This window comes from Somniosus microcephalus, chromosome 1 (genome assembly GCF_052327205.1).
Source record: "Somniosus microcephalus isolate GS21.2 chromosome 1, FLI_Smic_1.0, whole genome shotgun sequence".
In the NCBI taxonomy this organism is placed as follows: domain Eukaryota; kingdom Metazoa; phylum Chordata; class Chondrichthyes; order Squaliformes; family Somniosidae; genus Somniosus; species Somniosus microcephalus.
The window spans coordinates 109,895,625-109,967,713 of NC_140987.1; positions in this window are offsets into that span (position 1 = coordinate 109,895,625).

Genomic DNA, 72,089 nt, shown 5'->3' on the forward strand with positions numbered 1-72,089 from the left:
TAGAAGTAAAGGGAATTAAGGGTTACGGGGAGCGGGCAGGAAATTGGACATGAGTCTAGGTTCGGAATGGTCATGGCCCTGTGGGTAGTGGAGTGGGCCCAGGGGCTGTGTAGCCTGGTTCTGCTCCTACTGTGTTCTAATTCTGTGTTAGATTTCACGAGATGGTTTTATTCCTGTTCCTGGCTGGGGTGGTGATCGCCTTTACAGAAGGTAAGTACTGTAGAAAATATAGGGACAGAGTGATCTCCTGGAAGAATTTCGATCGCCTAGATGGGTCGGAGAGGAATTTCCCAGATTTTTTTCTCCCAAATTGGCCATTGGGTCTTTAACTGGTTTTTCGCCTCCCCGGGAGATTACATGGGTTCGGGTGGATGCAGAGTGATAGAAGTTCAGCCATGATCTTATTGAATGGTGGAGCAGGCTCGAGGGGCCGATTGGCCTACTCCTGCTCCTATTTCTTATGTTCTTATGTTCTTATGTTAGATCCGTGTATCTTAATGTTGTGTCCTTCAATAATCAGACAAAGACTGCAGGGAACGATCAACAGGTGTTTACTGAATGAGGGTTCAAACTGCAACTGACTGTACAGATCACTACTCAGGGTTTATATACAGGTGTGGTCACTGCCGGTACTACAGGATACAGGAGCTGTAAAAAGTAGTTCTCCCCCTTAAAGGTAAATACATTACAATTCCTCCCCTTTTAGATTAACAGTACCATAACACTCATTTAACAATTAAATATCAACTAATTACAATTAACACTTTTAACATGCAACATTAACTGAAAATAGTCTATTTATAAATTTAGTCTTTGGGGAGGCTTCCTGATTCTTTCTGGATAACGCCTTTCCCGAGTGTCTCGCTCTTGGTGCGGAGGCGATTCTAACACCCTGTCGTCAGTTGATTCATCAGCTTCCAATGCTATTGTTTCTGAGGTAGATGCGACCTGTACGTCGGGTTCCTCACCAGGTACGTATGGCCGAGACATGGTGTTGACTCGTTCCTGTGATTCTAGGATCTGGTCAGCATGGCGTCTCACAATGTTCTCCCCAACATCCACTGTGTACATTAATGGCCCCTGCCGTGTGCATATCGTTCCTGGTTGCCATTTCTCTGTTCGGTAGTTGTGGGCCAAGACTGGTTGCCCTACATTGAAGCTCCTTGTCGGCTTCTCATTGATGTCCTGGAATTGCTTACTCTCAACATCTCTTCGTACATTTGGTCTGAGCAAATCCAGACGAGATCTCAACCTTCAGTTAAAGAACATCATGGCCGGGGCCTGGTTGGTGACTGCCTGTGTCGCATTTCTGTAGGCGAACAGGAAATTGTTCACCTTATGCTGCAGTGGAATGTCGTCATCGCACATGACCTTTACTGCTTTTTTATAGGTTTGTACGAACCTCTCAGCCAATCCATTTGTGGCTGGATGATACGGGGCGGATGTGTAATGCCTTACCCCATTCCTTTTCATAAATCTTCGAAACTCTTCGGACACAAACTGTGGTCCGTTATCAGAGCAAATCTGCTCTGGCAAGCCGTTCCTGGCAAAAATGGTCCGTAGGACTGCAATAGTTTTCTCTGTGGTGGTGGAGGACATTTTGATCACCTCAGGCCATTTCGAGTGCGCATCCACGGCTATTAAAAACATTGAGTCCATGAATGGACCAGCAAAATCAATATGCACCCGTTGCCATGGAGATGAGGGCCACTCCCATGGGTGTAGAGGGGCATGTGGTGGTGCATTTTGGACCTTCTGGCATCCTGAGCAGCTCTTGGTCAGGTCCTCGATTTGCTGATCGATCCCCGGCCACCACACCTAAGCCCTAGCAAGGCTTTTCATTTTCACCCCTCCCAGATGACCTTCGTGAAGCTCATTGAGCACTCTCTCCCTTAACTTGGTTGGAATTAGCACTCGGCTCCACACATCAAGGTCCCTGGCATACTGACAGCTGTTCTCTTCTGGATGAGAATGCTGGCAACAGTGAGTCGCCATGTGCTGGCCATCCCTTCACCGTCAAATCATATACCCGAGACAGTGTCGGGTCATTTCGGGTCTCCTTCTCTATACCAGCGTTAGTTACTGGCAAGCATTCAATTATAGTCGAATAAAATATTTTGACAGGATCCACTGCTGGTGCTTCCTCCGCAGTAGGCAGTGGCAGGCGTGATAGCCCATCAGCATTTCCATGCTGTTTCGTGCCCTTATACTCGATTTCATATTGGTGCGCCCCTAGAAAAAGGGAACATCTTTGTAGCCGTTGCGCAGTCATCACCGGAACGCCCTTCTTTGGATTAAAGATGGAGACAAGTGGTTGGTGGTCAGTCAGCAAGGTGAACTTCTGCCCGTGCAGATAGTGATTGAACTTTTTCACTCCCCACACTAGGCTGAGGGCCTCCCTGTCAATCTGGGCGTAGTTACGCTCGGCTGAGGTTAGTGACCGAGACGCAAAGGCTACTGGCCTCTCTGAGCCGTCCGGGAATTTGTGCGACAGCACCGCTCCAATGCCATAGGGTGATGCATCACACGCCAACCGAATTTGTAGTGCTGGGTTGAAATGAGCCAACACCTCTTTTGATGTGATCAATGCTTTGCTCTTCTGGAAAGCTCATTTACATTCATCATTCCACTTCCTTGGTACCCCGGTTTGCAGTAGGGTGTTCAGTGGGTGTAGTACGGTAGAGAAATTCGGCAAGAACTTATGGTAGTAGTTCACCAGCCCGAGGAACGACCTCAGTTGTGACACATTTTCCAGTGCTGGAGCCTTGACTACTGCCTCAATCTTTTCAGGGGACTTATGTAACCCCTCTTTATGAATAACGTGGCCACAATACGAGATCTGCTTCTGGAAAAACTCGCATTTGTGGCGATTAGCTCGGAGCCCATATTCCTTCAATCTAGTGAGCACCTGCTCCAGGTTGGCGAGGTGATCACTGTCATTTTCGCCCGTGACCAGGATGTCGTCCAAATAACACTGGGTCCCTGGAATCCCTTGCAGGACTTGTTGCATTGCCCTTTGCCATATAGCCGGAGCTGATGCTACCCCGAACACCAGCCGGTTGTTTTGGTAGAGACCTTTATGAGTGTTGATCGTGAGGTACTGTTTCGAGGCTTCTTCTACCTCCATTTGCAGGTACGCCTGGGCCAGATCAATCTTAGTGAAGCGTTTCCCTTCAGATAGCGAGGCGAAAATATCTTCAATCCGCGGAAGCGGATATTGTACAGTGCGAAGGACTGGGTTCACTGTCACCTTAAAGTCCCCACAGATGCGAACCTTCTTTGGTTCCTCAGGCGTATTACTCAACGACCTCTTCGTTACAGGAACGATGGGTGTAGCCCTCTCGCTCCAGTCCACTTTGAACAGTACTCCTGAACGTTCCAAACCTTCCAGCTCTGCTTCGACGGCTGGGCGGATCGCATAAGGTACCGGTCTGGCCTTAAAAAACTTTGGGCTTGCATTTTCCTCTATTTTGATCGTCACTGTTATGCCTCTTAGTGTTCCGAGTCCCTGCTGGAACACTTCTTGTGCGTCAGTTAGCATTTTTGACAGTCGTTCAGGTGTGACGTCGTCATCCTTTTTGGCATCTACAGTCAGTGCTTGTATGGAATGCCAATCTAGCTGTATCTTCCGGATCCATTCACGTCCTAGTAGTGGTGGTCCTCCATCTGGCAAGGTCCAATTTTGGTGTTTCCTTGCCGTTATATATAACGTTCACCCTTATTTTTCCTTTGGGGTAGACTTTTTGCCCCGTGTACGTCTTCAAGACAATCTTTGTATCCCTCAAGGGTATATGTGAGAATAGCCGCTTGTAGTCCCTTCACTTTATGACTGTTAGGGCTGATCCTGTGTCCAATTCCATTTTCACTTGGACTCCTGCTATCTTGAGCGTGACCCAGATAGTTTGGTGATCCTCCGTTTTGATCACATTATGTAGTTTCAGACAACCCAGCTCCTTGCTTCCGGAGTCTGTATCACTCTTCTGTTCGTCTGAACTACTCTCCGTCACCTTATGTACCTTCTTGTACTTCTCCTGTGGAGATTTCTTGCTGCTGGTTTTCTTTCCCGACCTGCAGACTCTTGCTATGTGTCCTACTTTTCCACACTGTCTGCACACTTTGTCCTTCAACCAGCAATCATTATGGTCGTGTGTGGTTCTGCCACAGCGATAGCACTTCACTGTTCCGTATGACATTTCATTTGTGCCATATTCTTGCGGTCTCCGTTGTATCTCTGCAGCGCCCGTGCTGCTGCTTCGTGTGATACTGCAATGCTGAAAGCCTTGTCCAGCGTAAGATCCTTTTCTGATAGAAGCCGTTTCTGGGTTCCTTCACTTTGAAGCCCACACACAAACTTGTCCCTTAAAGTATCTGCTAGTCCCGTTCCAAACTGGCAGTGTTTCGATAGCTTGCGCAGTTCCGTTAAATACTCAGCATTACTTTCATCTTTATGCTGGTTCCTTATGTGAAACTTAAATCTTTCTGCAATCAGCAGCGGTGTGGGGTTTAAGTGGTCCTGTAGGATTGACACTATGTTTTCAAAATCCTTTTCTACTGGATTCTCTGGGGTTACTAGGTTTCGTAGTAAGCCATACGTTTTTGCACCCATTGAATTCAACAATACCAGTTCTTTCTTGTCATCTGGCACTTCATTCGCCTTGCAGTATACTTCTATGCGTTCGACATATGTCGTCCAATCTTCAACTTCATTGCCGAACGCTGTGATACTGCCACTCTTCGGCATTTTTGGGTGTGGTTAGACTGGCTTAAAATGGCGTCTCCTGCGCTTTCCTTTCTTCCCCGCTGCGGCTTTAAATGGTGTCTCCCGCGCTTTCCTTTCTTCCCCGCTGTGGCTTAAAATGGCATCTCCCGTGCTGCTGCCAACGCCGCTCTCGGCGGTCCTCGTGGTAAATGGCGACACCCTGTGGGTTTCGTGCGCTGCTCCTGCACTGCTGCCAATGACGCTCTCTGCGGTCCTCGTGGTAATGGCAGCGCCTCACATTTTCCTGCGCGCCTCTCTCCCCCGTTGACGCTGCTCGGCCCTTGAACACCGGCTGCGCTCTGCTCTCTCTCGTCTCTCTCCCCGTTGACGCCGCTCGGTCCTGAACACCGGCTGCGCCCTGTGCGCTCTGCCCTCTCTCCCCCGTCGACGCTGCTCGGCCTTTTTCTGTGCCGCTCGGTCGGCTCTAGCCGCCGCTGTCCGGGAAGGGTCTGCGCAGTACCTGTTGCCAGCCCGTTTCGCTGGACCACCTTGACTGGAAAGCCAAGCCTGGCTCCCGACAGCCTCCCCTGTGATGCCCAAATCTCCGCTGGATGACTGGGCAGTTGCCCGTGGTCGACGCCCGTGCTTCTGGACTCGACCTCCTTCCACTGTTCTCCAGGAGCGAATCCCTGGGAGGTGATGCAGAGTTGCAGGTAGGTTCGGATCTGCATCGTCGCCAATGTTAGATCCGTGTATCTTAATGTTGTGTCCTTCAATAATCAGACAAAGACTGCAGGGAACGATCAACAGGTGTTTACTAAATGAGGGTTCAAACTGCAACTGACTGTACAGATCACTACTCAGGGTTTATATACAGGTGTGGTCACTGCCGGTACTACAGGATACAGGAGCTGTAAAAAGTAGTTCTCCCCCTTAAAGGTACATACATTACAATCACATGTGAATATAATAGGTATTCCTTACAGATGCCTGCGGGCCAATGATAATTCAGTATGCAAATGTTACACTCTTCCCCCTGGTTAATCGCACTCAACGCAGGTGCCGTTTGAAGGTCCCTTTTTAGCTGGGTGAATGCAGCCTGGCAGTTGGAATCACACTCCCATTTGACTCCCTTGCAGAGGAGCCGAAGTAAAGGGGCTGCTGTGGCTGCATATCCCTCGATGAAATCCCGGCAGTACCCTGTGAGCCCCAGAAAAGACCTCACAACTGACACCGTCATGGGGGCTGGGAGCTCCTTAACTGTCTTTCGTCGGGTATCATCGATTGCCCTTTCACCTGCTCGGACGGTCAGCCTGAGAAATTTGACTTCCTTCTGACCAACCTGAGCCTTCTTTGGGTTGGCTTTAAAACCCGCATCCCTAAGTAACTTCAGTAGCTCGCTCAGCAGTGGCCCGTGCTCCTCCCTATCACTAAAGAGGAGAATGTCGTCCACATACTGAACGATCTGCTGGTGCTGGCTAAAATTCTTCAGAGCATTAGCTATGCTCTGGTGGAAGATGGAGGGGCTGTTATGAAACCCCTGGGGAAGACATGTCCAAGTATACTGTTGGGCCCTTAAATGTAAAGGCGAACTTATACTGGTCTTCCCGTCGAAGGGGAATCGACCAGAACCCATTCGAAACATCCAGCACCGCGAACGTGGTCACGGTGGCTGGAATATTTTGAATTAGGTCCGCTACAGCCGCGACTGTGGGTGCGCAGGCTGGGATATTATTGTTGAGGACCCAATAGTCCACCACGGCTCTCCATGACCCATCAGGTTCCTTGACCGGCCAAAGGGGAGAGTTCACATGGGTGGCAATCGGCCTCAACACACCCTGCTTTACCAGGGAACCCAGTGCCATCTCCAAGTCTGCCTCTGCTTCCCTGGGAAAACTATACTGTTTTTGGGGCCTAGACATGGGACCCCCATCTACTCTAACCACTACCCCAATCACCCGTCCGCAGTCATGCTTGTGGGTGGTGAAAGCATCTAAATTGCTTTGCACCTCTGCCTGGTACTGGAGCGGGGTGTTACTGACCAAAACCTCCAGGTCGTAACTACCACGGGGCTTCATGCTGCAGACGCTCCCTCGTCCCCCCTTATCTCTGGGTATTACCACTACCTCATCCACCTTATCGGAACCCACCGCTCCCCACAAGCAATGGTTCCTAAAATCTACAATGATCCTGTAGGCCAACATGAAGTCGGACCCAAGGACTCCCCACCCGGGCTGATCCCATTTCATGAGAATGCACTCCCATTTAGTGGTGAGGGAACCTAGCTTAATGGTAAGGGGAGTAGACCCTGCTCCCACCTGCTCATCCCTGGTGAACCCCATCAAACTGAAGGGGACTTTACTGGACCAGGGTGAATTGACCGGGTCCTTGGAATGGATCACCGTGCTCGAGGCTCCGGTGTCCACCAGGTACTTCCCCGTGACCGTTTCCATCCCCATCCGCACACAGGGCCTGCCCCACTCATCGTAGATGAGCAGGCACAGGTACTTAGGCTGAGTGCGTTCTAGTCAGGGTGACGGGGGACCCATTGGAGCACACGGTATGACCTTGCTGACTGCAGCATCAAGTCTGCTGGTGTCCTTGCCCATCACCGTATGGAGGGCAGCCACGAGGACCTCGTATCCTGACTGCTGGCTGTTCTCCCTCATGTCGGTGTTTGGGAATTTCTCCCCGGGAGGCCCTCCTCGGCTGGGTACCCCTTTCCGGGTTGGACACTCCCGCCTCCAATGCCCCATCTGTCCACACTGAAAACAAGCTTTTGACTCGCTCGTGTGGGGCCCTTCCTGACGCCATTCCTTCCTTTCCCCCTTACCGGCCTTCATCTCACTGACCCCATGCCGTTGCTTCGCCTCCTCCCCACCCAGTGACTTGAAAGCCATGGTGAGCTTTCTAAGCACCCCGGCCTCGGTGTTAGCGAGGTCCTCAGCATTGAACCAGGCATTGGCCTTGTCTCGAATACCTGGGAGGCTTTTTGCAACCAGGGTCCTTAGCCAGTAATTACGGACCTCCCCAGCTCGGTCCGGTGTGCTCACCGTGGCCTTAGCATAGACGGGCCAGAGCCCGTCGGCAAACGCAATTGGCGCTTCTCCGGACATCTGCAGGGTATTCTCAACTAGGGAAAATGGACTCCCCTGTGTATGGCCCATGGCTCGTAGGATTTCCTCCTTGAGCCCCACTATAGTGCCTCGTCCCGCCTTAGAGGCAGCAGACAGGCTTTGGTATAGTGTCCCTTCTAGGGAGAATAAAAGTAACTTATGCATTTCTGCATCGTTACACTCGTTTAAGCCCCCTATCTGTTCTACCTGAGCAAAATGGACTGTGGGGTCCCCTTTGATGCTAAGTTTTTTCAGCCCCTCCACCATCATTTGGAGCTGAGGGCTCATGAACGGGACCACGTAGTCGTTTTGGAGCAGGCCCTCATCATCGTTGGGTACCAGCGGACCATACATCCGTTGCCGCAATGAACACATAGGTCCCGGTTGCACCCTGCCCACTGGTGGAGCTACTTCCTCCTGTACTGCTACCGACACTTCTGCTGGGGGCCTATCTTCCCAGTCTAACAGGGATCCACCTGGCGCCATTAAGCACGCCATGCCTCTAGCCCCAGCCAAAGCCCTTTGTAGCTTCCTGATCTTTTCCTCGCACTGATCGTGACTAAAATCCTCAAAACCCCTATTTCTTACTACCCTGTAGGTGGTTTTGATATCATTATACTGGCTCTCTAGCCCTTCAGCTTTTGCTGCTAAACGGAAGTTTTCCTCCCGGAGAATTTGCTCGTTGAGCTTGGCCTCTGTTACTTGGCACTGCAGATACTCCCCGGCCATCCAGGAAGACTCTTCTACAGCCCTCCTTTCCTGCCTTTCTAGAGCTAATTCCCCCACCAATTTCCGACCCACTTGTAGGGGGTGGCGGGTTGGCGCGTGTGCCCAGTCAGTTATGCCCCTGACTGTTGGTGAGCAGTTCGAATCGCTCCCACGCCCCTGGGTTCTAGACACTGGACTTAGGTGCAGGCGGCGATACAGAAGAAAATCAAGTAGACAAGTGGTTTGGTGTAAGAAAACCAAGATTTTATTAAAACAGAAAATGAAAACAGTCTTATGAGAAATTACTGGTAGAAAAATTACAGGCATAAACAAATAACTATATACTTATACAGGGAATGCGGAACACATGGCACATCGAGGGAAAACAAACTAAAATGGCCCAGTAATTCCTGTCACAACGCGTGAGTACGGACGGGGTACTCACGCGTGTGCCCGGAGGAATTGCCGGTTTTCAGCATGCACAGCGCATGCGCTGAAAACCGTCATTTCCTGTCCTCTGACCCAAGGTGTTAAGAGGCAGAACGTGCGCGACTGCACAGGCAGCGCGTGCGCAGTGATATTCCTTTTTTTTTTTTCCAGAGTTGCCCGAGTGTAAAGACATTCGGTTTTTACGCATGGAAAAACCAGACATAAGTACTTAGTTTTACAGGTAAGTGGTCTTTTAGTACAATTTAGAAATTTCTTTTCCACAGGTTTATTATTTTTAAAGAATTTACAGTAAGGTAAGTTTAGTTTTAGACCCTATTTTTAAAAAATTTATTTTTTTCAAAAATTTGATTAATTGTTTAAAATATTTTTGTAAACTTATTTATAGTTAATATAATCAGTGGGATGCTTTTTAAAATTTTATTTAAAGTTTAAGTAGTGTTTTGGCAGCCCATACTTTTCATGGGTACTGTCAAACTCATGAATGAGGTTTCCCCTCCCCTGATTGGCTGCACAGTGCTCACCTGATCCCAGCCGGCACATCGCACTAACTACGCCGCTGGATCAGGTAAGCACATCGCGCCGACATCTGAACCGGGCCAGTGACAGGAAATGCAAGCAGGCCCGGGCTTCAGATGTCGGCGCGCAGGGTGAGTGCACATCGGGGGCTTGCACGCGCGGCAAGCTCCCGATCCTAATTTCAGGGCCATTAACAATCCCCTTATCCTTATCCCACCCCCGATACTTAACTGGATTAAGCTATGAGCGGCCAGGAATTCATGCTCACCAATGCAAAGCAAAGCCTGTTGTTTTAGCAATTGCAAATATTGAGGTCTGGTCTCCTGTCCTTTGGGGTGCTCCGTCGCCACGTGGTCTCAGGGTGCGGTGCTTGAGCTGTTGCTGCGGCACACCTTTCCTCTCCTCAGCTACCGTCGTCGTCTCGTCGCGATGGGTTCTCTTCTTCTTCTCCCTCAGGCGGTCGTCGGCGGTAACGTTGCGTTGGCAGTCTTTACTGCTCAGATTTTTCTACCCATTCTTAGAACGCCAGAATATTCGTTATGGCGTGGACACCTGCGTTTAATGCCTGCTTAATTCGCAGTGGTCAACGGCCAACTTATTCTCACTGTCCATATATTTTCTTCCTCCAAGCACCAGCTTATAACTAGGCGCTCGGGTTTTATTAGTGCGTCTTCTGCTGCCCTTCTCTGCTCTTTGTCGGGTCTCTACCTTATTCTTCGTCTCGGTTCATTTCGCCTCGTTTCCACTGCCCTCTCTCGTGGCCCGGGTGTCCTGGGTGATTTTGGACTTGGGTCTCGTTCCCCTCTCCTGCGATTGGTATGGATGTCCTTGACTGCTGAAAACCCAATGCGGGGAGCAAGAGAACCCGCCACGACGCCAGGGCACGAGTACGAGCGGCAGCAGCCCAAGACCAGACAAGAGGCCAGAGTCAAGAGAGTGATTGGTGCTGATGGGCCTAGAATTATACTCCTTCGGATAGCCCTTATCTGCGTGCCAAATCAGCTCAGTCCATTGTTTAACTTTTGGCAGGTTGTTTTAAATGATTATCCCAATCTAAACTAACTGGTATTAGATGGCCATTTATCACACCTAATGGCCCGATGTCCGGGCTGTATTGTCATTAATGCATTTTAATCGGCCTGTGCAGCCTTGATGGCTTTCATAAGCTGTTTCCGATTATTTATGCGGACAAACTAATGGCCTTGCGCTTAGGCCTAACTGGGTTGATCTGTTCTGTTGTGTATGTACCTTTAAGAGAATAACTGGTCTCAGACTGCAGTACCGGCAGTGACCACCCCTGTATAAAAGGCGCTAGAGAGCCTCTGTTTGTTAGTTTTCACTATTGACTTCCACCAGTAAAGACTTGTTTGTTTTCACTCCTGCTGGTCCGTGTCTCAATCATTCACGGACTTAACACTGGCGACGAATAAGAAACAAACTTACCTGCAACTCGGCAGCACCTCAGATGACGTGGTTGAAGGTCGGAGCCAGAAGAAAGAAAAAAAAGAGTCCAAAGAAACTCGGGAAACGGGCGTCGACCGTCAATCATCGGGTTGAAAACTTGCAGGAGAGACTGTTCAGAGCCAGGCTGGGTTCCTCGGTCTGTGGTTTCCCAGCTAATCGGGCTGGTGGCAGGCAGTGCTCTGATCCTTCCTGGGCTGTGGCAGGCTGAAGCTCGATCGGGTGGCTTTCCAACGGGGCTGGGCGAGTCGGGAAGCAAAGAGAGAGGGTGGAGCACACAGGGCGCGGCCGGTGCTTCGAAGCCGGGCAGCGTTCGGACCTAAGAAGAGGGAGGGAAATGTCCCAGAGGGTCCGCTCCACGACGGGAAAATAATAAAAGAAAAAGAATCAATATTTAACGCGCAAGAAACCGTGGAAAGCAGCGCTAACAACAGCGGGGAAGAAGGCAAAGCGCGGGAGGCGCCATTTTGTTAAATCGTGGAAGAAGGCAAAGCGCGGGAGGTGCCATTTTAGATTTGCAAGATGCCGAAGACTGGCTGTATCACTGCTTTTGATAATACATTAGAGGACTGGATCACGTATGTGGAAAGAGTCGAGGTATATTTCGAGGCAAACGAAATAGCGGAGGGAAAAAAGGCATCGATATTGCTAAACTTAATGGGCACTAGAACGTACGGCCTATTGCGGGACCTGATTACTCCAGCCAAACCGAAGGCAAAGAGTTTTAACGAAATTGTTGCTGTCCTACAGGAACACTTAAACCCTGCTGTTGATAGCAGAAAGATTTAAATTCCACAGGAGAACTCAGCACAAAGATGAGAGCAATGCTGAGTATCTTACGGAACTGTGCAAGCTATCAAAGCACTGCCAGTTCGGAGCAGGACTGGCAGATACCCTACGGGACAAATTTGTCTGTGGACTCCTGAGTGAAGGAACACAGAAGAAGTTACTCTCAGAAAAAGAGCTGATGCTAGATAAGGCTTTCAGCGTGGCAGTATCGCATGAAGCAGCAGCCAGGGGAGCTACAGAAATTCAACAAAAACCACAGGAATACGGCACCCACGAAATGACACGGGGATTTGCAAAATGTTATTGCTGCGGCAGAACTAACCATGACCAGAAGGACTGCTGGTCCAAAGACAAAATATGCAGACAATGCGGGAAGATTGGACACATTGCACGAGTTTGCAGGTCTGGGAAGAAGACCAGCGACAACAAAAAGGCTAAGGAACCGTGCAAGAAAGTACAAAAGATGATGGACAGTAGTTCCGAAGACCAGATGAGCGATAGTGAATCCGGAAACAGGAGACTAAGCTGTCTCAAACTTCACAATGTAATCGCAAAAGAGGATCACCGAACCATTTGGGTCACCCTCACGAAAGCAGGGTCCCAACTTAAAATGGAATTGGATACGGGATCAGCGCTAACCGTCATGAATCGACGAGACTACGAGCGGTTATTTTCACACATACTCTTGAGAGAGACATCCATCATCTTGACGACGTATACGGGGCAAAAAGCATACCCCAGAGGAAAAATAAGGGTGCCTGTCGAATACAATGGCAAGAAAATACGGAAATTGTATCTCTACATACTGCCAAATGGTGGACCACCGTAATTGGGACGGGAATGGATCAGGAAGATAAACTTAGATTGGCATTCCATTCATGCAATGACGGTAAAAAAGATGAAGACGTCACTCCTGGACGATTGTCAACAATCTGAGCTAACGCCAAAGAGGTATTTCAACAAGAGCTGGGCACGCTTAAAGGCATAACTGCCTCGATAAAAATAGAAGAGAACGCAGTTCCCAAGTTTTTCAAAGCAAGACCGGTACCATATGCAATTCGCCCAGCCGTCGAGGCAGAGCTGGAGAATCTGGAGAAGGTGGGCTTGTTGTCTAAGGTCAACTGGAGCGAGTGGGCGACACCCATCGTTCCTGTCATGAAGAAAACGTTAAGCAATAAGTCCGGAGAGCCAAGGAAGATTTGCATCTGTGGGGATTTCAAGGTGATGGTGAACCCTGTCCTTCACACAGTACAATATCCTCTTCCAAGGATAGAAGACATCTTCGCCTCACTGTCTGGAGGGAAGCGTTTTACAAAAATTGACCTAGCACAAGCATACTTGCAGATGGAAGTTGAAGAGTCCTCTAGGAAGTATCTCACGATAAACACTCACAAAGGTCTTTACCAGTATCATCGATTGGTATTCGGAGTAGCATCGGCTCCGGCGATATGGCAAAGAGCGATGGAACAAGTCCTGCAAGGGATTCCGGGGACTCAGTGTTACTTGGACGATATCCTTGTGACAGGTGAAGATGACAGTGAACACCTTAACAACCTAGAACAGGTGCTCACTAGACTATGGGAACATGGGCTGCGAGCCAACCGCCCCAAGTGCGAATTTTTTAAGAAACAGATATCGTATTGTGGCCACGTGATTGATGAAAAGGGGTTACATAAGTCCCCTGACAAAATTGAAGCGGTTGTTAAGGCCCCAGCGCCTGAAAATGTGTCGCAACTGAGGTCATTCCTCGGATTGGTGAATTACTATCATAAGTTTTTGCCGAATTTGTCGACAATTTTGCACCCACTGAACGCCCTGCTACGAACGGGGGTAGCATGGAAATGGAGCGATGATTGTAAGCGTGCTTTTCAGAAGAGTAAGGACTTAATCACTTCAAGGGAAGTATTGGCTCACTACAACCCAGCACTGCCGATCAGACTGGCGTGTGATGCGTCTCCCTACGGCATTGGCGCGGTACTGTCACATAAATTCCTTGATGGTTTAGAGAGGCCAATAGCTTTTGCGTCACGCTCGTTAACTTCTGCCGAGCGTAACTACGTTCAGATTGACAGAGAGGCCCTCAGCCTAGTGTGGGGGGTGAAGAAGTTCAATCACTACCTGCACGGTCAAAAATTTACTGTACTAACCGATCATCAACCTCTTGTCTCCATTTTCAACCCTCAGAAGGGCGTACCGATAATGACAGCACAACGGCTACAGAGATGGTCCCTTTTCCTAGGGGCACACCAATATGACATCGAGTATAAAGGAACTAAACAGCATGGAAATGCTGATGGATTGTCGCGCCTACCGTTGCCGACGGTGGAAGAAGAAGACCTTGCAGTGGATCCAATGGAGTTATTCCACTCGACCATAGTCGAATGTCTCCCTGTGACGAATGCAAACATAGAAACGGAAACACGGAATGACGCGACACTATCACGGGTCTATGATTTAACGGTGAAGGGATGGCCAGCACATGGCGAACCACTGCTGCCAGCATTCTCGCCGAGAAGAGAACAGCTGTCAGTGTGCAGAGGAACCTTGATGTGTGGATCCAGAGTAGTAATTCCACCTAAGTTGATGGATAGAGTGCTCAATGAGCTTCATGAGGGTCATCTGGGTGGGGTAAAAATGAAGAACTTAGCCAGAGCGTTTGTGTGGTGGCCGGGAATCAATAGAGAAATTGAAGAGATGACCAAGAGCTGTGCAGGATGCCAGAAGGTCCAAAACGCCCCACCACAAGCTCCTCTGCATCCATGGGAGTGGCCCTCATCTCCATGGCAAAGGGTGCACATTGATTTTGCTGGTCCCTTCATGGACTCGATGTTTTTAATTGCGGTGGATGCACATTCAAAGTGGCCAGAGTTAATAAAAATGTCCTCAACCACCACGGAAAAAACTTTCACAGTTTTACGAACCATATTCGCCAGGAATGGGCTGCCTGAACAGATTTGCTCCGACAATGGACCACAGTTTGTGTCTGAAGAGTTCCGGAGGTTCTTAAAGAACAATGGTGTTAAGCACTACACATCTGCCCCATATCATCCAGCCACTAATGGATTGGCCGAGAGGTTTGTCCAAACATTCAAGAAGGCTATCAAGGCAATGTGTAATGAAGATATACCCCTACAACACAAGGTGGACAACTTCTTGTTTGCCTACCAGAATGTGACACATGCGGTTACCAACCAAGCCCCAGCCATGATGTTCTTCAATCGAAGACTACGATGCCGCTTGGATTTGGTTAAGCCAAACGTCTGAAGAGATGTGGAGAACAGGCAGTTTCAGAATATGAATGAAAGGCCGACCAGGAGTTTTAAGATAGGTCAACCAGTTTTGGCCCGGGACTACCGCACTGAGAAATGGCAGCCAGGAACGATTTGTACACGGCAAGGACCTCTCATGTATACCGTGGACGTTGGAGAGAGCATTGTAAGACGCCATGCTGACCAGATTCTAGAGTCACTGGAAAACGTCAACTCCACACCACGATCTGATACACCTGGCAATGAAATCGACGTACCAATTGCAGCTCCCGCAGAATCGGTGATATTGGAAGCAGATGAACCAAACAACGACATTGATCTCGACTCAACATTGCCAGAAGAACCTGATACCCCAAAGAGGCGTTATCCAGACAGAATCAGGAAGCCTCCTCAAAGACTGAACTTATAATTGCTTAAACTTAACCAATGTATCTAGCAGCTGTAATTGTGATTGTAATTAGTTATCATTTAGTTGTTAAATGAATGTTATGTACTGTTTATCTAAAAGGGGAGGAATTGTTGTGTATGTACCTTTAAGAGAATAACTGGTCTCAGACTGCAGTACCGGCAGTGACCACCCCTGTATAAAAGGCGCTAGAGATCCTCTGTTTGTTAGTTTTCACTATTGACTTCCACCAGTAAAGACTTGTTTGTTTTCACTCCTGCTGGTCCGTGTCTCAATCATTCACGGACTCAACACGTTCCAATCTGACGAAATGCATATTCAGTGTTTGCTTAACTGTCTGGGTTTTCAAATACAAAGTCCTTTTCACAGAAATGCATTTTAAGTTTCGATTTCCCGAAACTGCCTGTTCTATGCTACAGAATCCAAGCTTTTTAAAATCTTACAGGCTTTTGGTCATGAGGTGCGGACGCCATCTTTTGAGTACCCTTTTTAAATTGTCCATGCAGGGTCCCTTTTATTAATAACCTTCGGGGGGGGGGGAAATGTGGGAATTTTGTGAATCTTACACACTATACCCCTGTGTCTGATTCCCTTTCAGACTCCCCCAGCTGCCCCTGAAGCCTGTTTGCCTGCTTCCTTAACAGCTTACCCTGTATTTGCAAGCATATGTGCCAAATTGCCTTTTCTTTGGACTTCTTATGCTCGTTTCCCCCTGTCCACTCAGCTGCCCTATCCTGAGGACTGTCTGAGTGTAACATTTCCAGCACCCACTGCTGGGATACGTTACTTTTGGTGAACATGTAGGATGCAATCCTATCTTCCAAACCTGACCGAACCGTTTCAACCTTAGAGTCATTTGGACTACCCACGCCCTCAGCTCCTGCTGCGGTCACCATTCTGTAGGGTGTTTTTGCGTGCCCCGTGTTTCTATGACTCTCCCTTGAGTCGGCCCGTGCCAGAAAAACTGCCCGGTTTGGGTTGTTTCCTTTGGACGGCAGGAGCTTATGCCAATAGCCCCTACCCAGCCTGTCGATTAGCGGGTAATCCCACAGAGAGAGAGAGAGACCATGGCCAGATAGGTCTTCTCCTATGCCCGGTGTGCAGCGTCCCCAGCGGGATTACTGTGTAACCTGGCTGTGACTGGTTGCCACCCGGTTGGTCTTCCGAATTATACCGCGAACCACAAGCCCCACAACCCCCAAGTTCGGACCCAAGGAGTTACTATGGATAGATTATAAATGATTCCGACAAAATGAAACGGTTCAGGTTGGTCAAAGATCGATTCTTTTTATTACACTCACAAAAACGACAATCCCTACTCCTCTCACTTAGGGCAGAACGAGTAGGTGACCGTGGACACTAGCTTATAACTTTAGACTGAAATACCCACCCTGTTGGTTACGCCGAACCAACCCCTTCCCAGAATCTAAGCTTAACTAAACCCCTCTCCCGGTTTGGTCAGAACCCACACTTAGAAGCCTCCTCACACACACACCCGTGCTAGCCTGCGTCTTGGACACTTGCAGTTCCTCAGCAGCAACACGCGGGCAGTCCTGGGGATTTCTAGAGGTGTATGCTGGATATAATTACCAGCCCTTGTCGTTGATTCACGTGGTCCCGGCTCTGTTCGACTCCAGAGACAAAACCGTGCCTAACAGAAGCATGCGATGAGGCCTAGAGAGTTACGTTCAGGCGGTACAATGAGGCACTCACTTCGGACGTTCCTGGAGAGTTGGCGGACGCGTACTTATGCGGAGAACCCCCGTTACAGATGGTAGAGAAAAGCAAGCAAGCAACAGCCAAAAAGCAAGCCCTGCATTCCCAAAGTACAGCATGGTTATACCCCGTGCAATACACAAATCTAGCTGGGCGGTTACTGGTTACCATGGTCGCAGAGATGCTAGTAGGTTTACCTGGTGCTGTCTATTGTCATGGATTGGTCATCTTGAAGAAAACAATGTTAGGCCATTATTGTAGATGAGCAGTACTCGAATTGCTAACTGTTTGTTAAGTTCTTGACTGCTCCTTCATTGAAAGGGTCTAGAGGTGTTACTTTTGGCCTCCAAACCTCATTGTCCATCCAGACATCCCGGCTCCATGGACAAAGGGTGGTTTTCCCCAAATCTCACAAGTTCAAATATGAAAAGGCTCCTGCCTTTCATGATGTCAGCGTTGAGCCTGGTCCCATGGCAACCCAAAAGACAGATAGTTCCTGCTATCTTCACAGAAACTAACAGGCAGTCTCTTTTAAAGTCCAAAAATCCAAACTCCATTTTTAAAATGCAGGCCACATGCATCTCCATTTTAAAAGGGTACATATCCATTTTAAAAGTCCAAAAATTCTTGAGGTACATGCACCCACTGATGTTGATACCGGCCAAACCCTGCATCCTGCAGGCGGATGATATCCCAGCCAGAAAGGGGCTATCGAGGTTACATCCTTCCTTCCGCTTCTTCCTCTTCTGCTTCGTCCTCTTCTGCACCTTCCCCTTTGCTGCCTCTGCTTCATCTCCATGTGCCCCACCCTCCCTCACCCCCACAGGACTGTGAGCAAGTGGTCTTCTCAGAGGTAAAATACTGCGGAAGCTGGAAATTTGAAATAAAAGCAGAAAATGCTGGAAATACTCAGCAGGTCAGGCAGCATCTCGACCTGAAATGTTAACTCTCTTTCTCTCTCCATGGATGCTGCCTGAGCTGCTGAGTATTTCTAGCATTTTCTGTCTTCTCAGAGGCCTTCCTTTACCATCCAAAGCCTTGCAAGCATCCAGCAGCACTCCCTCCAATCTTCAACAAATTTTTTAATGTATTGCACCAAGCCACTACTTCGGTAAAATATAAAAAAAAGTCAAAACTTACCTGATAGATGTGTGTGTCCCTTTAAGAAGTACTGACAACATCTCTGCAGGGCTGCTTCACGCATGTTTTTCTGTGTGTACCTAGGACAGGGCATTATGGCATGCGAGAAAATCCAAAATAGCAGCTGTGGCGTCAAATCAGGCATTGCACGCCAATTGACGTCATGATCTGCTTATTTAAATTTGAGAGACCAGCGCTGTCAACGGCATCGCTATGACCCTCACCAAAATGGCGGCCACCGTATTCTGTGCTGGAAGCAGGCAGAAATAAGACGGCTGCCATTTTTTCAACCATACCGGCCTTAACGGCCGCACTACATTAGGGAATTTCTAGGCCATTATGTTCCAAGTGTGACTGCCAGGAAAAGTTTAAAGTTGTGAGATGAACATCTGTGAAACTGGAAAACAGATGAATTCTCTTGATGTTCCAGAGGAGATATCTTCACTCATAGAGTTAAGCTGTGATTGTTGACAAACTCCTCAAAGGATCAGCACATTTCTGTAACCATGGGAGAGGCTTGTTTGACCAATCTTCCATCCAGAGCTCCAAGTTTCCAGTGCTGAGTCACTGAATACTGACATTGATAATTGCCAGCTGGAACTGTTAGCTGGTTATAACAACATTGTTACTTTCATTTATGGGCAGATCAGTTTCACTTATGTGTTCCTCACTCATTGTGTGCTATGCATGTCCCCTGGAGTCAAATCACATTCCTGTTTTATTCCAACCAATTAATTTAATATTATCCAAATTATTAGTTTAAGGTGTTATTTAATTTAATTAATATAGCCTAGTCTTACTGTTGAATGCTTAATGTGTTCATGTGATATTTTTTAGTCCAATATTTTAATGAAGGCATTAACCCATTCAAAATAAAAGTTTTAACATCTACGCTAAAATATTAGCCCAAGGAATCTCATACTAGCATGTTGAGCATTCATTTGGTAATATTAACAATAATTGCTAGGCTTATGTGTTTAATTACAAGTAGTTAACTGATTAGAAGGCAGTCTGTTGCAATGTTAATAGATATTAACAAATACCATATGTGTGAGCCAACTCATATATAAGACGACCACCAAAATTCCATCCAAGAAAAACTTCAAGAAAATCTAGGGCCCTCATATCAACAATACAAAGCTCTACTATTGAAGTTATCATCTTCATTTCAATTGACATCCACAAAGACATTTTCTTTCTGTTGCATCTCATCTCAGCCAACACATTCCTATTAAGTGGGATAGCAAAATACTGCAGATGTTGGAAATCCAAAATAACAACAGAAAATGCTGGAAAAACTCAGCAGGTCAGGCAACATCCGTGGAGAGAAATTTGAGTTGACGTTTCGGGTTGGACCCTTCTTCAAAACTGGAAAGAAAAGAAACTAGATCGGAGGCAGGGCTGCGATCGGACAAAAGAATAAAAGAAACAAAAGAAGTAAAAGAGATTAGAAGCTAGACGAGATGGTGATAGGCTGGGATTAGGTGTGAAGTGTACTGGCAGGGCAGAAGATAGCTGTCAGGTGTGAGAGAGAAACAAAAGGAAAGGGGGGGGGGAAAAGGAGTGGAACAATTACAAGAGAAAATGAAATGGGGGCCGAGCTTATGATCTGAAATTGTTGAACTCGATATTGAGTCCGGAAGGCTGCAGACTGCCTAATCGGAAGATGAGGTGCTGTTCCTCGAGTTTACGTTGAGCTTCCGTGGAACAATACAAGAGGCCAAGGACGGTGAGGTCCGAGTGGGAATGGAGCGGTGAATTAAAATGACAGGCGACCGGAAGCTCGGGGTCACCCTTACGGACTGAACGGAGGTGTTCCGCAAAGCGGTCACCCAATCTGCGTTTGGTCTCCCCAATGTAGAGGAGACTGCATCGTGAGCAGCGAATACAGTATACTAGATTGCGAGAAGTACAAGTAAATCGCTGTTTCACCTGGAAGGGGTGTTTGGGGCCCTGGACAGTGGGAAGGGGGGAGGTATAGGGGCAGGTGTTACATCTCCTCCGCTTGCACGGGAAGGTGCCAGGCGAAGAGGAAGGGCTGTTTGGGGTGATAGAGGAGTGGACTAGGGTGTCTCGGAGGGAGCGGTCCCTGCGGAATGCTGAAAGGGGAGGGGAGGGGAAGATACGTTTGGTGGTGGGATCACTTTGGAGGTAGCGGAAATGCCGGAGGATGATCCGTTGAATGTGGAGGCTGGTGGGGTGAAAGGTGAGGACAAGGGGAACCCTATCGTGGTTCCGGGAGGGAGGGGCAGGGGTGAGGGCAGAAGTGCGGGAGATAGAACTGACACGGTCGAGGGCAGTGTCAACCACAGTAGAGGGGAATCCTCGGTTGCGGAAAAAGGAAGACATGTCTGAAGCACTGGTGTGGAAGGTGGCGTCGTCGGAGCAGATACGGCGGAGGCGGAGAAACTGGGAGAATGGAATAGAGTCCTTACAGGAAGCGGGGTGGGAGGAAGTGTAGTCCAGGTAGCTGTGGGAGTCAGTGGGCTTGTAGTAAATATTGGTCGATAACCTATCCCCAGAGATGGAGATGGAGAAGTCGAGGAAGGGAAGGGAAGAGTCCGAGATGGACCATGTGAAGGTGAGGGAAGGGTGGAAATTGGAGGCAAAGTGAATGAAATTGTCAAGTTCGGGGCGAGAGCAGGAAACGGCACCGATACAGTCATCAATGTACTGCTCTCCTCCAGCGTTGTGATTTTTATATAGCCCCCTCTGCTGATTTTATATATCCTCTCCCTGTGTTTATACTGCTGGGTGTCTCTAATTTTAAATCGCTAGCAGGAGTTTGAACTCAAATCAAAAACCAGGAGAGAAAGCTGGCATTAATATCACAGTGCTAGAGGAATGGTGCAGGGCAACAGCTGAGGGGAATTCCATACATGCCAACCGTTGGTGTTTCAAACCCATGTATCAGCTTATTAGTGTTTTACAAGAAAATTCATCTTATTTCACTGGCATTGGGGGTTGTCATTATGAACCTATTAGACCAATTGAAAAGTGGGACCAATTGGGGTGTCAGAACTAAACAATCAGACATTATGTTTTCTCATATGAAATGAGACAGAAACATTTTAAGATGTGATGGTTTCTGAGCATTGACATTACAGGTGTGTGTATTTAATGTTTGTTCCCAAGGAAGTTGCAAGGAACAAATAAGCACCTAAGATGCTGCTTTTCAAAACTTTTATTTTATTTTCCCCAAAGCAATTTTCATAAGAACATAAGAACATAAGAAATAGGAGCAGGAGTAGGCCAATCGGCCCCTCGAGCCTGCTCCGCCATTCAATAAGATCATGGCTGATCTGATCCTAACCGCTAATCCACTATCACAGAACCATCTCCTGAGTCTAACAGAATTAGACACACGAAATAGGAGCAGGAGCAGGCTACACGGCCCCTGGGCCCACTCCGCTACCCACAGGGCCATGACTGATCCGAACCAAGACTCATGTGCAAATTCCTGCCCACTCCCCGTAACCCTTAATTCCCTTTACTTCTAGGAAACTGTCTATTTCTGTTTTAAATTTATGTAATGATGTAGCTTCTACAGCTTTTTGGGGCAGCATATTCCATGGACCTACCACCCTCTGAGTGAAGTTGTTCCTCCTCATCTCAGTTTTGAAAGAGCAGCCCCTTATTCTAAGACTATGCCCCCTAGTTCTAGTTTCACCCATCATCGGGAACATCCTCCCCGCATCCACCCGATCCGACCCCTTCACAATCTTATATGTTTTAATAAGATCGCCTCTCATTCTTCTGAACTCCAATGAGTAGAGTCCCAATCTACTCAACCTCTCCTCATATGCCCATCCCCTCATCCCCGGGATTAACCGAGTGAACCTTCTTTGTACTGACTCGAGAGCATGTATGTCCTTTCTTAAGTATGGACACCAAAACTGTACGCAGTATTCCAGGTGCGGCCTCACCAATACCTTGTACAACTGAAGCAATACCTCCCTATTTTTATATTCTATCCCCCTAGCAATGAAAGCCAACATTCCATTGGCCTTCTTAATCACTTGCTGCACCTGCATACTAACCTTTTGAGTTTCGTGCACCAGGACCCCCAGATCCCTTTGTACTTCAGTACTTTCCAGTTTCTTGTCATTAAGATAATAACTTGCTCTACGATTTTCCTGCCAAAGTGCACAACCTCACACTTTCCAGTATTGTATTCCATCTGCCAAATCTCTGCCCACTTACTTAGCCTGTCGATGTCCCCTTGCAGGTTTTTTATGTCCTCCTCACTCACTACTTTCCCTCCCATCTTAGTATCATCTGCAAACTTTGATATGTTACACTCGGTCCCCTCCTCCAAATCGTTAATATAGATTGTAAAGAGTTGGGGACCCAGCACTGACCCCTGCGGAACACCACTAGTTACTGATTGCCAGTCTGAGAATGAACCATTTATCCCAACTCTCTGCCTTCTGTTAGATAGCCAATCCTCTATCCATGCCAGAATATTACCCCCAATCCCATGATTTTTTATCTTAAGCAATAATCTTTTGTATGGCACCTTGTCAAATGCCTTTTGGAAGTCTAAATACACTACGTCCACTGGTTCCCCTTTATCCACCCTATATGTTACTTCCTCAAAGAACTCCAGCAAATTTGTCAAACATGACTTCCCCTTCATAAAACCATGCTGACTTTGTCCTATTAATTTATGATTATCCAAATGTCCTGTTACTGTCTCCTTAATAATGGACTCCAAAATTTTACCTACCACAGGTGTTAGGCTAACCGGTCTATAGTTTCCAGCCTTCTGTCGACTGCCCTTTTTAAATAAGGGTGTTACATTAGCAGTTTTCCAGTCTGCCGGGACCTTTGCCGAGTCCAGGGAGTTTTGGAAAATTATTACCAATGCATCCACAATCCCTACCGCCACTTCTCTCAAGACCCTAGGATGTAAGCCATCAGGTCCAGGTGATTTATCCGCCTTGAGTCCCATTATTTTACCGAGTACCACTTCCTTAGTGATTTTGATCGTGTTTAGTTCCTCCCCCCCTTTAGCCCCCTGTTTGTCCAGTGTTGGGATATTCTTAGTGTCTTCTACTGTAAAGACTGATGTAAAATATTCATTCAGTGTTTTTGCCATCTCCATATTTCCCACCATTAATTTCCTGGTCTCATCCTCTAAGGGACCAACATTTACTTTAGCCACCCTTTTTCTTTTTATATAACTATAAAAACTCTTACTATCTGTTTTTATATTTTTTGCTAATTTACTTTCATAATCTATCTTCCCTTTCTTAATCAATCTTTTTGTTATTTTTTGCTGTCTTTTAAAGTTTTCCCAATCCTCTATCCTCCCACTAGATTTGGCTACCTTATATGCCCTTGTTTTTAGTCGAATACTATCCTTAATTTCTTTACTTAGCCACGGATGGCTGTCTTTTCTTTTACACCCTTTTCTTCTCAGTGGAATATATTTTTTTGGAAGTTGTAAAATAACTCCTTGAATGTACACCACTGATCATGTATCGTCTTACCCTTTAATCTATTTTCCCAATCCACTCTACTCAATTCTGCTCTCATACCTTCATCATCTCCTTTATTCAAGCTTAGCACGCTTGTTTGAGATCCACCCTTCTCACCCTCTAATTGAATATGGAATTCAACCATGTTATGGTCACTCATTCCAAGGGGATCCTTTACTAGGACATTTTTAATTAATCCCGTCTCGTTACACAGGACCAGATCTAAGGTTGCTTGCCCCCTGGTCGGTTCAGTTACATACTGCTCAAGAAACCCGTCCCTAATACACTCAATGAACTCATCCTCAAGGCTGCTCTGCCCAATTTGATTTGTCCAATTAATATGATAGTTGAAATCCCCCATAATTTTAGATGTTCCCTTATTACAAGCCTCAACTATTTCCTGATTGATACTCTGTCCAACAGAGTTGCCACTGTTCGGAGGCCTATAGACTACGCCCACTAGTGTTTTTTTCCCCTTATTATTCCTTACCTCCACCCAAACTGTTTCATTATCCTGATCTTTTGACCCAATATCATTTCTCTGTATTACAATGATTCCTTCCTTTATTAACATAGCCACCCCACCTCCCCTTCCTTCCTGCCTGTCCTTCCTGATCGTTAAATAACCTGGTATGTTTAATTCCCAGGCATTGGCAAACATTACTAAACATTGGTAAAAATTGGAGAAAGGCATGTAATAAGAATCAGAATTTGATTTAGCCACTGTAAATCAGTGGCCTGTTAAGAGTACATTACCTGGTATAACACCCCCATTGTTAAAAAAACCCTGTGTTACCTCCAACTGTAAGAATGCCAAGGGAGATTCACTGTTATGATGTCTCCTATGACAGTGCTCAGGGCGAGTCAAAGCATCTATTCTCAGGATGTGGGTGATACTGGCAATGCTATACTTATTGCCCATCTCTAGTTGCTCTGAGAAGCTGGTGGTGGGCCTTCTCTTTTCTTTGAATTGTTACACTTGTGCTGATGGTGCTTCCATGATAGTGTTAGGTGGGGAATTCTAGGTTTTTGACCCAACAATAATGAAGGAATGGTGCTATATTTCAGCTAAGCCAGATAACGTGTAACTTGGAGGGGATTTTGGAAGTGATGGTGTTCTCTTGATATTGCTGCTCTTGTCTCTCTTGTTGATAGAGATTTCGAGCTGGATTTTGTGAATGGAGGCGAGTTGGAGGCGGGACAGCTGCTTGTCATGTCAATGTCCCGCCTCCATCCTCGCCTGACCAACCAGAGGGATTTCCCCCTGATTGAGCTTGTTAAGCCCGCCCTGCGGACTCAGCAGGCCAATTAGGGAGGAAGTCATTGACAGAGCACGTCAACATCAGACGTGCCATCTGTCAAGACTTCTTGGAAGAAGAAATGTCAGCGTTTGACAGCTCTGTGAAGCTGTCAAACACTGACATTCTCTTTAGTTTGATGAGTTCTTGTGTTCAGGACTCATCAAACCTTCCAAATTTGTAAATTCCACATGGCTGTTGGATCAGAGGTTCCAACAGCCAGTCTGTGAAATGGACAAGGAGGATGTCGGCTCTCCCGATCCACCGCGGCTGAAGGCTGTAGAAAGAAAACAAGGTAAGTGAACACTTTTTAAAACTTATCACTCACCTTGCATACTTACCACTCCATACTTGCACCCATCACTCACCTCTACACCTTACTTCCAGGTGCCTCCGACCCCCGCAGACCTCCTCCGCGTCTCCTCCAACTCGGCGGGGTTCTCCAAGGTCGGGAAGCCTTCACCTGTGAAGGTAAAATGGCACTAATCCTTTTTTCTGCCTGTTAACTACCTGTTAACACGCAATTAAAAGAATTAAATGCCTTTCCCGCCTCCAGGAGACGGGACCCGAAGCTGCACATCTTCCCGCCTCCTGGCAAAAGGGCACGGAGGTGGGATGGGGTGGGTTTGCCATCCGCCCCCACTTTCTCCGAATTTACTGGCGGTCTATTCAAAGTAAGCTTGGTGAGTTGATGCAGTGTTTTCTGTAGATAGTAGGGGTGGTTTCAGCAATGTGTGACAAGAAAGTGTTACAGGAAGTAAGTGTGATGCTTACTACATGTAACATTTTTAATGTATTATTACTGCATCTTTTATGACGTTGCTCATGATAGGTTGGAGAAAATGCTATCTCTTTTACCTGTCACTGTAATCTTCATATTGTCTATCTTTCTGATTATATTTTCCTTTTAGTGGTGGGTAGCATGGGGTGGCAGCCTGGCAGGAAAGGGAGCTTAGGGCTGCAAACTGAATTTTCTGGTAGTGGGCACAGACAAAATGTGACCTAAAGTGCTCAGTGGTTTTCTTATTATGTGCTGCCTGTGCATACCACTCCCTTTGATCCTGTTACTACAATGTGGCTCCCATTATGTCCCCAAAACTTAAACTTTCCCACTATGTATTGTCATTCGAACTGTCAAAATATCTTTCCTTAAGTGCTGATTTTATGCAATGTACAATGTTTGCATATTTGCCAGTAAGGCAGTATTTGCACCGCTGCATTTCATATTTATGACACGGTAGAGCAAGCCAGTTTGAATATTTGAAACTTTTTTCCAATCCATGTTGCTGGATTGTCTCTTCATTGAAAGGCACTTTTTTGCTGCTGTCATTGGCAATTCCACCCCCATTTCCCCATATAAAGGGGGCAATCTCTCGAGCTCCGGTGATATTGCAGACACAAATTTTCCTGGGTCCTGTGAGCTGCCATGCAAATAGATAGTTTCTGTTAAACATGTTGAATAAACTCCGCACACTGCACCCTTCGATGTCGTCTTTGGCTCAGTGGTAGCATACTCGCCTCCGACTCGGGGTGTTGTGGGTTCAAGCCCCACGCACTAAGCATGAGGTGACATGTCTGTCAGGCAAGTTTTCACACAACCCATGGAATCCTGAGACGTGGAAGGCTTGGCAACAACAACTTGTATTTATATAGCACCTTTAATGTAGTAAAATGACCCAAGGTGCTTCACAGGCGTATTAAAAGTCAAAATATTTGACACCGAGCCACATAAGGAGAAATTAGGGCAGGTGACCAAAAGCTTGGTCAAAGAGGTAGGTTATAAGGAGTGTCTTAAAGGAGGAAAGAGAGGTAGTGAGGCGGAGAAGTTTAGGCAGGGAATTCTAGAGTTTAGAGCCTAGGCAACAGAAGGCATGACCACCAATGATTGAGCGATTATAATCAGGGATGCTCAAGAGAGCAGAATTAGAGGAGTGCAGATATCTAGGGGGGGAGGGGGTTGTAGGGCTGAAGGAGATTAGAGAGATAGGGAGGGGCGAGACCATAGAGGGATTTGAAAACAAGGATGAGAATTTTGAAATTGAGGCATCGCTTAACCAGGAGCCAATGTAGGTCAGTGAGCACAAGGGTGATGGGTGAACGGGACTTGGTGCGAGTTAGGACACGGACAGCTAAGTTTTGGATCACCTCAATTTTGCGTAGGGTAGAATGTGGGAGGCCAGCCAGGAGTGCATTGGAATAGTCAAGTCTAGAGGTAACAAAGGCATGGATGAGGGTTTTAGCAGTAGATGAGCTGAGGCAAGGGCGGAGATGGGCGATGTTACAGAGGTGGAAATAGGCGGTCTTAGTTATGCTGCGGATATGTTGTCAGAAGCTCACTTCAGGGTCAAATATGACACCAAGGTTGCGAACAGTGTGGTTCAGCCTCAGACAGATGTTAGCGAGAGGGGTGGAGTCAGTGGCTAGGGAACGGAGTTTGTGGCGGGGACCGAAAACAATGGCTTCGGTCTTCCCAATATTTAATTGGAGAAAATTTCTGCTCATCCAGAACTGGATGTCGGACAAGCAGTCTGACAATTTAGAGACTGTGGAGGGGTTGAGAGAAGTGGTAGTGAGGTAGAGCTGGGTGTTGTTAGTGTACATGTGGAAACTGATGCTATGTTTTCGGATGATGTCGCCAAGGGGCAACATGTAGATGAGAAATAGGAGGGGGCCAAGGATAGACCCTTGGGGGACACCAGGGGTAACGATGTGGGAGCGGGAAGAGAAGCTGTTGCATGTGATTCTCTGGCTATGATTAGAGATAAGAATGGAACCAGGCGAGTGCAGTCCCACCCAGCTGGACGACGGTGGAGAGATGTTGGAGAAGAATGGGGTGGTCATCCATGTCAAAGGCTGCAGACAAGTCAAGAAGGACGAGGAGGGATAGTTTACCTTTGTCACAGTCACAAAGGATGTCATTTGTGACTTTTTTTGAGAGCTGTTTCGGTACTGTGGCAAGGGCGGAAACCTGATTGGAGGGATTCAAACATGGAATTGTGGGAAAGATGGGCACTGATTTGGGAGGCGACAACACGTTCAAGGACTTTGGAGGGGAAAGGGATGTTGGAGATGGGGCGGTAGTTTGCAAGGACGGCGGGGTCAAGGGTTGTTTTTTTTGAGGAGAGGAGTGATGACAGCAGATTTGAGGGAGATGGGGTCTGTACCTGAGGAGAGAGAACTGTTAACAATGTCAGCTAACATGGGAGCCAGAGAAGGAAGTTGGGTGGTCAGCAGTTTGGTGGGAATAGGGTCGAGGGAACAGGAAGTGGGTCTCATATGGCATGCCAATCACAGCGAGCGTGATCTTCACACGTGAAGGATCAGATGAGCATGTGAGAGACCTGTATATGATGTGACAAAATGAAGCAGTAAAGTCTAATTGTTGTTAAATAAACAAAAGCTGATGCCACTCAGATATTAATTGTTGCTTGGTATGGGAACTTTGGAGATTGGAATTTGTTTGCCTGCCAGTTTTAGCTTGATGTTGACTTCAATGGAAAAGAGAATCATCTGGAGTGTCAAAGAGGCTGCCAACGCGCTATCAGCCATTTTGCACTCCTGCCCAAGATGAATTTCACTCACCGATACTCTGAAGCATGACTGAATAAAATAATGCATGAAACATTGAAACACCAAAGGAATCAAAAGCTGCAGCTTTTATGTACAATACTGTAATCTGTGAAACTTACAACACAATTTTGAATAAATATAGTTTCACAAATTACTGCAGAGCTAGAAAGAATAAATCCTCTGGGGAGATATCATCAGCAGCCCTAAAGGCAATAGAGAAAAGCACCAAAGCAATTGAGAGAAATAGGCTTGGAATGAAACTGTGAACAGATTAGTGCCAGAGCCTATTAAACAAGAATTTAAATCAAATCACTGAGTGAACAATCCATGATCTGAGTAAGCCATTAATAAGAAAGGATTGGATTTTTCAGTAGTCTCATTAAATAAACTGAAATGTAACTCATTTTTGATTTTTAAACTTATTGCTCCCAGTTCGGGGGAGAGCAGCAGCAGCGGAGGTGAGCCCGGTATAAAAACCGGCGCCAAGGCAGAGGCCCGACCAGTTCGGGGGAGAGCAGCAGCAGCGGAGGTGAGCCCGGTATAAAAACCGGCGCCAAGGCAGAGGCCCGACCAGTTCGGGGGAGAGCAGCAGCAGCGGAGGTGAGCCCGGTATAAAAACCGGCGCCAAGGCAGAGGCCCGACCAGTTCGGGGGAGAGCAGCAGCAGCGGAGGTGAGCCCGGTATAAAAACCGGCGCCAAGGCAGAGGCCCGACCAGTTCGGGGGAGAGCAGCAGCAGCGGAGGTGAGCCCGGTATAAAAACCGGCGCCAAGGCAGAGGCCCGACCAGTTCGGGGGAGAGCAGCAGCAGCGGAGGTGAGCCCGGTATAAAAACCGGCGCCAAGGCAGAGGCCCGACCAGTTCGGGGGAGAGCAGCAGCAGCGGAGGTGAGCCCGGTATAAAAACCAGCGCCAAGGCAGAGGCCCGACCAGTTCGGGGGAGAGCAGCAGCAGCGGAGGTGAGCCCGGTATAAAAACCGGCGCCAAGGCAGAGGCCCGACCAGTTCGGGGGAGAGCAGCAGCAGCGGAGGTGAGCCCGGTATAAAAACCGGCGCCAAGGCAGAGGCCCGACCAGTTCGGGGGAGAGCAGCAGCAGCGGAGGTGAGCCCGGTATAAAAACCGGCGCCAAGGCAGAGGCCCGACCAGTTCGGGGGAGAGCAGCAGCAGCGGAGGTGAGCCCGGTATAAAAACCGGCGCCAAGGCAGAGGCCCGACCAGTTCGGGGGAGAGCAGCAGCAGCGGAGGTGAGCCCGGTATAAAAACCGGCGCCAAGGCAGAGGCACACCAAATCAACAGCAGAGGAGCGAGGTAAAAAGTAATCCAAGTGTGACGTCACCGGGGAGCAGGTAAGTGATTGGTTGGTGAGTATTTCTCTCTTTTCAATACAAGCTTGAATTCTGTGGTGTTACACTTCTGTGGTGCAGTGGGGACAGTTGGTAAATAAAGCGCCCTAGAGTATACCTGTAACTGGGGTATTGAATAAATTTTTTAATTAATTAAAGGAGTAAGTCATGGGAGGAGAGCTCAGACCCGTGTTCTGCTCCTCTTGCTCCATGTGGGAAATCAGGGAAGCTGCCAGTGTCCCTGACGACCATGTGTGCGGGAAATGCATCCAGCTGCAGCTACTTGCAGACCGCATTGCGGCGCTCGAGCTGCAGGTGGATGAATTTTGGAGCATGCGCGATGCTGAGAGGCTCGTGGATAGCACGTTTAGCGAGTTGTTCACGCCTCAGGGCAGGGCGGCACAGGGGGTGACCATCAGGCGGAGCAACAAAGGCAGGCAGGTAGTGCAGGGAACCCCTGCGGGCATCCCCCTTTCAAACAAGTATACCGCTTTGGATACTGTTGAGGGGGATGACTCACCAGGGGAAGGCAGCAGCAGCCAACTTCCTGGCACTGGGGGTGCTCCTGCTGCCCAGGAAGGGGGGAAAAAGAGTGGGAGAGCAATAGTGGTAGGGGATTCTATAGTAAGGGGAACAGATAGGCGTTTCTGTGGCCGTAGACGTGAATCCAGGATGGTTTGTTGCCTCCCTGGTGCCAGGGTCAAGGATGTCACTGAGCGGCTGCAGGGCATTCTGGAGGGGGAGGGTGAACAGGCAATGGTCGTGGTCCACATTGGTACCAACGACATAGGTAAAAAGAGGGATGAGGTCCTGCATCAAGAATTTAGGGAGCTAGGTAACAGATTAAAGAGCAGGACCTCAAAGGTTGTAATCTCTGGATTACTCCCAGTGCCACGTGCTAGTAAGTATAGGAATGGGAGGATAGAGCAGATGAATGCGTGGCTAAAGAGTTGGTGTAGGGGGGAGGGTTTTACTTTCCTGGATCACTGGGCCTGCTTCTGGGAAAGGTGGGACTTGTACAAGTCGGACGGGTTGCACCTGAACCAGAGCGGGACAAATATCCTTGCGGGGAGGTTTGCTAGCACTGTTGGGGGGGGTTTAAACTAACTTGGCAGGGGGATGGGATACAGAGGGGAGCTGAAATAGGGGGGGATGTGCTGCCAATTATAGAGAAAAAAACAAGTCAGCTTGGTAGACAGGGCAAATATATAAGGGCAAGGCTGGATGGCATCTATTTTAATGCAAGGAGTCTTGCGAATAAGGTGGATGAACTGAAGGTGTTGATAAACACATGGGAGTATGATATTGTTGCTATCACGGAGACATGGTTGAGGGAAGGGCAAGACTGGCAGCTCAATATTCCGGGGTACAGAATCTTCAGGCGAGACAGAGGGGGAGGTATAAGAGGAGGGGGTGTCGCAATATTAATTAAGGAGTCAATTACTGCAGTAAGGAGGGATGATATATTAGCAGGGTCCTCTAATGAGGCCATATGGGTGGAGCTTAAAAACAAAAAGGGGGCAAGCACTTTGCTGGGAGTGTACTATAGGCCTCCAAACAGTCAGGGGGAGATAGAGGAACAGATATGTAGGCAAATCTCAGAGAAATGTGCAAATAATAGGGTAATAATAATGGGGGATTTCAACTTCCCCAATATTAACTGGGATAGTCAGAGTGTGAAAGGCTCAGAGGGTGTAGAATTCTTAAAGTGCATCCAGGAGAGCTTTTTGAGCCAGCATGTAGAAAGTCCTACAAGAGAGGGGGCGGTACTGGACCTAATTCTCGGGAATGTGGCCGGCCAAGTGGAAAAAGTGCTAGTAGGTGAGCACTTTGGTGATAGTGACCATAATATGGTAAGATTTAAGGTGGCCATGGAAAAGGACAGGGATGGGCCGGAAATAAAGGTTCTAAATTGGGGGAAGGCCGATTTTAATAGGATAAGGCAGGATCTGGCCAAAATGGACTGGGATCAGCTACTTGTAGGAAAATCCGCATCGGAGCAATGGGAGGCTTTCAGAAGGGAGATTGAGAACATACAATGGCAACATGTTCCCGTAAAGGTCAAGGGTGGTTCCAAAAACCACAGGGAACCTTGGATGTCAGGGGATATACGGGAATGGATTAGGAAAAAAAGGAGGGCTTTTGGTAGATACAAAAGGCTAAAGACGGAGGAAGCCCTAGAGGAGTACAAAAAGTGCAGGGGGATACTTAAAAAAGAAATTAGGAGATCAAGGAGGGGCCATGAAATAACACTGGCAAGCAAAATAAAGGAAAATCCGAAGATGTTTTATAAGTATATTAAGGGTAAGAGGATAACTAGGGAAAAAATAGGGCCCATTAGGGACAAAAGTGGCAATCTGTGTGTGGAGCCGGAAGATGTAGGAGGGGTTCTGAATGAATTTTTTGCGTCTGTTTTCACTATGGAGAAGGACGATGTAGACATAGAAATAGGGCGGGGGGACTGTGATATGCTCGAACATATTAACATCGAGCGGGGGGAGGTATTGGCGGTTTTAGCTGGCCTAAAAATGGATAAATCCCCAGGCCCGGATGAAATGTATCTCAGGCTGCTGTGTGAGGCAAAGGAGGAGATTGCGGGGGCTCTAACACATATATTCAGGACCTCTCTGGCCACAGGGGATGTGCCAGAGGACTGGAGAACCGCTAATGTAGTACCATTATTCAAGAAGGGTAGTAGGGAAAAACCGGGGAACTACAGGCCAGTGAGCCTAACATCAGTGGTAGGAAAATTATTGGAAAAAATCCTGAGGGACAAAATGTGTCTCCACTTGGAGAGGCAAGGATTAATCAGGGATAGCCAACATGGCTTTGTCAAGGGAAGATCATGTCTGACTAATTTGATTGAATTTTTTGAGGGGGTGACTAGGTGTGTGGATGAGGGTAACGCAGTGGATGTGGTATACATGGATTTCAGTAAGGCCTTCGATAAAGTCCCGCACAGGAGACTGGTCAAGAAGGTAAGAGCCCATGGAATCCAGGGTGCCTTGGCACATTGGATACAAAACTGGCTTAGTGGCAGAAGGCAGAGGGTGATGGTCGAAGGTTGTTTTTGTGACTGGAAGCCTGTGGCCAGTGGGGTACCACAGGGATCGGTGCTGGGTCCCTTGCTGTTTGTGGTCTACATTAATGACTTGGATATGAATGTAAAGGGTATGATCAGTAAGTTCGCGGATGATACAAAAATTGGTAGGGTGGTAAATAGCGAGGAGGGTAGCCTCAGTCTGCAGGACGATATAGATGGGTTGGTCAGATGGGCGGAACAGTGGCAAATGGAATTTAACCCGGAAAAGTGCGAGGTGATGCACTTTGGGGGGACTAACAAGGCAAAGGAATACACAATGAATGGAAAGACCCTAGGCAAGACGGAGGGTCAGAGGGATCTGGGTGTGCAAGTACACAGATCCCTGAAGGCGGCGGAACAGGTGGATAAGGTGGTAAAAAAGGCATATGGGATACTTGCCTTCATTAGCCGAGGCATTGAATATAAGAGCAAGGAGGTTATGATGGAGCTGTATAAAACACTGGTTAGGCCACAGCTGGAATATTGTGTGCAGTTCTGGTCGCCACACTACAGGAAGGATGTGATCGCGTTAGAGAGGGTGCAGAGGAGGTTCACCAGGATGTTACCAGGGCTGGAGCGCTTCAGCTATGAAGAGAGACTGGGCAGGTTGGGTTTGTTTTCCTTGGAGCTGAGGAGGCTGAGGGGGGACATGATTGAGGTGTACAAAATTATGAGGGGCATAGATAGGATGGATGCTGAGGAGCTTTTTCCCTTAGTAGAGGGGTCGATAACTAGGGGGCATAGATTCAAGGTAAAGGGCGGGAGGTTTAGAGGGGATTTGAGAAAGAACTTTTTCACCCAGAGGGTGGTTGGAGTCTGGAACTCACTGCCTGAAAGGGTTGTGGAGGCAGAAACCCTCACAACATTTAAGAAGCATTTGGATGTGCACTTGAAATGCCATAGCATACAAGGCTACGGGCCAAATGCTGGAATATGGGATTAGATTAGACAGGGCTTGATGGCCGGCGCGGACACGATGGGCCGAAGGGCCTCTATCCGTGCTGTATTACTCTATGACTCTATGACTCCGACTTATCATAAAAATCAGCTGTAATCTGTTCCATTGAAATGACTGGAAATGGGAAATTCATTGTGGAAATTGACAATTTAACTGTCGTGTTTTATTGGTCAACTGGGCAGCAAGAGTTTTTAAATCAAGGTACTGAGAAATCCATATAAGTAGATTACCATTTCCCTGTTATAGAGCACGCACTCTGTCCCTGTGGGGACATACTCCATTTATCTACTCAAGAGAACTTGTGAAGGTTGGCAAGAAGCAAGGCTTATAACCCCTCCAAAGGTGAGTAAGTGTACTGTTGGCATTAACCTGCCAAAACTGTGCAGCTTACCAGCACAGTGCACCAGCTGACTGCTTGTCCTGATAGGGCCACCTTGTGGCAAAACCACTAAGAGACCCTTACAGTGACTTACATAATTGTCTGTAACCAATGTTATTACCTTTCAAGTTGGCTCTGGTTAAACAGAGCTAGATCGACAACATCGCGATCTGACACGATGACGTCATCACGTGGATCACGTGACGTCCCCTTCGGCGGGAAACGTGATGATGTCATGACGTCAGAGGTAGAGGGCGGGGCCAGCGAGTCCTCGTGTGGATTGAAAGAGATAAGACCTGTTTTGAGCTTCTCCTGTAGTTTCTTGTTTTGTAAAGTTCTTAGACAATAAATTCAGTTTGTTAACTTCCAGTAAGTTATAGATTCTTTGTTAGGAGTGCAGAGACTCCTACATTGGTGACCCCGATTCCTCGCGATCGTTTTTCGCGGTGAACGCCGAACACAGGCCAGTGATGGAGGCCAATGCAGTGGCCTTGAAGCTCCCCCAATTCTGGGAACAACAGGCAGCCTCTTGGTTTGTGCAAGCTGAGGCGCAATTTGAGCTCCGCAACATCGTTCAGGATCAGACCAGATATCTCCACGTGGTCTCCGCCCTTGAGAGCTCGACGGCGTCGAGAATCATCAGCCTGCTGGAGAGTCCTCCAACCGCTGACAAGTATGTCACCATCAAGACATGATTGCTGCAGGTATTTGGTCTCACCAAAGCGGAGCGCGCTCGCCGTTTACTGGCTCTACCAGGGTTAGGAGACTCCAAACCCTCGGAAATGATGAGTCATATGCTGACTCTCCTGGGGTCCGAGCCCCAGTGCTTTCTGTTTCGCGAACTGTTCCTTACTCAACTTCCTGAGCAAGTACAGGCGTCCCTCGCCCGAGCAGAAACCGCAGACTGCGTCGCGCTCGCCGAAGAGGCGGATAAGATTTACGCGGTCCGGCAACAATACTGCGCCCTCGCGCAATGCCCCGCCACGAAGAGCCCGACCCCGGCTCTGACAAAGGCGCCTCCGACGACCGGTTTCTGCTACTACCATGCCCGTTCCGGCCCGAAGGCCCGCTGCTGCCGCTCGCCGTGCAGTTTCGTTACCAGACCGTCGAATAGACCGCCGCGAGTCAAGCACGCCGGTCCCGGTACTTCCCCCGCGGCCGCATGGCGATCGGTGCTTCCGGGAATTTCGGAGTCGGTCCAACAGACTTGTCCAACCTCCTCAGCGATTGACTCTTTTCGTTAAAGACAATTCTGGGGGGGTGTATTTGGCAAAACCACTAAGAGACCCTTACAGTGACTTACATAATTGTCTGTAACCAATGTTATTACCTCTAGCATTAATTGTCTGTAACCAATGTTATTACCTTTCAAGTTGGCTCTGGTTAAACAGAGCTAGATCGACAACATCGCGATCTGACGTGATGACGTCATCACGTGGGTCACGTGACGTCCCCTTCGGCGGGAAACGTGATGACGTGATGACGTCAGAGGTAGAGGGCGGGGCCAGTGAGTCCTCGTGTGGATTGAAAGAGAAAAGACCTGTTTTGAGCTTCTCCTGTAGTTTCTTGTTTTGTAAAGTTCTTAGACAATAAATTCAGTTTGTTAACTTCCAGTAAGTTATAGATTCTTTGTTAGGAGTGCAGAGACTCCTACAACCTTATATATTAGGGGATTGATTTGCAGGGTAATCTGGAGCCAAATGGGAACAATCCCTATTTCTTGTGATAGCTCTACCCTTTTAGGTACCATTAATCTGAGAATGGTTCCAGGGATGAGGGATTACAGTTACATGAATAGACTGGAGAAGCTGGGGTTGTTCTCCTTAGAGCAGAGAAGGTTAAGAGGAGATTTGATAGTGGTGTTTAAAATCATGAAGGGTTTATATAGAGTAAATAAAGAAAAACTGTTTCGAATGGCTGAAGGGTCGATAACCAGAGAGCAAAGATTTAAGGTGATTGGCAAAAGAACCAGAGGCGACAGGAGGAAAAAAAAATTTACGCAACGAGGGGTTAGGATTTATACTGCACTGCCTGATAGGATGGTGGATACAGATTCAATAGTAGCCTTCAAAATGGAATTGGATAAATACTTGAAAGAGAAAAAATTGCAGTGATATGGAGAACGAGCGGGAGAGTAAGACTAACTGGATTGCTCTTCGAAAGAGCCAGCCCAGACTCGATGGGCCAAATGGCCTCCATCTGTGCTGTACTACTCTATGATTCTATGGGGGAGAAATTCAGTTGGTTGTGCCACCCGTTAGCGCCTTAAGAGGGCGATAAGTGGGGCGCGAACCAGCTAGCGCCTGGGCGCGGCGATACCTGCACCTCTCGCAAAATTGAGCAGACATTTAGCGCCGGCGCTAAATCGCAATGCCCGCTCAGCTGCGCACGCAGATCCTAACGTCATTTCAGAGTGCAACGCCCTTGGGGCGCCCCGGACCGGAAATTCAGTGGCGTCCCCCTCCTTTCCGCCTGTCGCTCCCAACGACAGTTTGACTGGAACGGTTCCCAGTCACTGTGGGGCTGGGGGGGCGCTTTTTAAAGGGGGCTCTTCCTGGCTTCTTTGTGGTAGCCATTTTTGGACCACTCCTTCTGTGAGAGAGAGATTTGCAGAGAGACAAAGGGAGAGAGATTTCTGCATTGAGTTAGTGCTCGCTGAGGTACTTTTGGCTTCTGACCAGAACTTTGTAGTTGCTTTGCATTTTCACTGGCATAACTTTGAGTGGCCACATACTATGGGGGCTGCAATGGATGGGAACGTCCTGCTTCTCCATTACATTGAGAGGGCTCAGAGATGCAGAGAGAGAATGGCAATCATGGCCAGACGGAGGAGGGCCAACAGGCGTCGGCACACGAGACCTTACGCTCCCAGGGTTTTCCGCCAACAGTTCTCATCCATCAATATGTCTGAGGAGCAGTGTTTTCAGAGGCTGCGATTCAGCAAGGAGATGGTCACTGAGCTCTGCCACCTGCTTCAGCCAGATCTGCAGCCTCAACTGAGGAGCAGGACATCTCTGTCGGTGGCAGTGAAGGTAACAGTGGCTCTCAACTTCTATGCCACCGGCTCCTTTCAATCCGCTACTGGGGACATTGCCAATATCTCCCAGTTCGCGGTGCATTGCTGCATCCGTCAAGTCACGAATGCCCTCTTTAAAAGGAGACGACAGTACATCTCCTTCCCCATGACCCCGGACAAGCAGCAAGAACGTGCAATGGGCTTTGCAAGAGTAGCGGGCTTCCCCATGGTGCAGGGCACCATTGACTGCACGCATGTGGCTTTGCGGGCGCTGCAAGAGAATGCCGAGGATTTCCGCAACCGAAAGGGGTTCCATTCGTTGAACGTCAAGTTGGTCTGTGGCCACAGACAGCTGATACTCGCTGTCAATGCCCGCTTTCCAGGCAGCAGCCGCGGCGCCTTCATCCTGCGCCAGACTTCTGTGGTAGACCTTTACGAGGCCCCGGCTCACCCAGGAGGCTGGCTGCTCAGGGACAAGGGCTATCCTCTGTGCACCTGGCTGATGACCCCGCTCCGTTCCCCCAGCATCCATGCTGAAGAACGATACAATGAGAGCCATCAAGCTACCAGGAACATCGTTGAGCACACAATCGACATGCTCAAGCAATGCTTCTGCTGTCTGGACCATTCCAGAGGAGCCCTTCAGTACTCACCTGAGCGAGTCTCCCACTTCGTTGTTGTGTGCTGCATGCTGCATAACCTGGCAATCCTCAGGACTCAGCCAATGCCACCAGACATTGGAGCACCAGCAGAGGAGGAGGAGCAGCAGCACCAAGACGGGAGGAAGGCACAAAGTGCAAGGGCCGTCCATCAGCGGCTTATAGCAAGTCGCTTCTAGGCCCCCTCTGAGGGAATGGCTTCTGCCATTCAAAGAACCTGAATGGAACCGTCCCGCAACCCCTAAGCCGGTCAAGGCAACAATTAGTTCAAAGAGCAAACATGCACATTCTGAATAAAGACACTTCTTTATTTAACAAACTGTGTACCCTTCCCGCATGACAAAGTAATAGAAAGAAACCCCCAAAAAAACAGTCAGTCACATAACTGGCTCTCACAACCTGGAGACAATGGCCAAAACAGTAACAAAAATATGACCACGATCCTCGGCCTTCAATAAAACAATTAACAACATTTTGCCACACCTCCTACTTTTTGCCCTTCGAGGGTGATCTGCTTCGCTTGCGAGATTGGCCCCTTCCCACCCTGCAGCTCCTCCGCAATGGGACCCCAGTGGCTGCAGCAAGGCTGGGGGAAGGCTGCTGAGTGTCAGAAACTGAGACTGCAGATGCCCTTGAGGGACGGCCTGGACCAGCTCTGGGCCGGGAGGGCCCGGCTGCTGACTGCTCCAACTCTGCATGGGCAGCAGCGTCTGTCCTACAGGTGGTAGCAGCTGCAGTGGAGAAGTGACAGTGCTGGCAGCAGGAATACTGTCATCCTGAGAGAGGACGGCAACTCCCTGTTCGGCTGACACACTGGCACTCCCACGGGGCAGCACTGCAGCATGCGGAGCAATCTGCTGAAGCACAGATTGCTGGCCTGCTGTGGCACGATGAGGGCCCCGGGGAATGCTGCCCAATCCAGCGAGGGTGGCAGCAGTCAGTGCTCGTGTGGCCTCAATCTGCGTCTGCATGAGACCAGCCACTGACTGCATTGCAGCACTTAGCAATTGCGTGGCAGCCGCCTGTGCTGCGCTGACGTCCTGGACAATCCTTGCCTGTGCTGCGCCGACGTCCTGGACAATCTTTGCCTGTGCTGCGCCGAAGTCCTGGACACTCCTTGCCAGTGACTCAATGGAATCTGGCATCCTTGCCACTGCAGCCATGAGCTCAGTGTGCCTGTGCTCCGCCTGGACGCGCATTTCAGTGAGGAGCCGCATCTCTTCTGCGCTCACTGTAGCAGGACTCGAGGCCAGACTTTCCCTCCGGGGTGAAGGCTGCTGAGCTTCCCTATCCCCCTCACGTTGCTGCAGCCCGCTGGGCCCCGAAGCTTCACCCTCCTCAGACCATTCCCCACTGCTCCCCTCTGGGGAAGACGTGTCCCCATTATGGCCATGGGCTGCCTCGGCTGAGGGTGGCACTGATGGTCCGGCTTCCTCCTCGTCGTCGCCTTCAGAATCACTCACAGTGGCAGCTTCAGGGCCCGCCTCCTCGCCTGGTGAATCAGCATCTGAAAGCAGGGAGGTACAAGAGTGGCTTTAGCGTGAGGACAGGGTGGCAAGGGAGGCATGAGTGCTGCAATGTACTGATTTGGCACGAAAGTGGCAAAGGATGCTGGTGTGAGGAACAAGTGGAAGGAGAGAGGTCAAAAAGGTGATGACCTTACCATTGCTGCCCTTAACGGGGTCGGCATCTCCAGTGGCGACGGGGCCAATCATCCGGCCTGCCATAATCCGTTGGACTTGCTGCTCCAGATCGGTCAGAGCTTGAAGGTGAGGCCGGCCTCCCCCGGTCCGTTGCTGCTGCCTCCTATTATGCGCCAGCTTGCCCTGCAAGAGAAAGGACGGGCTCTGAGTGCAGTGTGCAGCCCTGATCTTGGCTGCAATGCCTCCCATGGTTGAATAACCCTTACAGTATGAAGCCCTGATTTTGGCTGCACTGTCTTCCATGGTCAAATAGCCCTTACAGTGTGCAAAGTGTTGAATGTGCATGTGAGTTTCCTGAAAGGGCCCTAGGTGTTGGATGAGGGCTGGGCATTGGGGCTTTCAGGACCCTTTGGCCATAAAGTGAGGTCGACATGCAGGGATGAAGAGGATTCTGAAACGGGCACTCACCCTGATGACCCGAGTGAGGTCGTTGAACTTCTTCCTGCATTGCACAGGGGTCCTAGGCACCATGTTGCTGGAGGTCACTCTGTGAGCCACCTCCCTCCAAGCTTTTCGATAGTCGCTGGGCAGCGGCCTCCTGCCACTGTCCGGGTATAGGAGAGATCGCCTGCGCTCCACCACGCCAACCAGAGCCTCCAAGGCCCCCTCGCTGAACTGCTGTGCTCGCTCCCTGGCCCTCTCCATGGTCCTTGGCTTAAGTATGTGGCAACAGGTCTGTCCAGGCCGAGATTCAGGGCTCCGATGCGCAGGGTGTGGCTGCAATTCAAGATCGACCCTCCCCTTTAAGAGCTGACTGGCGCCAGTGTGTCTGTGTGCAATCGCTACCTGGCCGCACCTGCGCTGCGCCCGCCCTCGGAGGTAGCGCCTCGCTCCTCCGGCTTAGCGCCTTAAGACAGTCGTGCAGCGCCTGTTTTAGCGCTCCAAGCACCTCCTGGGGCGAAGGAGGCCAATTTAGCAGTAGGTGGCGATAATTTGCGCCCGGCCGATACTTACGCCCCAAACGGGGCGAAACCGAATTTCTCCCCCTATGATTCTATAATCAGCCAGGCTGGCTGGTCAATTATCAATAATGTCCTGGAATACTGTAGACCTGGTTTAAGTATCAGATTATTAGATCTGCCACAGAGGGTTGATTAGGTTCCAAACTTTCACCATCAGACATGTCATCTTGAAGCCAATTCAACCTCACTTACCAAAGGAGAATAATCTTAATCCATTTATGGAGTAATGATTAAATTCTGTAGCCCTGATTTTAACTTAGGGCAGGGATTGGGCTGGTGGAGTGTGGAACAGGAAGGAAACCCCCACGAAGAGTTCAGTGAGAAGCCTGGGTCATATTAACTCCCGGACTTCATTTGCATGTGTTGATGTTGACTCCCGCCCGAAGCCAGCAGAATGGCGTCCCCGCCAGCAGGCAGGAGTCGAAATTCGCAAGGGGTTCAGGCCTCCACCGGGTACCCACAGAAATCGTCCCTGAGAAGGTAATTTATGAAGGGTGAGATTCGCAATCGGGGAAGGACAGAAGCCTGAGGTAGGGGAGTATCCTTGTGGGGCCAGGAGAAGCACTATGTATCACCAGGAGAAAGTAATATTTTACTCTCTTTGAAATTGGGTTTGGAAGGTTTAGTACTTTTTTTTAAGACTAATACCAATTACTTGGTGGCATCAGATTAATGTCAGATCATGCACCCTGTCCTGCCTAGTCATTGTATATTGCCTAAGAAAGGAAAAACATTTTAATATATATTTTTTACTTCTTTCCCAAAACAAAAACCAAATTCTGAATCAGTCAAGCGATTTATTTGCAATTTTCAGGAATGCACAAGACAAATGAAGAAAAAAATCTCTTACTCTAACTCCTTTCTTCCCAGAATCACAATACTATTGAACCTCTCCTTCTGTTCTTTTAGTGATGATCTTAAATTCATGCCTTTAGTTATTGACTCATTTACCAGTGGAAATGTTATTGTCAATTTACCTTATCAAAATTCCTTCATTATATTGAGTGCTTCTATCAAATCTCCTCCTAATCTTCTTTGTTCTAATGAGAAGAGCTTCAGTTTTCTAGTCTTTCCTCATAACCATAGCCCCTCATCTCTGATATCATATTAGTGAATACATGGCTTTGACATCTTTCCTAAAGGGAAATTAGGGATAGCATAAGATCCAAGGAGAGGACATATAAATTGGCCAGAAAAGCAATAATCCTGAGGATTGGGAGCAGTTTAGGATTCAACAAAGGAGGACAAAGGGATTAATTAAGAAAGGGAAAATAGAATGAGAGTAAGCTATCAGGGAACATAAAAACTGACTGTAAAAGCTTTTATAGATATGTGAAGAGAAAAAGATTGGTGAAGTCAAGCATAGGTCCCTTGCAGTCAGAATCAGGGGAATTTATAATGGGAAACAAAGAAATGGCAGACCAACTAAATTCATACTTTGGTTCTGTCTTCACAAAGGAGGACAAAAATAACCTCCCAGAGATGCTGGGGAACATAGGGTCTGATGAAAGGGTGGAACTGAAAGAAATCAATATTTGTCGGGAAATGGTGTTAGGAAAATTGATGGGACTGAAGGCCGATAAATCCCCAGGGCCTGATAATCTACATCCCAGGGCACTTAAGGAAGTGGCCCTAGAAATAGTAGATGCTTTGCTGGTCATCTTCCAGAACTTGATACACTCTGGAACAGTACCCATGGATTGGAGGGTAGCTAATGTTACCCCACTATTCAAAAAAGGTGGTAGAGAAAAAGCGGGGAATTATAGACCGGTAAGCCTGACATCGGTAGTGGGGAAAATGCTAGAGTCTATTATAAAAGATGTAATAGCAGAGCACTTGGAAAGCAGTGACAGGATCGGACAAAGTCAACATGGATTTACAAAAGGTAAATCATGCTTGACTAATCTACTGGAGTTTTTTGAGGATGTAACTGGTAAAATAGATAAGGGAGAACCAGCGGATGTGGTGTATTTGGACTTTCAAAAGGCTTTCGATAAGGTCCCACATAAGAGATTAGCGTGCAAAATTAAGGCACATGGGATTGAGGGCAAGGTATTGACTTGGATAGAGAACTGGTTGGCGGACAGAAAGCAAAGAGTTGGAATAAACGGGTCGTTTTCCGAGTGGCAGGCAGTGTCTAGTGGGGTACCACAAGGATCGGTCCTCGGACCCCAGCTGTTCACAATATATATTAATGACCTGGACAAGGGAATTGGATGTAATATCTCCAAATTTGCAGACGACACAAAGCTGGGTGGGAGGATAAGCTGGGTGGGAGGATAAGCTGTGAGGAGGATGTCGTGAAACTCCAGTACGATATTGACAGGTTGGGTGATGGGGCAGAAACATGGCAAATGCACTATAATGTGGATAAATGTGAGGTTATCCACTTTGGTGGCAAAAACAGGAAGGCAGATTATTATTTGAATGGCAATAGATTGGGAGAAGGGGAAGTGCAAAGAGACTTGGGTGTTCTTGTGCACCAGTCGCTGAAGGTAAGCATGCAGGTGCAGCAGGCGGTTAAGAAGGCAAATGGTATGTTGGCCTTCGTAGCAAGAGGGTTCGAGTACAGGAACAAGGATGTCTTGCTACAGTTGTACAGGGCCTTGGTGAGACCTCACCTTGAATATTGTGTGCAGTTTTGGTCGCCTTACCTGAGGAAGGACGTTCTTGCCATGGAAGGAGTGCAGTGAAGATTCACCAGGCTGATACCTGGGATGGCAGGAATGACGTATGAGGAGAGATTGTGTCGATTGGGCTTATACTCACTGGAGTTTAGAAGATTGAGAGGGGTTCTCATCGAAACCTATAAAATTGTCAGGCCTGGACAGACTAGATGCAGGAAGTGTGAGGACTGGGACTTGGTGAACCCAACTGCAGGAAAGCAAACTGAGGCAGATGTTAGGTTGCAAAAACAAAGATAGACTTTACTTGAAATAAACAAAATAACAACAGCACAGATACAGGCCAGCGAGCGCTATCACAAGGCAGTGAAACTCTAGACTGAGCAAAGAACATTAACTAGGCACCCCTTAAATAGTAGGCATATAACTATGCACAGGTGAGTACAATTAGGAATAAAGAAGGACACAATTAAGAGTTCATGGTGCCCTCTGGTGGCGAGGCGAGGCGAGGCAGAATCTGGGTCATTCCTGACAGGAAGGATGTTTCTGATGGCCGGGGAGTCCAGAACCAGGGGTCATAGTCTAAGGATAAGGGGTAAGCCATTTAGGACTGAAATGAGGAGGAATTTCTTCACCCAGAGAGTGGTGAACCTCTGGAATTCTCTGCCACAGAGGGCGGTGGAGGCCAGTTCATTAAATATTTTCAAGAAAGAGTTGGATATATTTCTTAAGGCTAAAGGGATCAAGGGATATGGGGAGAAGGCAGGGACAGGGTACTGAATTTGGATGATCAGCCATGATCTCATTGAATGGCGGAGCAGGCTCGAAGGGCCGAATGGCCTACTCCTGCTCCTATCTTCTATGCTTCTATGTTTCTATGTAAAGCACCCAAAACTCGACATAATATTCTAACAATGGCCTAACCAATGATATGCATTACCTCTTTGCTTTTTACTTTATACTTCTATCTGTGAAACCTAGTTTTTTTTAACAGCTTTATCAACTAAATATTTGAAGCAAAGCAAGTTAATAACAACAACAACTTTCACTTATATAGCACTTTTAACATAGTAAAATGTCCCAAGGTGCTTCACAGGAGTGCTCTAAAACAATGGCCCAGAGATTCGGGTCTCCGCGGGTGAGTATGCATGGGGTACTCACTCGTAGTGCCAACGGAAGTGCCGGTTTCGTGCATGCACTGTGCATGCGCGGGAAACCGGAACTTCCGTTCCCTTAAAGGAAGGGGTTCAGAGGTTGAACGCGTACGCCGGAGAGGCAGTGCGTGCGCATGGAATTTACGTTTTTTTTGCAGGTTTCTCCGGGAGGGTAAGTCTCCAGGAGTTACACATGTATAAGGCAGACACAAGGCTTACTTTTAACAAGGTAAGTGGTGAATTAATTAAAATTAAAAAATTTTTTCCACAGGTTTATTATTTTTAAATACTTTAAAGAAAGATAAGTTTATTTTTAGCCCCGTTAGAAAATGTAATTAATTTTTTCAAAAATTTAAATTATTGTTTAAAATAGTTATTTTATGTAATTTATAGTTATTTTAAAAATGTGATTTAAAAAAAAATTATTTGAAGTTTCAGTGATGTTTTGGGGCTTATAGTATTTATGGTTTTGACAGCTCTTCCTGTCAATTTTATGAATGGGCATTTCCCTGCTACCATTGGCTCTCCATGGCCCACGTGATCCCAGGGGATGCATCGAACTAACTGTGCCCCTGGGATACGCAAGCACTGCGCGCTGGCAGTTGGAGCAGGCCCAGGATCGGAATTCCACGCGGGCCCACAGCTCAACAGCCGGCGTGCTAGGTAAGTGCAGGTCGGGAGCTTACATCCGCGGGAAGCCTCCGACCCGAATTTCTGGGCCATTATTTGACACCAACCATATAAGGAGATATTAGGACAGATGAACAAATGCTTGGTCAAAGAGGTAGGTTTTATGGAGCATCTTAAAGGAGGCGAGAGTGGTCGAGAGGTGGCGAGGTTTAGGGAGGAAATTTCAGAGCTTAGGGCTTAGGCAGTTGAAGGCATGGCTGCCATTGGTGGAGCGATTAAAAACGGGGATGCTCAAGAGGCCAGAATTGGAGGAGCGCAGAGATCTTGGAGGGTTGTAGGGCTGGAGGAGATCACAGAGATAGGGAGGGGCGAGGCCATAGAGGGATTTGAAACACATGGATGAGAATTTTAAATCGAGGTGTTGCTGGACCGGGAGCGATGGGTGAATGGGACTTGGTGCAAATTAGGATACGGGCAACAGAGTATTGGATGAGCTCAAGATTATGTAGGGTGGAAGATGGGAGACTGGCCAGGAAAGCATTGGAATAGTCAAGTCTAGAGGCTTTCAAAGGCATGAATGAGCTGAGGCAGGAGCAGAGTCAGGCAATGTTATGGAGGTGGAAGTAGGCAGTCTTGGTGATGGAGCGGATATGTGCTTGGAAGCTCATCTCAGGGTCAATTATAACACCAAAGTTTCGAACGGTCTGGTTCAGCCTCAGACAGTTGCCAAGGAGAGGGATGGAATCGCTGACTAGGGAACTAGAGTTGTGGCGGACCGAAGATAATGGGGTCGATTTTCATTGACCTGTGGAGTCAGGATTGGAGGGGGGGTTAAAGTCCCGAATTCGGGGGTCCTGACACGATCCCGCCCCCAACCCGCCTCCATGTAAGTTTCAAAGGATGACGGTACCTGCCCCGCACTGGGACCTGCCTACCCGAGGCGGGAAGGGATTAGTGCCAATTAACTGCCTGTTAACAGGTAGTTAACAGGCAGATTTTAGCCTAACCCCTATTTTAAAGCTTGAAGTGTGGGATTCCCGACGGCTCCAAACCATGCCAAGTTAGAGGAGCCGGGCCGTCGGGTTGAATGACTTTGAGGGGTCGAGATGCCGGTGTTCAGGTGAGTGATGGGTACATGAGTGCAAAGGTAAGTGTGTTTGATGTGTCTAAAGTGTGTAAAGAAGTTTAAATTACCTGCACTTACCTTTTCAGCCTTCCTTCCTCTAGGTTTCGGGAGTCCATCATCTACCCGGCACAGAAAGCAGAATGGCTGCGAACTATCAAAAGTGACAGCCTGCAGCTTTCTGTGCCAGTGAGATTTCTAACTGAGTCTGTGTAGAAGGACTCAGGTTAGAAGTAAGACTGTCAGTGTTTGACAGCTTCAAACAGCTGTGAAACACTGACATTTCATCTGTCAAAACGTCTTGACAGATGAAATTTCAGTCTGTGATGTCACCTGTTGCTGGGTGGCCCTTAATTGGCCTGCTGAGCCCGCTGGGCGGGCTCAACAAGGTCAATCAAGTTAAAATCGCGTGGATTGGCCGCGTCTCGATGGAGGTGGGACTACAACCCCGAAAGTTGTAGTCCCACCTCCTTCCCGACTTCTGAATGAAAATCACCCCAATGGCTTCGGTCTTCCCAATATTTAGGAGAAATTTCTGCTCATCCAGTACTGGATGTCGGAGAAGCAGTGTGACAAATTAGAGTCAGTGGAAGGGTTGAGAGAGTTAGTGATGAGGTAGAGCTGGGTGTCATCAGTGGACATGTGGAATCTGACGCGTTGTGTTCTCGGATGAGATCAGCGAGGGGCAGCATGTAGATGAGCATTAGGACAGGGCCAAGGATAGATCGTTGGGGAACTCCAGAGGTAATAGTGCGGGAGAAGGAAGAGAAGTCATTGCAGGTGATTCTCAGGCTACGGCTGGATAGATAAGAATGGAACCAGGTGAGGGCAGTCCTGCTCAGCTGGACAATGGAGGAGAGGTGCTAGAGGAGGATGGTGTGGTCAACCATGTCAAAGGCTGCAAACAGGTCGAGAAGGATGAGGAGGGAGAGTTTACCATGGTTAAAGTCACATAGAATGTCATTTGTGACTTTGATAAAGCCATTTCAGCACTGTGGCAGGGGCAGAAACCTAATTGGAGGGATTCAAACATGGAGTTGCAGGAAAGATGTGCACAGATTTGGGAGGCAACAACACATTCAAGGGCTTTGGAAAGGTAAGGGAGGTTGGAGATGTGGCAATAGTTTGCAAGGACAGAGGGATCAAGGGCCGATTTTTTTGAGGGGAGGGGTGATGACAGCAGATTTGAAGGAGAGGAGGACAGTACCTGAGGAGAAAGAACCATTAACAATATTAGCTAACATGGGGGCCAGGAAGGGAAGTTGGGTGGTCAGCAGTTTGGTGGGAATAGGGTCGAGGGAGCAGGAGGGGGGTCTCATGGACAAGATGAGCATGGAGAGGGCATGAGGGGAGATAGGATAGAAACTGGAGAAAGATGCGAGTTCTTTGCTAGGGCAGGGGGGAACCTTGGGGGAAGTTTGGCCCAGTGGGCTAGGGGAAGAGAGGAAAGTCGCAGAGGCAGCTGAACAGATGGTCTCAATCTTAGTGACAAAGAAGTCCATGAGCTCCCCATTGCTTGTTGTTTTAGGTGAGGGTGGAGGAGGCAGGAGAGGGGCTTAAGAAGATGGTTAGTAGTGAAGAAACATTTCCTTTATCAATACACTGCATTATTTCCTCCATTAAATTTATCATACACAGCTTGATTTTAAAGAACAGTGTTGGTTGTCTTCAATTAACCCATATCTTTCTAGGTGAATATTAATATTATCTGTTACATCGTTATATTATTACATCGTTAAATGGAACTACTTGTTACATCGTTATATGGAACTACTTTGGTTAATGTATTTATATTGCTATGTGGCACACTGTGAAAGGCAGTGTGCAGTGCAAGGTCGGACATCTTGTATCACTCCACACCATGCGGCAGCAACATCATAAAAGCAAGAATGCAACTGAGTGAAAGCTGTAAACTAAATGAGTTAAAAGTGTCTGTATTACATAGTAATAAGAATACAAGGAGACACAACATGGTGGCAGTGGTATAAGTGAGTACAACTTGTGCCATACGAACTACGAATAAGACGAAAAGTGAATATATGAGCTGATCGTGAGTGCTGGTGTTTGTGGTGATTGAGCGTGAATCGTACGGGCAACTAAGATGGTGGCTGTCGCTGCACTGACTGCGCAAATGCAACCCCTCATGAACTGGGAAGCCGACGATATAGTAGAGGCATTCCGCAAGTTCAAACAGAAATGTGACCTTACATTCAAAAGCTTTCTGAAGGGTACTGCCAACAAAGAAAAGGTTAGTTACATTCTGTTGTGGACAGGAGAAAAAGGTCTAGATTTGTATAATAGCTGGAGTTTGACTGAAGAGGAAAAGGAAAACCCTGCGATAATCTTTGAGAAATTCAGCAACCATCTAGAGCCTAAATCCAATCACCGTATACACAGATACAAATTCCAGAGTCTAAGACAGGAACCCGGTAAAACAGCTGACAATTTCCTGACAAGGCTGAGAAATGAAGCCAGCAAGTGTGCATTTAAGGAAATGGAGGAAAGGCTTGTGGACCCGCTGATATGGGGGTCAGTGCATGCAGATGTACAAAAAGCCTGATAGGGAAAGAAACGCTCGAAATAACAGAGGCTATAGATACTGCGAGAGCTCATGAAGCCATGAAGCAGCAAACGCTGATTTCTCAAACGGCTGAAATGCAGACGGCTTCTGAGATGGACAACAGAGTGGATAGAGTGAAAGAAAAGTACAACACGCAAAGACATGCACATGACAACGGGAGAAACATGTGCAGAATCTGTGGAAGACCGCACGATTATACAGAAAGGAGGAAATGTCCAGCATATGGAACAAGCTGCAATGCATGTGGCAAACTAAACCACTGGGAAAAGAGTTGTAGAACGAAGAAAGAAGGAACATATATCAAAAACAAAGGCGGACAGCAGAACCAGAGAAAGAAACACAATATCCATGCCATGGATGAACAGGATGATGATGATTATGGTCATGACAATACACTAAACATCGAAACCATAAAGGTACAGCTTCACGAGATGTCCAGAGCGGAAAATACTCCGAAGAGAGAATTGCACACCATCATCCAAATCGAAAAGAGGGTCAAAGGTCAGCCCACAACCATCAACTTAAAGTTGAAGCTGGACACAGGGGCTCAGTGCAACATTCTTCCATTGAGACTGAACCAGCAGATCTTTCCCGAAAACTTGAGAGAAGATGGCTACCTGAAAAAGGGTTGTTTAAAGGCAAGTAAAGTCACGCTGACAGCATACGGGGGGAGTGAGATTAAACAACTCGGGACAACCTTTGCCAAAGGGACACATAAAAGAAAGAACATCAACTGCATGTTCTATGTCACCGACACTGAGGGGCCAGTGATCCTGGGATTAAACAGCTGCGAGAAGTTGAGATTGATCTCAGTGAATCACGAGCTGGCGGAAACATCACTGAGGATAGACAGCAACACCCCGCTGGAGAATCGCCCACAAATCAAGAGTAAAAAAGACTTGATAGACATGTATCCGGAATGTTTCGATGATACAGTGGGATGTTTCGGAGATTTCCAATACCACATCACCATTGATCCAGAGGTAAAGCCCGTTATCCATGCTCCATGAAAAGTACCCATCGAGCTGGAGACAAAGCTTGAAAGAGAGCTAAAGGAGATGGAAGAAAAGGGAGTGATCGTAAAGGTCACTGAACCCACAGACTGGGTAAACAGGCAGAGGTTGGGGATGGCATTAAAATGGAAATTAAAGAAGCGTGCAATAAGGGCACAGCAGCCATCATGGGTGACTTTAATCTACATATAGATTGGGCTAACCAAATTAGTAACAATACTGTGGAGGAGGAATTCCTGGAGTGTTTACGGGATGGTTTCCTGGACCAATATTTCGAGGAACCAACCAGAGTTGAGAAAGGGAAAATAGAATATGAGAGTAAGCTTGCAGGGAACATAAAAACTGACTGTAAAAGCTTTTATAGATATGTAAAGAGAAAAAGATAGGTAAAGTCAAGCGTAGGTCCCTTGCAGTCAGAATCGGGGGAATTTATAATGGGGAGCAAAGAAATGGCAGACCAACTAAATACATATTTTGGTTCTGTCTTCACAAAGGAGGACACAAATAACCTCCCAGAAATACCGCGGAACATAGGGTCTGATGAAAGGGTGGAACTGAAAGAAATCAGTATTTGTAGAGAAATGGTGTTAGGAAAATTGATGGGACTGAAGGCCGATAAATCCCCAGGGCCTGATAATCTACATCCCAGGGTACTTAAGGAAGTGGCCCTAGAAATAGTAGATGCATTGCTGGTCATCTTCCAGAACTCGATAGACTCTGGAACAGTACCCATGGATTGGAGGGTAGCTAATGTTACCATCTTAGACTGGGTATTATGTAACGAGAAAGGATTAATTAGCAATCTTGTTGTACGAGGCCCCTTGGGTCGGAGCGATCATAATATGATTGAATTCTTCATTAAGATGGAGAATGAAGTAATTGACTCAGAAACGAGGGTCCTCAATTTAAATAAAGGAAACTACGATGGTCTGAGGAGCGAGTCAGGTAGGATTGATTGGGGAATGGCACTCAAAGGGTTATAAGAACATAAGAACATAAGAAATAGGAGCAGGAGTAGGCCAATTGGCCCCTCGAGCCTGCTCCGCCATTCAATAAGGTCATGGCTGATCTGATCCTAACTGCCAATCCACTATCACAGAACCATCTCCTGCATCTAACAGAATTAGACACACGAAATAGGAGCAGGATCAGGCTACACGGCCCCTGTGCCCGCTCCGCTAACCACAGGGCCATGACCGATCCGAACCTAGACTCATGTCCAAATTCCTGCCCGCTCCCCGTAACCCTTAATTCCCTTTACTTCTAGGAAACTGTCTATTTCTGTTTTAAATTTATGTAATGATGTAGCTTCTCCAGTTTTTTGGGGCAGCACATTCCATGGACCTACCACCCTCTGAGTGAAGTAGTTCCTCCTCATCTCAGTTTTGAAAGAGCAGCCCCTTATTCTAAGACTATGCCCCCTAGTTCTAGTTTCACCCATCATCGGGAACATCTTCCCTGCATCCACCCGATCCAACCCCTTCACAATCTTATATGTTTCAATAAGATCACCTCTCATTCTTCTGAACTCCAATGAGTAGAGTCCCAATCGACTCAACCTCTCCTCATATGTCCATCCCCTCATCCCCGGGATTAACCGAGTGAACCTTCTTTGTACTGACTCGAGAGCAAGTATGTCCTTTCTTAAGTATGGACACCAAAACTGTACGCAATATTCCAGGTGCGGTCTCACCAATACCTTGTACAACTGAAGCAATACCTCCTTATTTTTATATTCTATCCCCCTAGCAATGAAAGCCAACATTCCATTGGCCTTCTTAATCACTTGCTGCACCTGCATACTAACCTTTTGAGTTTCGTGCACCAGGACCCCCAGATCCCTTTGTAATTCAGTACTTTCCAGTTTCTTGCCATTAAGATAATAACTTGCTCTACGATTTTTCCTGCCAAAGTGCATAACCTCACACTTTCCAGTATTGTATTCCATCTGCCAAATCTCTGCCCACTTACTTAGCCTGTCTATGTCCCCTTGAAGGTTTTTTATGTCCTCCTCACTCACTACTTTCCCCCCCATCTTAGTATCATCTGCAAACTTTGATATGTTATACTCGGTCCCCTCCTCCAAATCGTTAATATAGATTGTAAAGAGTTGGGGACCCAGCACTGGCCCCTGCAGAACACCACTAGTTACTGATTGCCAGTCTGAGAATGAACCATTTATTCCAACTCTCTGCCTTCTGTTAGATAGCCAATCCTCTATCCATGCCAGAATATTACCCCCAATCCCGTGATTTTTTATCTTAAGCAATAATCTTTTGTGTGGCACCTTGTCAAATGCCTTTTGGAAGTCTAAATACACTACGTCCACTGGTTCCCCTTTATCCACCCTATATGTTACTTCCTCAAAGAACTCCAGCAAATTTGTCAAACATGACTTCCCCTTCATAAAACCATGCTGACTTTGTCCTATTAAATTATGATTAACCAAATGTCCTGTTACTGTCTCCTTAATAATGGACTCCAAAATTTTACCTACCACAGATGTTAGGCTAACCGGTCTATAGTTTCCAGCCTTCTGTCTACTGCCCTTTTTAAATAAGGGTGTTACATTAGCAGTTTTCCAGTCTGCCGGGACCATTGCCGAGTCCAGAGAGTTTTGGAAAATTATTACCAATGCATCCACAATCCCTACCGCCACTTCCCTCAAGACCCTAGGATGTAAGTCATCAGGTCCAGGTGATTTACCCGCCTTGAGTCCCATTATTTTACCGAGTACCACTTCCTTAGTGATTTTGATCGTGTTTAGCTCCTCCCCCCTTTAGCCCCCTGTTTGTCCAGTGTTGGGATATTCTTAGTGTCTTCTACTGTAAAGACTGATGTAAAATATTCATTCAGTGTTTTTGCCATCTCCATATTTCCCACCATTAATTTCCCAGTCTCATCCTCTAAGGGACCAACATTTACTTTAGCCACCCTTTTTCTTTTGACGGTGGATAGGCAATGGCAAACATTCAAAGACCGAATGGATGAACTACAGAAGTTGTTCATCCCTGTTTGGCATAAAAATAAAACAAAAAAGGTGACTCAACCGTGGCTAACAAGGGAAATTAGGGATAGCATAATATCAAAGGAGAGGACATACAAATTGGCCAGAAAAAGCAATAATCCTGAGGATTGGGAGCAGTTTAGGATTCAACAAAGGAGGACAAAGGGATTAATTAAGAAAGGGAAAATAGAATATGAGAGTAAGCTTGCAGGGAACATAAAAACTGACTGTAAAAGCTTTTATAGATATGTAAAGAGAAAAAGATTGGTAAAGTCAAGCGTAGGTCCCTTGCAGTCAGAATCGGGGGAATTTATAATGGGGAGCAAAGAATGGCAGACCAACTAAATACATATTTTGGTTCTGTCTTCACAAAGGAGGACACAAATAACCTCCCAGAAATACCGTGGAACATAGGGTCTGATGAAAGGGTGGAACTGAAAGAAATCAGTATTTGTAGGGAAATGGTATTAGGAAAATTGATGGGACTGAAGGCCGATAAATCCCCAGGGCCTGATAATCTACATCCCAGGGTACTTAAGGAAGTGGCCCTAGAAATAGTAGATGCATTGCTGGTCATCTTCCAGAACTCGATAGACTCTGGAACAGTACCCATGGATTGGAGGGTAGCTAATGTTACCCCACTATTCAAAAAAGGTGGCAGAGAAAAAGCAGGGAATTATAGACCGGTAAGCTTGACATCGGTAGTGGGGAAAATGCTAGAGTCCATTATAAAAGATGTAATAGCAGAGCACTTGGAAAGCAGTGACAGGATAGGACAAAGTCAACATGGATTTACAAAAGGTAAATCATGCTTGGCTAATCTACTGGAATTTTTTGAGGATGTAACTGGTAGAATAGATAAGGGAGAACCAGTGGATGTGGTGCATTTGGACTTCCAGAAGACTTTCGATAAGGTCCCGCATAAGAGGTTAGCGTGCAAAATTAAGGCAAATGGGATTGGGGGCAAGGTATTGACTTGGATAGAGAACTGGTTGGCGGACAGAAAGCAAAGAGTTGGAATAAACGGGTCATTTTCCGAGTGGCAGGCAGTGACTAGTGTGGTACCGCAAGGATCGGTCCTAGGACCCCAGCTGTTCAAAATATATATTAATGATCTGGACGAGGGAATTGGATGTAATATCTCCAAATTTGCAGACGACACAAAGCTGGGTGGGAGGGTATGCAGTGAGGAGGATGTTGTGAAACTCCAGTACGATTTGGACAGGTTGGGTGATTGGGCAGAAACATGGCAAATGCACTATAATGTGGATAAATGTGAGGTTATCCACTTTGGTGGCAAAAACAGGAAGGCAGATTATTATTTGAATGGCAATAGATTGGGAGAAGGGGAAGTGCCAAGAGACCTGGGTGTTCTTGTGCACCAGTCGCTGAAAGTAAGCATGCAGGTGCAGCAGGCGGTTAAGAAGGCAAATGGTATGTTGGCCTTCGTAGCAAGAGGGTTCGAGTACAAGAGCAAGGATGTCTTGCTGCAGTTGTACAGGGCCTTGGTGAGACCGCACCTTGAGTATTGTGTGCAGTTTTGGCCACCTTACCTGAGGAAGGACGTTCTTGCCATGGAGGGAGTGCAGCGAAGGTTCACCAGGCTGATACCTGGGATGGCAGGAATGACATACGAGGAGAGATTGTGTCAATTGGGCTTATACTCACTGCAGTTTAGAAGATTGAGAGGGGATCTCATCGAAACCTATAAAATTCTGTCAGGTCTGGACAGACTAGATGCAGAAAGGATGTTTCTGATGGCCGGGGAGTCCAGAACCAGGGGTCATAGGCTAAGGATAAGGGGTAAGCCATTTAGGACTGAAATGAGGAGGAATTTCTTCACCCAGAGAGTGGTGAACCTGTGGAATTCTCTGCCACAGAGGGCGGTGGAGGCCAGTTCATTAAATATATTCAAGAAAGAGTTGGATATATTTCTTGAGGCTAAAGGGATCAAGGGATATGGGGAGAAGGCAGGGACAGGGTACTGAATTTGGATGATCAGCCATGATCTCATTGAATGGCGGAGCAGGCTCGAAGGGCCGAATGGTCTACTCCTGCTCCTATCTTCTATGTTTCTATGTTTCTATGTAAACTCAATTGTGGTACGAGAAAAGCTAAACGGGCGTCTCAGAATATGTTTGGACCCCAAAGATCTAAACCAGGCGATAAAGAGGGACCACTATCCCACCCCAATGCTGGAGGAGATTACGCCATCACTGGCAGGTGCCAAGGTTTTCTCAAAACTAGATGCCAGAAATGGATATTGGAACGGGAAGTTGGATGAGGAATCAACAACACTGACAACATTCAACACACCATTTGGGCGTTACAAATTCCTGTGGCTACCATTCGGGTTAAAGGTCAGTCAAGATATCTTTCAACAGAAAGTAGACAAGTCATGCAGAGGCTGTGGAGGAGCTATAGGAATAGCTGATGATATTCAGATCTATGGAGCAGATGAAAGAGACCATGATATGCACCTACATGAGGCCATGGAGCGTACCAGGAAGGCTGGCATCAAGCTAAATGCCGATAAGTGCATAGTTAAAGTCAAGGAATGCCAATTCTTCGGTATGATTTACACACCAGAGGGAGCCAAGCCAAGTCCTGAGAAGATTGCGGTGATTGCTGAAATGAAACCACCCAAAGATAAGAAAGAGCTGAGGAGTTACCTCGGCTTGGTCCAATACATGAGTTCTTTCATCCCAAACATGCCGGAACCTACAACAAATCTCAGAGAGCTAATGAAAGAAGGCGCTGAATACCAGTGGTCTGAATCACATGAAAGGAATTTCAAACAACTTAAAGAATTGTTGTGCAAAGAAACAAGTCTGTCATATTATGACAGAAGAAAACCAGTCACCCTACAAGCAGATGCTTCTACGAGAGGACTAGGGGCAGCTCTTGTGCAGGAAGGAAAGCCGATAGCTTTCGCATGAAAGGCCTTGACATCAGCCGAGACGAGATATGCCAACATAGAAAGAGAACTATTAGCAGTAGTGTACGGATGCGAGAAATTCCATACATACCTGTATGGAAGGCAGTTTACAATAGAGAGTGACCATCGTCCACTAGAACAGATCCACAAGAAGAATCTGTGTAAAGCACCTACAAGACTGCAAAGACTACTTCTAAGGCTCCAAAGCTACGACTTCACGCTTAAATATAAGCCAGGAAAGGAAATGGTGCTAGCAGATGTGTTGTCTCGATTGTTACCATATGAGAAACACGAGGTGGAGGGTCTAACAGTAAAAATCCACCACCTAGTGAGTGTTACCCCTACAAACCTCAGTCAAATCAGAGATGAGACTAGCAAAGATGAAGAATTGCAACTACTCACACAACAAGTGATACAGGGGTGGCCGGAGAGAATCCAGCAGGTACAGGTGACAATTCGTCAATACTGAACGATTAGAGACGACATCGCAATAGAAGACGGTATTCTCCTTGCTGGATCGAGGATCATCGTGCCAAAGATGATGCAGACAGAACTTCTCCATCTAATACACGAAGGCCACATGGGAATGGAGAAATGCAAGCTGAGAGCCAGATCAGCTGTATACTGGATAGGCATGTACAAAAATTTCGAACAGATGGTTTCTGCATGTGGTATATGCCAGAAATACAGAAATGCACAACAGAAAGAGATGATACCTAGTGAAATACCATCAAGACCATGGCACACTGTTGGGGCAGATCTCTTCATGTGCAATCAAGAATGGTATCTCATAGTGACAGATTACTGTTCCAAGTTTCCTTTTGTGAGAAGGATGAAAGATCTGAGAGCCACAACTACCACCAGAATTGCAAAGAGCTTGTTTGCTGAACAAGGTCTTATGTTCATTAATAAATAGACATTCTTATTATGAACACAGCTAGCTTTTGCTAGACACTTTATTGAGCACATGTGGACTAGGTACAGTATCTGTAGAGGCATCCACCTTGACTGCTGCCTTGTGGGTAGCCTAGTGCCTCATGGGTAATGTAGTCTTAATATACATACAGCTGGGTAGTGTAGTCTTATATACATACAGCTATATACAGCTCTACATAGCTCTACGGCTCCACCTAGTGTCCACTATAGAATGACATGTTATTGATCATTACATCCCCCTTTCTTTGAGGTTTAACAAAATCAATATCAATCAACTTTCAAGAAAACAATAAAGATAATATCAGTAACACTTTTGTTAGTGCTCTATAAACATAAACATTTTCAAAACAGTTAACACATTTTCAAAGCTTTACATTGTACTCAAAGATTAAGTCTATCAGGCTTTTTTACTTCACGTGTGAATCTTCTCAACATGGGTAAGTCTGATGTGTCTTCATGAGATTGTTCTGGCGGTGAATGACAAGATGCAGTTGCGGCATTGTCATCAATCTGGTCTTGAATAGTCTCTTGTGTTTTTAGGAGGGAACGACGGTTCCTCCTGAGAATCTGTCCTTCCTCAGTTCTAACAGTGTATGACCTTGGTCCTACTTCCACAATAACTGTAGCTTTCCTGTTCCATGCATCTGGATACTCAATCCTGACAACATCATCCCTTGTCAATGGTTTTAGAGTTTTGGATGACTTGTCATAGTATGATTTCTGTTTCAGCTTTAACAGTTGAAGTCTCTGTCTCAGTTCCTCACTTTGCTGTTCTTTTTCTTTACACATACCATGGAGTTAACCCAGTCTGTTGGCTCTTTGACTTTCCTGATGACTCCTAGTGTGGTCATTCTGTCCAGTTCATTCTTGAGCCGGTCACGCAAGGGTGCTGGAACTCTTCATGGAGCATGTACCACTGGCTGAGCATTCTCCTTTAGCTGGATCTTGTAAGTGAATGGTAGAACTCCAAATCCTTTGAACACATCCTGGAAATTATTCACTACAGAATCCACCGAGTCATCTGGTCTGCTTATGGCACAGTTTATACGGTAGACTCTCTTGACCAGTTCTAAGTCCTCACAAGCTTTGTCACCCAGTAGTGAATCAAGTCTTTCAGCCACAACAGAAAACATGAGATGATGCACTTTGTCTTTGACTGTCACTTTAAGTCTGCATACACCTAAGCTATCTATTTTCTGTCCATTATAGTCCTTCAGTAGTACTGACTTTTTCTGTATTTTGGGCTTTTCTTTCATATTGTTAATGTCACTCATACTGATTAAGTTTGCTTTTGCCCCAGTGTCTAGTTTCAAGGTAACTAATGCTCCATTTACCTGCAGTGGGATCATCCATTTGTCCTCTTTTACTGCATTAACTTTATGTTCAGCATTGTCCATTTCTGAGGGCTGCACATTTTCTGTATCCTTTTTGATATTGTCACATGACACCATTCCTACAAGAAATGTCTCACTTAAATCAGTGTCCTCAATTACATTAACTCGTTGCCCTTTCTTAGTTTTTACTTTTGAAAAGCATTGTTTGGCAAAGTGATTCTTTCCATTACACTTTGTGCACATTTTTCCAAATGCTGGGCATTGTCTTAACTGGTGTTTGTAACCACAGCATTTACAATTAAAAATTTCATCCTCCGATTGCTTTTCATTTCTGTTCTGCCCACGTTTCTTCCCCTTGTAGGACACAGCACCGACAGCAGCATTATCACTCATTACAATCGCATCATTATTGATTTCACTGAAAGTCTTCGCGTGCTTTCGAGCTAGCTCGCTGGCTTGGCATATTTTCACAGCATTTTCCAAATTTAGTTTGGTTTCTCTCAACAGACGTTCCCTGACTTTTTTATCATGAATACCAAACACAATCTGGTCACGAATCATGGACGCTTTGAGCTCAGAGAAATTACATGTCTGTGCTTTCAGTTTCAGATCAGTTATAAAGCTATCAAAAGTCTCATTTTGCTGCTGTGTCCGAGAACGGAAGATGTATCTTTCAAAGGTCTCATTCTTTTTGGGAGAGCAATGTGCATCAAATTTTTTAGCACATCTTCTAATTTTTCTCTGTTCTCCTCTGGATTAAATACAAATGTATTAAATACCTCTATCGCCTGTGGGCCTGCAACCGTAAGCAGCAACACTATCTTCCTTGCATCTGGCTTCGTACCGAATCCGATGGCTGCAATGTAGAGTTCGAATTGTTGTTTAAGAGTCTGCCAATTGTAGTCGATATTTCCTGTGAGTTTCAAACGCTCTGGTGGCTTCAAATTCTCCATGTCGCTTTTCACAATTTTCAGCAGATCTTGACCAATCCTGGTACCATCTTATGTTCATTAATAAATAGACATTCTTATTATGAACACAGCTAGCTTTTGCTAGACACTTTATTGAGCACATGTGGACTAGGTACAGTATCTGTAAAGGCATCCATCTTGACTGCTGCCTTGTGGGTAGCCTAGTGCCTCATGGGTAATGTAGTCTTAATATACATACAGCTGGGTAGTGTAGTCTTATATACATACAGCTATATACAGCTCTACACAGCTCTACGGCTCCACCTAGTGTCCACTATAGAATGACATGTTATTGATCATTACACAAGGAATCCCGGAAAAGGTAATCCGTGACAATGGAACCCAGTTCACATCGAGTGAATTCAGAGCTCTGGCTGAAAAGTATGGGTTCAAAATAGTAACCTCATCCCCACATTTCCCAAGGGGACACGGGTTCATCGAAAGACAGATCCAGACTGTCAAGAGAACTCTCATCAAAAGCTGTGAGATGGGGGAAGACCAAGACCTTGCCCTCCTATCACTCAAATCAACACCACTGAAAGCAGACATGAAATCACCTGCGGAATTGCTGAATGGGAGGAAGTTTAAGACTACCCTACCAGCAAAAATACATCCTCCCCAGGACCAGGAGAACTTCAGACAGAAGCTGGCAGAAGCACAAGTCGTAGGGGACAAACATTATGACAAACATGCAAAGATGCTACCAGAATTGCTGAATGGGCAATCAGTGCATGTGCAAGACCTGGTGTTGAAAACCTGGAATCCAGCCAAGGTCATTGGAAAAGCTGATACTCCAAGATCCTACTTCGTAGAGACCGAACCTGGTAACCAATACAGATGGAACAGACTCCACATCAGACCTTCACCTGAACTGGTTAAGCAGCAGACAACATCAGCAACACTGACAACACCAGCTGCCACAAGCAGTACAATGCCAGAAACAAGCGCCACAAATCAAACAACCACGAGCATGCACACTCCAACTCCAAGTGCGACAGCAACAACAACAACAAGAGCGGTACACACCAAAACACCGCAGAGAGGAGTGGTCACCACCAAATCCACAAGATGGAGGGACAACATCCAACCACCTGAGCAATATCGCAAATAAGAAAAGAAAACTCATGATTCTTTGTATTTGATAATAATAGTTTAGATATAATATTTTTTAATTTAAATTAAATTCCATGTTTTCGTTTTTTGAGAAAGAGGGATGTTACATCGTTATATTATTACATCGTTAAATGGAACTACTTGTTACATCGTTATATGGAACTACTTTGGTTAATGTATTTATATTGCTATGTGGCACACTGTGAAAGGCAGTGTGCAGTGCAAAGTTGGACATCTTGTATCACTCTGCACCATGCGGCAGCAACATCATAAAAGCAAGAATACAACTGAGTGAAAGCCGTAAACAAAATGAGTTAAAAGTGTCTGTATTACATAGTAATAAGAACACAAGGAGACACAACATTATCCTATATTATAACCGACAGAAACGTATCCACTACTGATGCGAGGCTGTAATCCTTTTCTTCTTTTTTGAACAGAGACATCTTTCTAGCTCTCTGGCACAACTTTCCTATCTAAGCACGTTTGAAAGATAGTAGTCAGAGGGCGCGATTTTCCCAATGGAGGCGGGTTGGAGGCGGGTTTCGGTTTGGGTGGGTTCCAAACCCACCTCCACTGAGAGGTGGGAAAAATTTGCGATTTTCCCCTAATTGGCCAGTTGATTTCGGAGGTGTGGGTTCCCCTGGGCCAATTAGTGTTTTGGGACTGAAACTCGCTTCTGCTGACATCACTTATCCAGATTCATTTAAGGGCTGCTTGCTGCCTTGGCTCATTCCACTGGTTTTTGGTCGATGCTGCACCACCTCCAAACTATTATCTCCTTGAAGAATGGCCAGCTCCAAGGCAAGGGCCTCCCCGAGGTTCTCGGATGAGGCGCTGGGTATGCTGATTGAGGGAGCGAGAGCTATCAGGGAGGTGCTCTTCCCCTCATCTGGGAGGATGAGGCCTCCCAAAGAAACCAAGGCTATGTGGGTCCAGCTGGCAAGGGATATAACCTCCAGATCTGTGTGCAGATTGGGTGAATGTTTCTGTTTATTGATGAAATGCCATCCCTGTGGGAATGTATTAAAATTAGGTGATGGCAAACTGTTGGCGTGATGGCATCTGTTATTTCGACTTAGGCAGCTCCACATTGCAGGCTCCGCGACACTTGCATGATCAAGTTGGTGGTCAGAGTGAAAGGAGGCCAGAGAGTCATGTCCATTGTCTATTATGTGTTAAGAAGGAGTCAAGCACATTTGCCACAATGGGCAACCTGTGCAAATCTGGCCAGGATGAGTGCATTCCTTGTACGACGTGCTTCCATGCGCTGGCGCCTTCTGCCCTGTGCAGCATCAAGTGGGTGAGCAGGAGGTTGGGGCTCCTGCTGCTGTTGCTGCTTGTTAAGTCTGTGTGTTCCAGTTGTATTAAGATTAATTACTGACACAGACTACAAGAATAAAGTTTCAACAGGTCTTTACTAGTTGGAGGTCAGGACTATACTAAATACAATATCACTACACAGTACTTATATACCGGTGGTCACCACCGGTATTACGTATACAGCAGCCAGAGAAAGTAGTACATCTCTTAAGGTGGAACAGGCTTAAGTTCTCTTAAGGTGGAACAGGTTACATACACCACAATCCTCCCTTTTTAGCTTAACAGTCATATCCCCATTTAACATAACATAATAACATATATACATATATAACTTCAGGTATAAACAGTTCAAAGGTTCAGTCTCTCAGGAGGCCTTCTGATTCGGTTTGGATAACGCCTTTCAGTGGTCTCTGATTCTTGTTGCTGAGGTGGCTCTTCTTGTTGGTTTCCTATGTATTGGACGTCATCATCAGGTACAGTCCCTGCCGAGGTAGATGCTTCAGGTTCATTAACGTCTTCCACAATTGTCTCTGTCGCAACCATGGGTTCGACCCTTGCTCTTGATTCTACCAGTTTATTACTGCTAGCGTCTGAATCTGACTTCTGTTCGTTCGAACTGGTCTTTGTCACCTTGTGCACCTTTATGTATTTTCCTTGCGGTGACTTTTTGTTGCTGGTCTTCTTTCCTGACCGGCATACTTTAGCTATGTGGCCAAGCCTGCCACACGTTCTGCATTCTTGGTTTTTAAACCAACACTGGCTCTGATCGTGTGTTGTCTTTCCACAACGATAACATTTTACAGTACTCAAACCCAATGTATTTGTACTGAGTTCCGGTGACCGTAGCTGCATTACTGCCATGCCTCTCGCTGCGGCTTCGTGTGCTGCTGCCATAGTGACCGCTTTCTCAAGCGTCAGCTCATTCTCCTCGAGCAGTCGCTTTTGTGTATCTTCTTTTAATAATCCACACACAAATTTATCTCTTAGCGCGTCTGTTAGTCCCGTTCCAAACTGACAGTACTTTGCTAGCTTACGCAATTCCATTAAATATTCAGCATTGCTTTCATCCTTCAGCTGCCTTCTGCTGTAAAATTTAAATCGTTCCGCTAGCATCAGCGGCGTGGGGTTTAGATGATTTTTCAGGACAGTAACAATCTCCTCGAACGTCTTATCCGCCGGTTCATCTGGTGATAAAAGGTGTTTCAATTGCCCGTATGTCTTCGCACCCATTAAGTTCAATAAAGTTAGTGCTTTCTCTGCATCTGGGACTTTATTTGCTTTACAATAATTTTGTATGTGTTCTACATACATGGCCCAATCTTTGATGTCGCTATCAAAGGTATTAATGTTCCCATGTTTAGGCATCATTGCAATTTATTTTATTTATTTATTTTTTTAAATTTTATCCCAAGATGGCGGCTTCCCGCTCTTGTCTTCGTCCTCCGCCTACAAAATGGTGGTTTTCCCACGCTTGGCGGTCTTCACCCATTGGCTGCAATGGCGTTTGGCATGCCGCTGCTGCTCCCCTTTCCCAGCGGTTAGTAACTCCCCCGACGCTGTCTCCGCTTCACCGCGGCTCCCTTGGGCATTCGCGCTTCCCCGATGTCGCGCCTCGCAGCCCTTCTTGCAGCCCGGTTATTAGCACCGGCTGCGTTTGCCTTCACCGTGGCTCTCGCGCCTTCAGTCGCCCCAGACGCTGTGCCTTTTTGGCCCGAAAGCGGCCCGGCCCTTATCTCCGGTCGCGATCGATCTCACCGCCCTTATTCCTCCGTCTTCCTCCCCCCCGTCTGTACAGCCAACGTGGCCGACTTTCTGCTCGCGTCGCTGACCGGCTTACCCACCACCGAGGTAGAAAGAAGATAGCTGACTGCCGCTGATGGAGGCTTCGAGTTCAGGATGTCTTCTGCACTCCGGGTTCTCGATGCCTGCCGCGTGACATGTCTTCCAGCAGGGTGATGAGGGTGGATGCCTCTCTTCGACGCCCGTTCTGTGGACGAAGCCGCCGTGGATATAAACTGCCGCAGGGTAAGAATCGGACTCGTCGCCACTGTTAAGTCTGTGTGTTCCAGTTGTATTAAGATTAATTACTGACACAGACTACAAGAATAAAGTTTCAACAGGTCTTTACTAGTTGGAGGTCAGGACTATACTAAATACAATATCACTACACAGTACTTATATACCGGTGGTCACCACTGGTATTACATATACAGCAGCCAGAGAAAGTAGTACATCTCTTAAGGTGGAACAGGCTTAAGTTCTCTTAAGGTGGAACAGGTTACATACACCACACTGCTGAGCTGCCTGGTTCTGCTGCAGCCGTGGCTGCTCCTCATCCGAATCTGAGCTCCATGGTGAAAGGAAATAAATGGTTCCCATGCTGCTGGCAGATACCTCCGTTGGGGAAGTGCTCAGTCCAAGCGGGGAGAGGGTCTTCCAAGGAGGTCTCACAGTTGAGAAACAGAAGCTGCAGCACCTCCGACTTCGGCAGGCCTGCTAAAAGTGCTGAAAGACCTTTGGAACAAAAGTTCTGCCACCTGCAACTGCTCCCTGATGAAAGCTCCATTTTAATGGTGGAGCTGCAGCTGTGAGGAGCCCACCCACTTGTCAACACGCCAAGATTCGCTGGCGTGGTTTAGGAGGGTCATGCAACACACTGAAAAAGTGGTAAAATAATGAAGGCCTGTCAAAATAGGATTATAGAGGCCCTTAACTACTCTTTAAGGGTCTTAACTATCTCTCCCGACTGATGGAGGTGGGACCGAATCGCACCCATCAAACCCACCTCCGGAAAAATTGCGCGGAGGTGGGTTGGAGGTGGGTTCCGAACCCGCCCTCAGTTTTTGCCATTTTGCTAACTGTCACACCTCCAAACCCGCCTCCTCGGGGCTGGGAAAATCGCCCCCATAGTTTCCATTGTTTCCTCTGACTTCCCTGAGCTATCTAGGATGCATGACTACAGGGCCTTTCCTCATTTGAATTCCTACAATTTTTTTCTACACCACTTCTTTATCTATTGTTATCCTATTTAATTGTTCCACCTTCTCCTCTTGTACACTTTCATTCCCACTACCACACTCTTTTTGTGAAACCAGAGGCAAATATCTCATTTCATGTCTGTGCCTTCACCCTCCATAAGGTTTCCTTTGTTCCATCTTGAATAAACCCGACTCTTTCATTAACTATTCATTAACAAGGAAGTGGGGGCTCCTGTCCAAGTGCTCACATGACCATGCCACTGCAGAGCCCTTCGTTTGATGGCCTCCTCAATGGCGTCATTAGCCACGTCTTCAGGGGATAGCCCTTGTCTCCAAGTAGCCATCCGAAAAGTTGGTCTGGCGGACTGAAGAACGGAGGCACACTAGACTGGCGCAGGATGAAGGAGTCATGGCAACTGCCAATGTACTTGGCGCAAACATGCAAAATTTCCTTCTTGTGGTCACACACCAGCTGCACGTTGAGGGAGTGGAAGCCCTTGCGGTTGACAAAAGTACCTGGATTGTGATAGGGTGCCTTAAGGGCCACATGTGTGCAGTCAATGATGCCCTGCACCCTTGGAAAGCCTGCCAGATTAGCAAATCCAACTGCATGTGCAGTTACACTTGCTTGATCCTTGGCGAAGTTGATGTAATTGTGCGCGATGGCAAAGAGGGCATCGGTTACCTGCATGATGCAAGTGTGTGCACCCGCCTGGGAGATGCCGCTGATGTCTGCTGTTGATCCCTGGAATGAGCTTGTAGCAAAAAAGTTGAGTGCGGTGGTGACTTTGATGACCACTGGTAAGGAGTGTCCACCCGCTCCTCTGGGCTCCAGGTCTTGCTGCAGCATTGCGCAGATGTCACCCACTACCTCTCACGAAAGTCGGAGCCTCCTTTGGCACTGCTGCTCAGTCATGTTGAGATAGCTCATCCTCTGTTTGTAAATCCTGTTTTGGGGGTATCTCCTGCGGCGATGTGCTTCCATGCGCTGGTGCTTTCTGGCCTGTGCAGCTTCAGGTGTGTGAGCAGCAGCTTGGCGCTCCTGTTGTTACTTCTGCTGTTGGTACTGCTGCTGTTCCGGGTGCTGCTGCTGCCGCGGCTGATCTTCGTCTGAATCTGATGTCCAGGAGGAAAAGAAATAAATGGTTCCCATGCTTCTGGTATATACCTCAGTTGAGGAAGCGCTCAGTCAAGGTGGGGAAAGTGTTTTCCCAGGGGGTCACACTGGAGATGGATCTCAGCCTCAAAACTTCCAAAATGAGTAGGCCTGCTAAAAGTTCTCCCACACCTGAGAAAATAAAGTTCTGCCACCTGCAAATGATCATTGTTGAAAATTCCTTTTAAATGGTGGAGCTGCAGCTGTTAGTAAGCCATCCAATTGTGAGGCCACCAGGATTAACTGGCGTGATTCAGAGGAGACGTGCAGCATGCAGGAAATGTGTTGAAGTTAGAAAGGCCTCTCAAAATGGCATTATAGAGGCAACTAAGGGCTTGTTAAGGGCCTTAAGAGCCTATCCCGCCTCTTGGAGGCAGGATCGGAACGGGGTATGAAAGGCCGCTTTTGGGAATATTGATCAGAGGCAGGCTGGAAGCGGGATTGAAGCCACCCACCATTTTTTGCAATTTTAACGCCTCACACGCCTCCAAACCCACCTCCTCGGGCCTGGCAAAATCCAGCCCATAGAGTCATACGGCACAGAAGGAGGCCATTCAGCCCATCGAGTCCGTGCCGGCTGTTTGTAGAGCAATTCAGTCAGTCCCATTCTCCTGCTCTATCCCCATAGCCCTGCAAGTTTATCTCCCTCAAGTGCCTATCCAGTCTCCCCTTGAAAACATTGAGTGTCTCCGCTTCCACCACTTCCGTCGACAGCGAGTTCCAGGTCCTCACCACTCACTGCGTAAAAAAGTTTTTCCTCACTTCCCCCAGTATCTCTTGCCCAAAACCATAAATCTGTGTCCCCTAGTCCTTGTACCATCAACTACTGGGAACAGCCTTTCCCCGTCTAGCCTATCCAAACCCATTATAATCTTGTACACCTTTATCAAATCACCCCTCAACCTCCTTTGCTCCAATGAAAACAAATCCAGCTTCTCCAACCTGTCCTTGTAGCTAAGATCCCCCATCTCCGGAATCATTCTGGTAAATCTCCTCTGCACCCTCTCAAGGGCCTTCACATCCTTCCTAAAGTGTGGTGACCAGAACTGGACGCAATACTCCAGTTGTGGCTTAACCAGCGCTTTATAAAGGTTCAGCATAACTTCTCTACTTTTGTACTCAATACCTCTATGTAAGGAATGAAACTTGGTGAACCCAACTGCAGGAAGGCAAACTGAGGTAGAGGTTAGGTTGCAAAAACAAAGATAGACTTTACTTGAAATAAACAAAATAACAACAGCACAGATACAGGCTAGCAGGCCGGCAAGAGGAATCACAAGGCAGTGAAACTCAAGACTGAGCAATGAACATAAACTAAGCACCACTTAAATAGTAGGCATATAACCATGCACGGGTGAGTACAATTAAGAATAAAGAAGGAAACAATTAAGAGTTCATGGTGCCCTCTGGTGGCGAGGCGAGGCAGAACCTGGGTCATTCCTGACAGGACCCCCGCCTAGGAACGGCCCCTGATGTTCCCCCAGAAGGTCCATGGCGACAACAAAGAAAGTTCTGCACTAAATCGCGATCCAGGATGTTCCGGTCCGGGACCCAGGAGCGTTCCTCCGGACCATATCCCTCCCAGTTCACCAGGAACTGGAGGCCCCCGCAAACCCGGCGAGAGTCCATCAGGTGACAGACCATGTAGGCAGGCTGGCCTTTGATGATGCGGGGGGCAGGAGGAGGTCTCGTGGCGGGCGCCAGGGAACTGATGGCCACTGGCCAGAGCCGGGAGACGTGGAAGGTAGGATGAATCTGCATGGAGCGGGGCAGCTGGAGACGGTAGGACACCGGGTTGACCTTCCTCAACACCGTGAAGGGACCGATGAAACGGGGCGCCAGCTTGCAGGACTCCACTCGCAGCGGGAGATCCTGCGTAGAAAGCCAGACCCTCTGACCAGGACAGAATGAAGGAGCCGGTCTGCGCCGCTTGTTGGCCTGGATCTGTCGTTGCCGAGAAGCTCATTGTAAGGCCAGCCGCGCTCTCCTCCAGGTCCGTCGACAGCGCTGGACAAACTTCTCCGCGGAGGTAACCCCCACCTCGAGCTCCTGCTCCTGGAACAGTGGAGGCTGAAAACCGAACTGGCACTCGAATGGCGACATTCCTGTGGGGGAGCAGCGCAAGGTGTTGTGCGCGTACTCAGCCCAGACGATGTGACGACTCCAGGTCGCAGGGTTAGCGGACACGAGACACCTCAGGGTCGTCTCCACGTCTTGATTGATCCGTTCTGTTTGACCGTTAGACTGAGGGTGGAAACCCGAGGAAAGGCTGACAGTAGCTCCAATGAGCTTAAAGAAAGCTCTCCAAAACCGGGAGGTGAATTGTAGACCACGGTCAGAGATAATGTCAAGAGGCAAACCGAACAACCTAAAACATGCTGGACCATGAGCTCGGCTGTCTCTTGGGCTGAGGGAAGCTTGGGCAAGGGCAGAAAGCGACAGGCTTTGGAGAAGTGATCCACGATGACCAGAATGTAATGAAATCCACAGCGAGGTGTGACCAGGGGCGGGTGGGAATGGGGAGAGGATGCAGTAAACCCTGGGGGCGAGATCGAGGGTTCTTGTTTTGTGCACAAATAGCACAAGCTGCCACGAACGCCTTTATGTCCTTCTCCATGGTGAGCCACCAGAACCTTCTGCGAAGGAACTCCAGCGTCCTGGATGTGCCTGGATGACCGCTGAGTCGCAACGAATGCCCCCACTGCAGGACTTGTGAGCGTGCCGTGTTGGGAACAAAAAGGCGACCTGGTGGGCCATTGCCAGGGTCTGCTTCCCTCTGTTGTGCCTTTCTGACCAGCGTCTCGATCCCCCAGCGAACCGGTGCTACAATTCGAGAAGTTGGAAGAATAGGTTCTGGTTGTCTCTCCCGCTCGGGTGGATCAAATTGCCTAGAGAGAGCATCAGGCTTGAGATTCTTGGATCCTGGACGATATGACAGGACAAAGTCGAAACGATTGAAAAACAGTGCCCAGCGAGCTTGACGAGAGTTAAGCCGTTTGGCCTCCTGGATATAGGCCAGATTTGGTCTGTCCAGACAATGAACGGGTGTTTAGACCCCTCCAACCAATGTCTCCACTCCTCCAGTGCCAACTTGACTGCTAGTAATTCCCTGTTTCCAATATCGTAGTTTCGTTCTGCAGGAGTGAGTTGGCGAGAAAAGAAGGCGCAAGGGTGCAGTTTGTTGTCGTTAGACCGCTGGGACAAAACAGCACCCACTCCTATATCAGAGGCATCCACCTCGACAATGAAGGGGAGTGAGGGATCCGGAATCACGAGGACAGGAGCAGACGTCAAGCGCCGCTTGAGATCCTCGAAAGCCTGCGCAGCCTCAGCGGACCAACTGAACCGGGTGGAAGCGGTTTTGGTGAGGGCGTTGAGAGGGGCAGCAATGGTGCCGAAGTTCCTGATGAATCTCCGATAGAAATTAGCAAACCCCAAGAAACGTTGCACCTGTTTGAGAGAGGTGGGTGGTGGCCAATCTCGGACAGCTTGGGTCTTGCCAGGGTCCATTTGGATGTTGCCGCTGGAGATGATGAAGCCCAGGAATGAAACCGTGGAAACGTGAAACTCACACTTCTCAGCCTTGACAAACAAGAGGTTAGTAAGCAGACATTGCAGGACTTGCCTTACATGCTGGACATGATCGTGAAGAGTTTTGGAGAAAACGAGAATGTCGTCCAGGTAGACAAAGACAAAGCGATTCAGCATGTCTCGGAGGACGTCGTTGATGAGCGCCTGGAACACAGCAGGGGCATTGGCCAATCCAAAAGGCCTGACCAGGTTCTCATAGTGCCCGGTAGGTGTGTTGAATGCCGTCTTCCACTCGTCCCCTTTGCGGACGCGGATGAGGTTGTAAGCGTTGCGGAGATCCAATTTTGTGAAGACTGTGGCTCCCTGTAGTAGCTCGAAGGCCGTCGACATGAGCGGAAGAGGGTAACGGTTTTTTATAGTAATCTTGTTAAGGCCACGGTAGTCGATGCAGGGGCGGAGACCTCCATCTTTCTTACTCACGAAGAAAAAACCGGCACCAGCAGGAGAGGTGGACGGACAGATGAAGCCAGCGGCGAGGGCATCACGGATGTAATCCTCCATGGCGGCGGTCTCTGGAGCAGAAAGGGAGAAGATCCTACCCCTAGGTGGGCATGTCCCAGGCAGGAGGTCAATGGCACAGTCATATGGCCTATGAGGGGAAAGTGATGTGGCTCAAACCTTACTGAAGACCTCTTTTAAATCCTCGTACTCGGGAGGCACTCGGGACAATTCAGAGTGCGATGGGGGCTCCTGCGGCTGGGAAGGAGACTTGGAGCGAAGACAGGTGGTATGGCAGGCGGAGGCACATTCCGTAAGCCAGCCAGCGGCCCAATCCATGCGTGGATTATGGCAGGCCAACCAAGGGTAACCCAGAACTAATGGAAACACGGGAGAGTGGATAAGGGAGAATTGGATGGTCTTGAAATGTTGTCCTTCCACGCCCAAACACAGGGGGGCAGTAAGATGGTGAATAGTTCCGGAGCCCAGGGGTCTTCCATCCAGGGCGACAACAGTGAGGGGGTGATCTGGATGGGTCAGGGGAATCTTGAGCTGTTTAGTTAAACCCAGATCCATGAAGTTACCATCGGACCCAGAATCCACCAGGGCCTTAAGATCATGTTGTTGATTGCCCCAGAAAAGGGAGGATGCCAGCAGGACCCTAGAAACAGTGGGGCCGGGAGGGATGGCTATGCTCATCTCAGGTCCCTCCGTCCTGGACGAGCCCTGGCTTTTCCCACCAACTTTGGGCAAGAAGAGCGAAAGTGGCCCGATTCCCCACAATAGAGGCAAGATCCCTCTCTCATTCGGCGATCACATTCAGGCTGCGAGAGATGAGTTACTCCCAACTGCATGGGCTCCTCTGGATCAGTCAAAGATGGACTCGGGATGACTCGGAGGTTCTCGGATGGCTTCGAAGCAGGGAAGGCTCTTGTCTCCGGAAGCGGGGTGAAAAAGGAGTGGCGTTCTCTTCGCCTCTCACAGAGACGATTATCCACTCGAATGGAGATATCAAAGAGAGACTCCAAATCACTCACCGGATCTCTGGAAGCCAGTTCGTCCTTGATTTCATTCATGAGACCATGGCAAAAAGTAGCGATGAGCGCCTCCGAATTCCATTGGCTCTCTGCAGCGAGAGTGCGAAACTCAATAGTGTTGTGTATGTAATATGTATGTTACTTTAAACCTATGGCCAGGGCGGCACTACTTTGTAGGGCGTAGTGATACCATAGTACCACTCCTGGCCATAGGGGTATAAATAGTACTGTGGGTACTGATCTCCCCTCAGTTCCCGCCTGTTGGTATTAAGTAAAGACCTACATTGAATCTTCCAAGCTGTCTCTTCATTATTGGATTAAGTATAGACACATACCTTACACTGGCGACGAGTAAGGTTCAAACTCACCAGTACACGGTGCAACAAAGGAACGGCAGCAGTACGGAGAGAGAAGGAGAGAGGCTTCTTACCAGCCAGCCTGCAGAGTCCAGCGTCGACCAAAGGAAACCGCCCAGCACTCCAGGTTCGGGAGGAGCAGCAGCAACAGAGAGAGAGAGAGAGAGGGTTCCAACAGAAGCTGCAGCAGCTGAGAGAAGAGGCTGAACGGGCGCTCCAGCCATGGGGCAAAAGTCCACCCAGGGCCAGGTAAACTGAAATCCTTCCCGGGGAACGGGAGCTGCAAGGGCCAGAACGGGCAGGCGATCTGGGGAACAAACGGAGCCACGAGGACTAGCAAGCCACGAGAGGGGAAGGTCGTTGTTAATAGCGGTGGTGGCAATAACGGGAGCTGCAAGGGCCAAAAATAACGACGCTGGAGAGAGGTCATTAGCAGCAGCAGGAGAAAAGGCGGGAAAAACGCCATCTAGTGGACAAAGGGGAAAAGTTTTTTCTCTTCAGCAGTTTAAAATAAAAGAATTAAAAAAAACACCATCTAGTGGACAAAGGCGGGAAAAGCTCTTCAGCAGTTTAAAATGTCTAAAGAAGGTTGGTTGTCAGAATTTGTTGAGGACACAGAAGAGTGGGATGCCTATGTCGAAAGGCATGAACTTTATTGCATAGTACACAAGGTGAAAGATGACGAAAAGGCAGCAACCTTATTAAATTTTATGGGGGCAAAAACATACAGTCTGCTGAGGAATCTTCTTACTCCAGAAAAGCCAGTAGACAAAACATATGCCCAAATTGTTGATACGTTAAGGGAACATTTAAACCCTAAGCCACCATTTATAGCGGAAAGGTACCGCTTCTACAGACGCGACCAAAGGAATGATGAGTCACAGGCAGCCTATTTAGCTGAGCTCAGAAGATTGTCCAAACATTGCCAGTTTGGAGCCTTTTTGGCGGACGTGATCAGAGACAGATTTGTCTGTGGCATGTTAAATGAGAGTACACGAAAACGGTTGCTAGCCAAGAAACAGCTCAGCCTAGATCAGGCGATTGAAATAGCATCGTACCATGAAGCAG